General features: G+C 47.6%; 1 protein-coding gene across 3 annotated transcripts; it reads right to left on the bottom strand.

The window, feature by feature from the left end:
- Positions 1 to 32,300: 32,300 nt before the first annotated feature.
- Positions 32,301 to 68,273, bottom strand: ALKBH7 (alkB homolog 7). 3 transcript variants are annotated; one of them, XR_010180473.1, is made up of 5 exons: positions 67,870 to 68,273; positions 66,490 to 66,663; positions 64,238 to 64,362; positions 35,047 to 35,104; positions 32,301 to 34,073 (listed from the first exon to the last, which is right to left on the bottom strand). XR_010180473.1 is itself a non-coding variant. In XM_063931137.1 (5 exons), the coding sequence occupies exons 1-4, from the start codon at positions 68,143 to 68,145 to the stop codon at positions 35,098 to 35,100; spliced, it is 582 nt and encodes a 193-aa protein (XP_063787207.1). In that variant the 5' UTR covers positions 68,146 to 68,273; the 3' UTR covers positions 32,301 to 34,073; positions 35,073 to 35,097. The 3 variants fall into 3 exon arrangements, 2 of the variants coding, with proteins under 2 accessions (XP_063787207.1, XP_063787206.1); XM_063931137.1 differs by having other exon boundaries at positions 35,073 to 35,104; XM_063931136.1 differs by lacking the exons at positions 32,301 to 34,073; positions 35,047 to 35,104 and adding an exon at positions 38,476 to 39,559 and having other exon boundaries at positions 67,870 to 68,266.
- Between the last annotated feature and the right edge of the window lie 3,816 nt (positions 68,274 to 72,089).

The following is a 72,089-nucleotide window of genomic DNA, read 5'->3' as shown; positions in this document are numbered from 1 at the left end:
GGTCTATAACCGGAGTGCCAAGATACGGGAATTTGCTCCTGGAGATAGAGTTCTTGTTTTGGTACCCACTGTGGAAAGCAAATTCCTAGCTAAATGGCAGGGTCCATTTGAGATTAGGGAAAAAGTGAATGAGGTTAATTACAAAGTATACCAGCCAGGAAAGAGAAAACCCGAACAGATCTACCATGTTAACTTAATCAAACCCTGGAAAGATAGGTTGTCTCTGTCAGCGGAGCCTTGCCCTTCGGTGTCTTCACCCCGGTTGCTTCCCGCAGTGAAGGTGTCAGAGACATTATCAGCTGATCAGAACAATCAGGTTAAAGAATTTCTCATCCAAAATAGGGAGGTATTTTCAGAGCTGCCTGGCCGGACGACCATAATAAAACATGACATTGTCACAGAACCAGGGGTCAGGGTTCATTTAAAGCCATATAGGATTCCTGAAGCTCAGCGAGAAGCTATTTCTAAGGAAGTTAAAACCATGTTAGAACTTGGAGTCATAGAGGAGTCTAACAGTGAGTGGTCCAGTCCCATAGTGCTCATCCCGAAGCCCGACGGTAGCATACGCTTCTGTAATGACTTTCGTAAGTTAAATGAGGTGTCCAAGTTTGACGCATACCCCATGCCCCGTGTGGATGAGCTTGTAGAAAGGCTGGGAACAGCCAGGTTTCTCACCACATTGGACCTGACCAAAGGTTACTGGCAAATACCTTTATCTGATAGCGCCAAAGAAAAAACAGCCTTTTCGGTTCCGGAGGGGCTGTACCAGTATAAGATGTTACCCTTTGGGTTGCATGGGGCTCCAGCAACCTTTCAACGGGCGATGGATAAAATTTTGAGGCCCCATAGAAAATATGCAGCTGCCTATTTGGATGATGTGGTAATTCACAGTACAGACTGGGGGTCACATTTGGTTAAAGTACAAGCAGTACTGGACTCAATCAGAGAGGCAGGGTTAACTGCTAACCCAAAGAAGTGCTGCCTCGCAATGGAGGAGGTCAAATACTTGGGCTTCACCATAGGCAGAGGTCTGATTAGGCCCCAATTGAATAAAGTTGATGCTATTCAAAACTGGCCTCGTCCAGTGAATAAAAAACAGGTAAGGGCTTTTTTGGGAATTACTGGGTACTATAGACGGTTTATTCCTAATTTTGCGACAACAGCGGTGCCGTTGTCAGACCTTACCAAAGGGAAGCAGTCAAATGTGGTGAAATGGAACCCTGATGCAGAAAAGGCGTTCCAAGCGTTAAAAGTGGCTTTGTGTTCACAACCGGTGTTGATAACACCAGATTTTTCAAAAGAATTTGTGGTACAGACAGATGCCTCAGAGGTTGGGATAGGTGCTGTGCTGTCCCAAACCAGAGATGGGGACGAACACCCTATCATTTATTTGAGTAGGAAACTCAATGAGCATGAAAAAAGGTATGCCATTGTGGAAAAGGAGGCTTTGGCCATTAAGTGGGCACTAGATACCTTGAGATATTACCTCTTGGGTAGACAATTCAGACTAGTGACAGACCATGCCCCTTTAAAATGGATGTATGTAAATAGAGGCAAGAATGCTCGTGTAACTAGATGGTTTCTAGCGTTGCAGGACTTTAAGTTTACTGTCGAACATAGAACGGGAACACAATTGGCCAACGCAGATGCATTGTCTCGCATCTTCTGTTTGGGGGCTACAAGTGTTCCGGCCCCTAGGTCGAAACAGGGGAGGGGGATATGTGACAAGAACACTGGGATAGTGTTTGAGGGCAGGTATATTTGTCCCAGGTTCTTGTCTTACATGTTTTAGAAAATGTTAACTTGTAGGAAAAATGCTTTTTGTTTTGTCTGAACCTTTTCAGTTTGCTGTAAAAGCTGGGTAAAGGCTCTGAGAGAGAGATAAGGCGAGTTCTAGACATTGGGCCCAGTTCGGGTCTTTGGCCTCACAGAGGGCTAATCAGGGTTTCAGCTGTGTAAGAGTGATATAGTGCTTCTAACCTGATTAGTGTGGGCAGACTGCCTGGGAAGGCTGCAGTATCTGTGTGTGAGAGACACGCTTTCTGATGCAAGTAAGCTATACAGTATGTACTGAAGAGCTCTGTGTTTTGTTTAGTGACAGTTAGGAACATCTTATGTTTAGTTAGTGCCGGACAGGCAAGGTATTTTTATTTTGGGGTTTGTTTTATTTTCTGTTTCAATAAAACTGGCCGGGGTCAGTTGTACCAGAAACTGGACTTGTGTTGTTCCTCAGCTGCTGCGTGCTGCCATATTCCCCAGGAAAAGGCACCTTGCACCCCTACAGTGTTACAATATATATATATATATATATATATATATATATATATATATACACTGTGGCAAACGCAGGATTTCTAGACAGGGGTTTACAACTGCTTGATGTTAGAGGGCATGTGGCCAGTCCATGAAGAGGGCATAATTAGCATGAAGCAGCTATAACATGCATCATATGAAGTTCAGTGTACTGTATGTCATAATTCTGACATATACAGGGCCAGCAATCACAGTAAGTCATTACATGGGGTAGTAGGGACATCCTGCCTGAGCTGAGATGTGGGCACCAAACCAGAGCATGGAAGCAAGTCTGGGGGAATGGCAGAAGAACCTAGAAACTGTCTTGGCCATATATGTACACATTACATTATTAATAATTAACCCTATCGATGTTCTATATCAGAGCACCCCTAACAGTGCATGTTTTACAGATCCTAGTTGGTGCACACATGTGTATTAATTACTGGCTGACACATTTTAAAAGATCCACCAGTGTTGCTAATTATTTTATTTGTAATACTGAGGAGATATTTAAAACATGTAGTAAAATTGTATTATATACAATTGCTATAGTGGTCGCGGTGCGGGCTATCGAGGGGGGTTTCCAGGCAACCGGAAACCCCCCTGCGTTTGCCTATGGTATGTATAAATATATATATGCAAATGGTGTTATAGTTATACGTATTTAGAGTTGTTTTATTGTCCTTAATTAATACATGTTATGATATCCATTTTCTCATTGTCACCTCATGATAAAAGCATTTAGCCACCTGAAGCGTTGTGTCTCTCCTGACCTGATACTCTGTGCTTCCCTCAGACACAGACGCTAGGGATGCTGCATCCTGATTTACGGGAATTCCTCCTGCATTCCAAGCGTGACTGGCAAGTTTTCAGCAGGTTTCACTGGTTAGACTGGAATGCGTCGGGAGAGATGGATGCTCTATCACCTTTCCAGATGCTGCTAAAAATAAAATGGACCGGAGATGGAGTATGGTCACCCCAGGGGGATGCTAATGGACGTGCAGACATAACAATAGCTGCATCGTAAGCCATAGATCCAGATCTGAAGACCTGTGTTTCCCAGTATGTATCTGCCATACTCAGGTCTTGCCTGTGATTGTTATATATGGGCCTCTCTATGTGCTAATCTCCAAATAACACTCCAAGAGATCCAGGTCACCTCTGAACCACCATTATGCCATTAAGGAACGTCTCCTGAGGATCCATGTTAGCTCCAAGAATATTTTACATTTAGATGTTTCTAGCTGCAAACTATTTCAAATACTGGGGGGTCTATAAAAATGGTCTCCATAACTTGATTTTCGGATAGTGATCCAAACATTTAAGGATGATTAACCTTGGTAGATAGTAATAAAGATAAGCGGCCCGATTCAGACCTGGACACAAGTAAAACATCTGGGTTTTACTAATATGCAAGTGTCCACTGATGGTGGGCGCATATCAGAAATGCATAGAGATCCATGCAGTTTGCATAGGTGGTGACAGAGGAGGGTGGCTTGAGGCAATGGATATGTCAGGCAGGCACAGTTCCTCTAACCCTAGTGGCCAATTTCTAATGGACTTTCTGAGCATCCACAAGGTTGCTCAGAAGTCCAATGCTGTGGCTGATGTCCGCTTGATGGTACGCCCTTGTGCGCAACACTGCGAATTAGAGCTGCAAATTTGTGCTATATTGTCCATGTCCATACACTAATAGTAATATAATTTAGTAGTTTATAGCCATTATCTTAATCACAATCTCATCTCTAAACCTAATCTCTTCCATACACATTCAGTATGTGACCAACATCTTCTCAAGAGTTACCTATGACTGACCAACATCTTCTAAAGAGTTATCCTTAGACTGACCGACGTCTTCTGAAGGACTATCCTGTGACTGACCGACATCTTCTGAAGGGCTATCCTGTGACTGACCGACATCTTCTGAAGAGTTGTCCTGTGTCTGACCGTCATCTTCTGAGGAGTTAGCCTATGATTGACTGACATCTTCTAAAGGGCTATCCTGTGTCTTACCGACATCTCCTGAGGAGTTGTCATGTGTCTGACCGACATCTTGTGAAGAGTTGTCCTCTGATGAGCGGATTCGGTTTTACTCGGTTTTACTCGGTTCTCAAAACCGAATCTTATTGGCTATCCAAAACACGTGACATCAGTGAGCCAATAAGATTCGGTTTTGAGAACCGAGTAAAACCGAGTAAAACCGAATCCGCTCATCACTATAATGTCCTGTTACTGACCAACATCTTCTGAAGGGGTATCTTGTGACTGACTGAAATCTTCTGAAGGGCTATCCTGTGATGGACCGACATCTTCTGAAGGGCTATCCTGTGACTGACCTACATCTTCTGAAGAGTTAGCCTGCAAGTGACCAACATCTTCTTAAGGGCCATCCTGTGATTGACCAACATTTTCTGAAGAGTTAACCTGTGACTGGCCGGCATCTTCTGAAGGGCTATCCTGTGTCTTACCGACATCTCCTGAAGAGTTGTCCTGTATCTGACCGACATCTCCTGAAGAGTTGTCCTGTGACTGATCGCATCTTCTGAAGAGTTATCTGTGTCTGACCGACATCTTTTGTGAACCAAACAGTACAGAAATTAATATTTAATGATGTGGCCAACACCCACCTCTAAAATAGTAAAGCAATGTCCTGTAAACTGGTCATCATTTGAAAATTGGTCAATAAATGATTGAGATCTGTAGGTTATGGTTAAAAAAAGAGATTTTTCTCTTACAGTTAAATCCTTCCCTTGAAGGCCTTTAATGTTACTACAGATAGCAGCTTTTCTTTTTGAGGTGATTGGGCCACGGACCAACAGCAAGGGAATAAGGCTACAGTATATGGGATAAGGTTATGAACTCATCAATGTCTGGTCATCTAGTCTTGAAGTTCTTGAGAGGCAATACAAAGTTTTTTGTACAAGTGTCCAGATACAATACATAAAATACGTAGCTTCTGTTTCCCCTCTCTGCTGGAGATGATATAAGGAGAGACGCTCCATGTGCCGGATTAGTCAGATTGTCCCCTCATTATCCCCCCCATTTTGGAATACAATTATCAATGTCGCTAAGGAATTAATAGGTACTTCTGTCCCGACCAGTCATGTGTTTTGGCTCCTCTCCTATTCCAATATTCCAGAGTCATCTTACAAGAAATCTCATTAATGCAGAGCAAGCGGAGGGGCGTGGTTTGGCCAGCAAGCTGAAAGGAAGGGTTATATGGCAGCTCCTGCTAGCCCTTCACAAATTTAGCATCTAGAGTAACCAAAACGGGTCTTTCATCGACCCCATAGCACCTAGTGGCTCTACCCTAGTCCACCTGATCGAGGGGTAACGACTGCGGAGCCGGGGGACCCTTTTAAGGGTCTCTGCGGGTTGCGGCCTACCCCTCCCTGTGAACCCGGGGACTAAAGTGGAGATCCCCCCCCGGACCCGTTCTGACACTCGGCCGAGTGAAATACCCCTACTCAGAAGCCCGGAGACAGAACCTGCACGTACCCATATCAAGAGGCAGCGACAGGAGGAGGGGGAGACCGCGGGCCGTGAAGTCGTGAGCCCCTCGGACTTTCACTTGTGAGACGCGGCGGCACTGACGGAGGCCCTGAAAACCCGCGGACCGGACGGAGGCGACGGCTGGTAGGTTTTGATTAGCCTGCTAGTCCCTCGCCGTCCGGCGGCCCTGCGGCACCCACAGCGCCTCTCCCACTCGCTCTCGCTCAGCCAGGAAGGCGCGCATCATAGGCCCAACATCCGAGGCCTCCGCTCCCCACATCCGTGAGCCGGGGACTGCAGTTTGGAAGAGGCCCGGCCGTGAGTTCCGGGACCGGAACGAAGACACGGCGGGCCCCAAGCACGCACCCTCAAACACCTCCCCCATCCATAGGGCCCTCTCCACCTGTGGCAGGCCTATTAACAGGCCATATTAGCACTCACTATCTGGGGGCATTCATTTATTATTTATTACTATATTCCCCAAACAACACACAGCCCACTGAGGGGAATACACTCCTTGGAGACCCTGCACCATTTACCTCATCATATTCCACTGTGTCTGCTGAGTTCCTTGGAGGACCCTTATCGATCTACAGTTTTGATATTATACTTATTTTGATCAAGGAGCTTAATTCCTATTTTTAAGTGGCAGTGCCCTTTGAGATCTATATCTTGAGCTGGAGCTCCCCCTAGTGGCCTACTCATATACATAGTTATACATATGTCACTCAGGTCCCTTTATAACTCCCTGATAGAATCTGCAAAGGAAGCGGGTCGCTCTCTGGGAGCCGGCAATGTGGGCGCCTCATATCTATCTCCATATTACCGAAAAAACGGGATCTGATGCCCACTATGTGCCTGTTATTCTAACAACGATCACCGATTAATGGCGTGTTAGTGCCATTCCATTGGGAGTCACCATGCTATAGGCGCTTCACAGCGTACCAAGCAATGCCAAGTCCACACCTATGATATCTTCTACAATCAAGTATTCATCTACTCACTTCTAAGCATGGTTAGATCCGGGAAAAAGAAATGTAATACCGCACAACCTAAGGAGACCGCGTCCCAACCGGGAATGAGATCGTTCCTACAACCTACACCCGCAAGGCTATCCGGAAACCTCTCTCTCTCCAGCCCGTCTTCCTGTCATTCTGCTTCCTCTGCCTCCCCGTTAAGGATGGAGCAGCCTACCTCACACACTCACAGCGATACCGCTCTTCAAGATATCCTGCAATTTATGAAAACACTCCCGACTAAGCAAGATATCCAAGATACCATGCGAAGAGAACTGGCATCAATCAAACAAGATATCTCACAGCTCTCTGATAGAGTAAACACGCTGGAAGAGCACCGAGACTCCACCGATAAATTCTTGGGGTCCTTGACAGACGTTGTCAAATCCCAGTCAGACGAGATCAGATCGCTACGGTCTCGTGTATTGGATTTGGATAACAGAGGTAGGAGGAATAATATCCGGGTGAGAGGTATTCCAGAAGAGATCCCCCAGACAGGTATAGTGGACGCCCTGACGACAATCTTCAATACAATTCTGGGCAAAGATCCAGCTGCCGCTATAACATTTGATAGAGCCCACCGCGCTCTAAAACCGAGGGGGCTTTCTACCGATCAACCCCGAGACGTCATATGTCGTCTGCATTATTTTTCCCAGAAGGAAGAAATCATGAATAAAGCACGTCATATTGATGACTTGGAATACAAAGGCGACCCTATTTCCATCTTTCAAGATCTGTCCTGGCACACCCTGCAACAAAGGAAGATTCTTCGCCCCCTGACGGACGAACTCCGCAAGCGACAGCTGAAATACAGATGGGGTTTTCCTTTCAGCTTACAGGTATCTTCTTCAGGCAAGATACACTCTCTCCATACCATATCTGACCTCCCCACTTTCTGCTCCGGTCTCGGTCTCCCGCCTTTAAAGGTCCCGGACTGGGACTTCACTCTCCCGGATCTACACCCACCACAGCCTTCGAAAGGGGGAGAGCCATGGCAAGTGATCGGTAGCTCTCAAAAGAAATCTTCAAAATCACTTCCTGCACGCCAGGATTCCCCCCCTACTTGAGGAAATGGATTTCCATTACTCTGCTGATTGAATTCTGCTGTTTTCTTGGGGAGAACTGAATAACCTGACTGTGAGGTACCGGGTGAGACACGTTACACGCGGCCTAGTGCCAATTCAACCTCGTTTTACTGTGTCCCCCTTTTCTCCCCCCCGGTCTCATTTTCAGTCCTAGAATTCAGAGACGGGACTTTATCAGAAGTTAGTTACTTGTTCCCACCGATTAATATTATTGGTTATTATAACATTTACCAAGTTAGTATTGTACTATTACGATGTTTATGCTAAAAATAGTGCCTGTAGGGGTGACTCCCTTACCCCGATCCCGCATACGGCCCTCGTGCCCCATGGGGATGCTGGTTAATATACCTACCTGCTTCTCCATTGCGGATGTTACTATGTTTATAATGTTCCTATTCTTTGCATCCTGCTCTTTTTTTCACTCTTTTTCTCCTCATTGTTTTTTCTTTTTCGTTGGTGACCTGTCCGAGTGCTACACTTCTTTGTGTTATGATACAATGTGATGTCTCTCCCAGGTGTACTTAAATTCACCTCGATCAATGCAAAAGGACTTAACACCCCCGAGAAAAGATCCCATTTACTTCGGACACTACGATCTGACAGAGTGGATGTAGCTCTGATTCAGGAGACACATTTTAAGATCTCTGCTCGAGGCCCTTCCTTAGTAAATCAAAGATATCCCCTTGCTTTTTATTCTAATAACCCTGAAAGTAAATCTAAAGGAGTCGCTATAATTTTTTCCAAAGCCCTCCAAGTGTCTAACATCTCGGTCCACAAACTTGTCCCAGGGAGGTTATTAGTGGTCCAATGCAATATATTTTCCCAGACATACACCCTCGTATCCCTTTACGCTCCTAATCAAGGGCAAATACCCTTTTTTCGATCCTTTCTTCCCCGACTTGAGGCCCTTGTGGTGGGCATAGTGGTTTTGGGAGGCGACCTAAACTGGTCCATGGACCCCTCCATCGACACTTCTCCACCAGCCCCTAAATTCTCTGAACACAAACATAGACAGGTTAGGAAGATTTTCCACGAATTTCAATTGGCCGACTCCTGGCGGGTCACACATCCCACTGACAGAGATTTCTCTTTTTTCTCACATCCACATCAGGTTTACTCACGCCTTGACTATATGTTCTTAAGCCATAGACACCTCCCCCTAATCGTAGATGCCTCTATTGGCTCCATCACGTGGTCGGACCATGCCCCAGTATCCTTGTCCCTATCGGCTCCCTCTCGAACCCCCGGTCCTTGGACCTGGCGCCTTAATGAATCGCTCTTATATGATACATATTGCAAATCAGAATTGGATAAGGCAATGTCCGACTACTTTGATATAAACGATACAGGAGAGGTGTCCGACATTACGATCTGGGAGGCCCACAAATGTGTTATACGGGGTAAATTGATCCAATTAGGCTCATTTGTAAAGAAAAACAGTCAGGCCTTGATCACTACATTATTACATAAAATTCATGCCTTAGAATCCCGTCACAAATCTTCCCTGACCCCACCAGATTTAATGGAGCTGTCTGCGGCCCGAGCACAACTCCGAACAACCCTTAATAACAAAACCCAAGCCTCCTTGCGTAGATGTAATAGTAAATACTATAAGTGGGGGAATAAACCAGGCAGGCTCTTAGCCCAGGCACTTAGATCCCAGAGATTGGCCTCCTTCATCCCTTCAATGAAAAATAACACGGGATCCACATGCTTTAAATCACCGGAGATAGCAGCATGCTTTAAAAATTACTATAATACTCTATATAACCTAGGTGATCCTTCCCAGGCCCATGACCCCCTTTCCAATATGTTAAGAGCCAGGAAATATCTAGCTGATGTGGCATTTCCTCAACTATCAAGGTCTGCTCGGAAAGCTTTAGATGCACCTTTCACCTTAACCGAGGTGGAACATGTTATTTCTTCCGCTCCCCTACGTAAAAGTCCGGGCCCAGACGGCTTCACAGCCACCTATTATAAGATATTTAAAGAAGTTCTTGCTCCTAAAATACTGCGGGCTTTTAACTCCATATCCGCCGAAACCCACTTCTCCAGACAATCACTTGAGGCCCATATCACGGTGATCCCTAAGCAAGGAAAGGACCCCTCAGTATGCTCCAGCTACAGGCCAATTTCCCTGCTTAATCTAGATCTCAAATTCTTCGCGAAGTTAATGGCTCTTAGACTAAATGAATTTCTCCCGTCGCTCGTCCATAACGACCAAGTGGGCTTCGTCCCCGGTCGTGAAGCTAAAGATAACACGACTAAACTTCTTAATCTCATCCATCTGGCCTCTAGCAGTAAGACATCCACTATACTGTTGTCTACAGATGCTGAAAAGGCCTTCGACAGGATAAATTGGGACTTCATGAGAGCAGTGCTGGAGCATATTGGGTTGGGCCCACGAGCCCTCCATAGAATACTGTCTTTGTATACACAACCATCAGCTAAAGTACGGGTTAACGGAACCCTCTCTGATAACTTTCCTATCAGTAATGGAACGAGACAGGGCTGCCCCTTATCCCCCCTGATGTTCGTCCTCTGTATTGAAGCTCTAGCCAGGGCGATTAGAGCAAATGACAAGATCAAGGGACTACAAGTAGGGGATATAGATTATAAACTTGCTTTATTTGCAGATGATCTGCTGACGACGGTCACAGACCCCACACTCTCGCTCCCCAACCTGATGAGCGAGTTGGACACCTTCAGCTCACTATCAGGCTTTAAAATCAACTCAGCCAAATCCTATGCCCTTCATATCTCAACCCCCCAGTCGGTCTTAACCGACCTGAAAGCCACATTTCCCTTTCAGTGGAGGGACTCCCACATCACATACCTGGGAGTTCAGCTATCTAGTGACCCCTCACGTCTATTGTCCTTGAACTTCCATCCTATTCTCCGGGCCATTAGAAATGACTATTGCAGATGGCAGTACAATAATCTCTCTTGGCTAGGTAGAATCAACGTAGTAAAGATGAACACGTTACCCAAACTGCTCTGCTCTATCTCCTTCAGACCTTACCAATTCAGATCCCCGACTCCTGGTTCCAGACTGTGAGATCTTTGATCCAGCAATTTATTTGGCGTCGAAAGAGACCTAGAATCAAAGCATCAATCCTGACTCGACCACCCCAAAGGGGTGGATTCCTGTTACCAGATATTAAACGCTACTACCAAGCAATCCTCTTGAACAGGGTCTTGGATTGGACCAGGAGCCGGGAGATTAAACAATGGGTGGTCTTAGAAGGTTTATGCTTACAACTGTTCCCAGAAATCTTCCCTTGGCTCCCGACCTTGCCCAAACTACTACACCCTCACCCGACTATTTCTCCTACACTTTCTTTTTGGAAGGGGACACGACGCAGATCGTGCATCTCTTCTGTCTTTGGCCCCCTCACCTCCTTTTTGAGCAATCCGACCTTCCCACCTGGCCTCTCACTGGGGTACTATCAAAACTGGGCGTTAGAGGGACTCTTTAGAGTGGGGCAGTTAGTCCAACCATCTGGGGTTAAACAGTTCTCGGAGATACGAGAGAAATGGGAGATTCCACAGACAGACTTCTGGAAATTCCTGCAGGTCCGACACTTCCTACACACAGATAATGCATACCGTGAGGCTTCAAGAGAGCTGACCGCGTTTGAAAAAATGTGCGTGGCCACTATGAATCCCATACACACTGTCTCCACCCTGTACAAACTCTTACATGCGTCTGACTCCCTAACACCTCCCCATTTTACTAAAAAATGGGAGAGGGACCTAAACATCTCACTCTCAGACAAGGAATGGAACTCTATCTTTCTTAAAACCCATAAGAGCTCCATCTGTATCCAGGTTAGAGAAACGCAATATAAGATCCTGATGAGATGGTACAGACACCCCACTCTCTTACACGTCATTTCCCCATCTATCTCACCTACTTGTTGGAGATGTCATGGAGACCTAGGATCTCTATTACACATATGGTGGACCTGCCCACTTATTAAAAATTACTGGGACGACGTAATCTCAACCTCCGGTGCTATTTTACATAACTCCGTCCCATCTGACCCGGCCTTTTGGCTACTAAATAATTCCACTACCCCAATTTCTACCTACAAGTCATCCTTATTACGACACCTGGGCAATGCCGCACGAGCAGTAATCCCCACAATGTGGAAATCGATCAGCCCCCCCACAAGGTACACCTGGTTCTCCAGACTAGATTATTACATGAACATGGAAGATGTATTAATGAGCGCTGGGGACAGGCGTTCGGAATTTACTGCTATGTGGTGGCCTTGGATAGACTATAAGACATCCGAGTCGTATAAGACTTACATTTCCTCTGCAAAATAGAGTGGATGAGGGGAACCGCTTTCAGACACAATTACTAGGGGGTCCTGGACAAATATGCTCTACTCTTAACTCATTGCACATATCTTACTATCCTTTTCTCAACGTACTCGGTTCAGTCACCTCACTTCTTTGTTGTTTCTTTTTCTTTTTCCTGTTATTTACTTATGCTATATTAGGTTTCTTTAATTCAAAATGTTAATATGGACTATAACTGTATTGAGCATACGACTATCAATCTGTATACGCTCATGTTGTTACACCATTTTGCTATTGATTGTAACCCAGATATGTTTACAACATGTTATAAGTCTGTATTGTTTCAATAAAAACAGATTTAAAAAAAAAAAAAAATGCAGAGCAAGCGATCCTTCCTGCTCACTGGCGCTCCCACCTTTCTCCAGCCATCGGTGAGTGGTGCCATAGAACGGACTTCTACATGTGCATGGATGACCATGCATAAGCATGCGATATTCATTCTGGTTCTGTTGGCTGGATTCTCAGGGACAAGTTTGCCTCACTCTCCTCCCCTTAGTGTCTACCCAGACGCCTTTTATACATGTGCTGGGTACACACCATTGTCTTTTATGCTGGGAGGATGTTTCTAGGTCCTCCTGTCTCTCCTTCCCATCCCATATACAGTATGTCTCTTCCTTTTACCTCTTTTCCTTCTTTCTACTTTTTCATTTTTTCTTTCTTACAATTGTTCAAGTGTACAGTATTGTGTTATATTGTTCGGCTGTTGCATCGATAACCTGGCACTTTACAATATACTATGTGGCTTTATTTATTTCTTTATTTTAACTGTTCCTTTAAAATAAAGATTAAAAAAAAACCAACACATTAGACCTTACCAGTTATTGGGGGTAATTCCAAGTTGATCGCAGCAGGATTTTTGATAGCAATTGGGCAAAACCATGTGCACTGCAGGGGGGCCAGATATAACATGTGCAGAAAGAGTTAGATTTGGGTGGGTTATTTTGTTTCTGTGTAGGGTAAATACTGGCTGCTTTATTTTTACACTGCAAATTAGATTGCAGATTGAACACACCACACCCAAATCTAACTCTCTCTGCACATGTTATATCTGCCTCCCCTGCAGTGCACATGGTTTTGCCCAATTGCTAACAAAAATCCTGCTGCGACCAACTTGGAATTACCCCCATTGTCCGGTAATCACTGTGATCACCAGACAATAACCCAAAAAAACATTAAGAATGGAGGAATGGAGGAATTCCCATCCTGAATTTAACAAACTTAGGGTACCAGCATTTGAAAGAAGGAAATCCCTTGTCAAACAATGGGGAAGATGTATTAACCTGGAGAAGGCATAAGAAAGTGATAAACCAGTGATATGTGCAAGGTGATAAAGACACCAGCCAATCAGCTCCTAACTGTTAATTTACATATTGGAGCTGATTGGCCGCTGGTGCATTTATCACCTTGCATTTATCACTGGTTTATCACTTCCTTATGCCTTCTCCAGGTTAATACATCTGCCCCATTGTATCCCCTGTATCAGGGTCATCGAGATCGGCCACTGTCCGGGGTACTGAAGGAGGGCGTCACCAAATCCGGGGAGGCACGCCCCCGCCAAAAATTTTCTTCATATTTTATTGCACAGGGGGCACCAGCTATTGTACTCGGGGCACAAAACAAGCCCAGGGACGGGTAATTAGTCCCTCGTCCCCTCAGCACCCCTCATAGTTATTGTCTGTTACCCACTATAATTATTTCCAAGTCACTGATTTCCCCATTTTTCAGCTACGATTATGACCTGCGTTTTTCAGGATTTACGTCTACAGGGCTGCTTACAATGAACTGCATGGCTCAAAGACGGGACCCTAACAGCAACATTTCCCGGCACAGGTGGTTTAATCAAATAACCGAGGTTCTCTGTGCTCAAGTATGGCTATCCTTAAAACCTGTACTGTTAGAACGCCGTGTGAACCGTGGTTGGGTATTCCTGAATTAAGGGGTAGTTGAGTGGTGGGGTTATATTGATTGATGCTGTTTTCCAGAAAGTTTAGCAGATGACTACGGTGCGGAGATAATGAAAGACATTAGAAATGGCCCTTGTTACGTACAGTGCTGCAGAATGTGCTGGCGCTACAACTAATCACATGGCCACAGTGTAAGACGCATCGTGCAGTGTGGACGATTTACTGTCAGAGGTGCAGCAGGGAGATGTGTATGGAGAGGAGACCCATCTCTCAGATATATGATAGGTGTAGTGTAGGGGAGGGAGGGAGACTGTGTCTGATCTTTCTACCAGACGCATGGGGTGTGAGGAGGGGGTGGGATATCTCTTTTCCTGACTGTCATGAGCACCTAATACTATATATTTCTTTATGAAAAGGGTATTCGGCCTAAAAATCTGTCTGTAGTCAGCGCAGGAATTCAGTTCCGATCCCCCCAACGCCTTCAGATATTTAACTCTTCCCAGCACAGAAAAACACCAACATCAGTAATCTGTCAGCAAGTCCAGCCGTCATCTCCCAGATACAGCTGCGGAAGACACTGACAACTCTGTATCTCACTATAGCTGCTTACTCATTTCACCTAATCCGACATCCATGTACAAGAATGTTTATTCACCTAGGTGATTTATTACTATTATCCATCATTTCTATAGTGCCATCCTATTGCACTGCACATTATACACTTGTCAGCTGCAGTGGGGCATACACTCTGACTTATTACACAAACACTAAGGGGTAAATTTACTAAGACGGGAGTTCTATTTAAGATGAGATGTTGCCCATAGCAACCAATTAGATACCAGGGTGGTCCTTTCCTGGGAGAAGAATGGACTTGAACTAAAAAAAACGACGCGTGTGTACGTACATATATATATATATTTGCACGCCCATGAAGTACATCATGCGACATGCGCTGGCTTGGTGGGTATATAAGGTGTGCAATAAGCCATCTGCACACATCACTCGCTGTCATGGGTAAAAACGAGATTTATGGTAAGAACTTACCGTTGTTAAATCTCTTTCTGCGAGGTACACTGGGCTCCACAAGGAAATAACATCGGGGTGTAGAGTAGGATCTTGATCCAAGGCACCAACAGGCTCATAGCTTTGACTGTTCCCAAGATGCACAGTGCCGCCTCCTCTATAACCCCGCCTCCGTGCACAGGAGCTCAGTTTAGTTAAGCAGCCCAATGCAGTAGAAGGTACCAGAGACGACAACCGCTCGTAGCCAATAACACCACACACTCACCACAAGAGAGGGTGTCAGCGGCTATGCCAATACCAACCCAAAGAAGCTAAGTGCGTCAGGGTGGGCGCCTTGTGGAGCCCAGTGTACCTCGCAGAAAGAGATTTAACAACGGTAAGTTCTTACCATAAATCTCGTTTTCTGCTGCGGGGTACACTGGGCTTCACAAGGAAATAACATCAGGGATGTCCTAAAGCAGTTCATTATGGGAGGGGACGCACTGTAGCGGGCACAAGAACCCGGCGTCCAAAGGAAGCATCCTGGGAAGCGGCAGTATCAAAGGCATAGAACCTAATAAACGTGTTCCTCGAGAACCACGTAGCCGCCTTGCACAATTGCTCAAGGGTCGAACCACGGGCCGCCCAAGAAGGTCCAACCGACCGAGTAGAATAGGCTTTTATGGTAGCAGGAACTGGACGACCAGCCTGTACATAAGCATGTGCAATCACCATTCTAATCCATCTGGCCAATGTTTGCTTAGAAGCAGGCCAGCCACGTTTGTGAAAACCAAACAACACAAAAAGAGAATCAGACTTCCGAATGGAGGAAGTTCTCTTCCACATCCAAAGACCGCTCTTTGGAAGACAACTCAGGAGAATTAAAGGCCGGAACCACAATCTCCTTGTTAAGGTGGAAAGAAGTACCACCTTGGGTAAATAACCAGGGCGTGTCCGAAGAACCGCCCGGTCACGGTGAAAAATCAAATAGGGGGACTTATAGGATAAGGCACCCAAGTCCGAGACCCTTCTAGCTGAAGCAATAGCCAGCAAAAACAACACCTAAAGGGAAAGCCACTTAAGGTCAGCAAAGGTAAGAGGTTCAAACGGAGACTCCTGTAAAGCCTCCAAAAGCACTGACAGATCCCAAGGGGCCACAGGTGGCACATAAGGACGCTGAATCCTCAGCACACCCTGAGTGAATGTATGGACATCAGGCAGGGAAGCGATCTTTCTCTGAAACCAAACCGACAAGGCAGAGATGTGAACCTTGAGGGAGGCCAGACGCAGGCCTAAATCCAGGCCTTGTTGTAGAAAAGCCAATAGCTTGGCCGTACTAAACTTGAAAACGTCATGATTGTGAGACGCACACCAGTTAAAGTAAGCATTCCAGACCCTATGGTATATCCGAGCAGAAGCCGGCTTACGGGCCTTCAACATAGTTTGAACGACCGCCTCAGAAAACCCCTTGGCCCTCAGGACAGAAGCTTCAAGAGCCATGCCGTCAAAGCCAGACGAGCCAAATCCTGGTAAACACAAGGGCCCTGAACGAGGAGGTCTGGTCGTTGTGGAAGTAGAAGGGAACAATCCAGCGAGATGCCCTGTAGAGCGGAGAACCAGTGCCGCCTGGGCCACGCTGGAGCGACTAGAAGTTTTCCTCCTTCTTGTTTGAACTTCCGAATTACTCTGGGCAGTAGTGACACCGGAGGGAGCACATACGGCAACCAAAAGTTCCACAGGATTGACAGAGCATCCACGAGCGCTGCTTGAGGATCCCTCGTCCTTGCTCCGTAGACCGGAACCTTGTGATTGTGTTGAGATGCCATCATGTCCACATCTGGGAGGCCCCACTTGTCCACGTGAAGTTGAAACACCTCTGGATGAATCTACAGGCGGAGGGGTTTCCCAATTTTTACACACCTCCGCAGAGAGAGGATAGCGAGCCAACAGTCTCTTATTCGGTGTAAACTTTGATTTTCCCAGGATTCCTGACGTATGTCAATCAGGTGTTTAGAGTAGGGTAGAACCTGCTTAATGACCTTCTTACGCTTAAACCTATCAGGTTTCTTGGAGACAGTTTCAGGCTCAGAATCATCAGCCACCTGAAGAATGAGCCGTATCGCCTCAATAAAATCCGAGACATCCACGGACGATTTCCCCTCCCCATCTGAAACATCAGCATCAGTGTCCGAGGGGTCAGTATAAGCACCGTCCTCAGAGGACGTGTCAGTTAAGGCCTCGGATCGGGAGGCGGTAATGGCCCTTTTAGAAGACGACTTAGTCTTATGCGGGCGAGAGTGACCCTTAGATTTGGACATGGATCGGTTCAAATGCTGTAACTGAGTGGAAAGCTGATCCGCCCATGGCGGGTTCACAGCGGGGACCATAATCTGTGATAGCGGCACAGGTGGTCCCACAGGGGGCATTAATTTAGTTACAAGCGTGTTTAACAATGTGGAAAATGTAGCCCAAGGTGGATCTTGAGTTGCCCCGAGTGCTACCGACCCACTGGGGGGCAGGGAAGCCCCTGAACCTGAACTCTCAGCTGCTAAATTATCCTCCATGCCGTCAGTGGCCTCACTACCACGCAGTGTGGGAGAGGCCCCAACGTCATTGCCACGTGAAGCAGACATAACAATGTGCACAGTAATGGGCAACCCGGTACAAAAAGATATTTATAATTTTGTAGCAGCACTATACCTAGTAAGAACTCTCAGAGAAACAGCCGAAGCTGGCGTTCAATAGGAATAGAACATATGGTGACTATAGTTCACAAGAAAAAATACTCCAGTAGCATATCTTGTGAAACAAACCTATATTATCATCAGAGAAAACCTGAAACACTTGGCCCCCACAGGTATAGTAATATAGGAATAGCACGCTGAGTGAAATACCCTGCAGTAAGGCAACCACGCAGCAGCTACATGCACACACACTTATATAGTCACAAGCGTACCATGCAGAAATTATGTACCATAAACTGCACTGTACTAGCAATACAAAGTAATACTCAGTATGGCTATATGTGATAACAATAGATATAACAATGCACAGTAACTACTGTATGTATATCACAGGGTGTTTGTACCACACAACCCTGACAGTATGCACTCTTTCTTAACTAACACAGTTGCAGTGACAGGTAGAATACTCAAGTGTCCTGTAGGAAGCACAGCACTGGCAGTCAGGCGGTTCCACAGAGGAGGATTTGCCCCAGCAGTCCTAGAAACAGCTCAGCTCAATCAGTGATGGCCGCTGGTCAGGAGTGAGGGAGAAGGAAGCAGCTCCAGGGCGGGAACATTGTAAAAATGGTGCCCTGGGGCTGGGAGGAGGGGCCTCAGGTCCGGCCTGCTCCCCCTGCTGGCATCCCCACCGTGCAGGCAGTATTAACAAAGGCGGGGGGGGGGGGGGGGGTAATGGTACAATGTCCCCCCTGACCTGTGCCCGTATATAATCACCCTGGTGGCTAGTGGAGCAAGCAGCCCAGTAATCTGTGTCCACGCCAACGCGCGCCCGGCCCGCCTCCTGCAGCCACGCGGGATCGCGGTGCAAAGTGCGTCACAGAAGCCCCTTACCTCCCCCTTGGCAGCGGCCCCGCAATCCGGGAGACGGCGGCGTGTGTGTTACTCACTGGAGGACAGAGGAAGAAGCCGGCGCCTCCGCTGTAGTGACCCGGCAACCGCGGCACGGGAGTATACAGCGCCACTGGGAGTGATGGAGCTGCAGCAGAAACGTCGATCAGACACAGCCTGCTGCAGCCCTTTGAATAGTCCTCTTCTGTCTGTAAGTTTAAAGTTAAGAATAGGCTGCCTGAAGCAGCCCCCTGTTAAGTGACCTGCTACTGCAGGCACCAACTACAAACTGAGTTCACTGGCATGGAGGCGGGGCTATAGAGGAGGCGGCGCTGTGCATTCTGGGAACAGTCAAAGCTTTGAGCCTGTTGGTGCCTCGGATCAAGATCCTACTCTACACCCCGATGTTATTTCCTTGTGGAGCCCAGTGTACCCCGCAGCAGAAAAGGGCGATTTATCCAAGTTGCAAAAAGGGATGAATATCAGCTTTTGGGCCAAGGGTGGCAGTATTTCTGACACAGCGCAGTGTGTGAACTGTTTGCGTGCTGCTGTGGTGAAGGTGTATCGTGACTGGACAATCGTGTGGAAACTGCGGAGCATCACGCACCACTGATGTGAGGGGTGAACATTGGTTACGAAAGTGCGTAAGGGCCAATCGACACGCTACAGTGGAGCAGCTCATCATCAAATGAACCTGGGGGCTACCAGACAGTTCAGCAAACCCTGATGCGTATGGGGCTCTGAAGCGGTTATTCTGGTTATTAGCTAGTAGTCATAATAATGTTACTCGACGTGTATATATTATATATACACAGGGTGGCCCAAAAGTAGGTAGAAGTACAAATTTATACTCTATTTACATTATATATTTAGATTACTATATGTATAGTATGTTACACTACACAGTGTATTTCTTTGGTCCTTACTCAAATTTTTGGCAACAAAAAAAGAATAAAATACAGAGCTCAACACTCACGATAATAAATTCACTTTCCATAATAAACGGGATCTGTTCAGGATACTGGCGTTCGGCATCTTGACAGTCGGAATGCTAACAACGGAATCGTGATACTGCTTAGAATGGCGGCACCAGCATCCCGACATATGGGTCTATTCTCCGACAGAGAGGATCCGTCAATGCAGTATTAAATTTGCGGGCAAATCCAACTGGTTTTGCCTGTTTTCGACAATGTCAATCCGACTTTTTTTAAAGTCGGATTGACAGTGTTGAAAATGGGACTAAAACCTGTCGGATTTGTCCGCAAATCCGACAAAACACGTGGATCCGCGGCTAATCTGCCGATCCACGTGTTTTCTGGGGGGGGGGGGGGGGTGTTGGTAAAGAGAGGGTTAGGCTGCAGGGAGGGGGGTTAGATTTAGCACCCACCGTGGAGGGTTAGGCTGTGGGAGGGGGGTTTTTAGGTTTAGGCACCATCAGGGAGAGTTAGGGTTAGGCTGCGAGGTGGGAGATTAGGGTTAGGCTGCGGGAAAGGCGGTAGGGTATACATACTTACCCGACCCCTGTCAGGATTCGTGGCCCATACGCCGGGATAACGTATGTATCCCATATTACCAATGGGGTTTTATTTTATATTGATCAAAACATTTAAGTCAGAAAAATGGGGTACCTTGACGAGGGCTGTAAGTTTAAATCATGGAGAGTGCGTTTATTATGGTGAGTGCTGAGATCTTTTTTTTTATAAAAAAATAAATAAAAAAGAGAGAGAGAGAGAATTTATTCAAAAGGGAAGGGACTGCCAATTAAACTGAAAGAAAACAAAAACAATATAGGCTTATTTGAATCCACCTTTACATCTGGAAGGATCTCCAAAATCGCTCTCCAACATCGCCATAAGATCACTACATTATAGAATGAATCTGAAGTCCCAGAAAAAGTCCATGAAATCCGGGTAAAAGTCTCCAAACATTAGAAACATGGTGGGAGAACATTCAACGTGTTTTATTTACCCAAACTTCATCAGGGGTGTCAGTTTTTTCTTTCTTTTTTTAAATAAACATTTATATTATTTTATTGTATTACACCATAGTGCGTTTATATATTTATTGTTGATTATCTTCTGTGACCAGCGTTTTTGGATGCCTGGAATTGGAAAATTGTGAAGTGTTATCGGATAAGCCTATTTAATTTTATTAAAAGTTAAGAGGCTGTACACACTACACTGTGAGCACTATCCCCTCTTAGTTTTAGGATTTGTATGACAGATCTGTAGCTGGGACAGGTTGGAGGAGTGGCTGCTATTATAGGATATTTTGGACAATTTGGATGTGTCTAGGTTTCTGCACTAACCAATGATAACAATATACATATTCACATATAAGGGGCAAAAGCAAGGTTTATAAGGGGCAGATGTGCATCAAGATAGGAGGCTGCATGCAGAGGCCCCTCCTCTCTAGCTAGCAGTGCAATAGACTCTGGGCACTAGGAAACCATATCCCTGTCCTAAAGTCTAGTGCGCATGCGCAGGTCTCCGGGAAAATGGCGCAGTGGGCATTTACCAGTGATTTTCCTACTGCGCATGCACTAAACACCAGAAAAATGGCTGCTGCGCCATTTACAGTGGTTTCTGCAGCGCTGCTGCTGCCGACGCAGGACTCCGAAGGGAAACTATTGAAAAAAAACGGGTGCACGGTGTGCCCCCCCAGAGGCCCGCGTGCCCTGCACACACTGCAACCATTATAGCTACGTCAGTGGTAAGAGGGTCCCTGTGTATATATATATATATATATATATATATATATATATATATGTGTATATATATATATATATATATAAATGCACGGTGTGCACCCCCCCCCCCCTCCGGAGACCCGCGTGCACTGCACACACTGCAACCATTATAGCTACGTCAGTGGTGTGTGTTTGTGTGTGTGTGTGTGTATATATATATATATATATATATATACACACTGCTCAAAAAAATAAAGGGAACACTAAAATAACACATCCTAGATCTGAATGAATGAAATATTCTAATTAAATACTTTGTTCTTTACATAGTTGAATGTGCTGACAACAAAATCACACAAAAATTATCAATGGAAATCAAATTTATTAACCCATGGAGGTCTGGATTTGGAGTCACCCTCAAAATTAAAGTGGAAAAACACACTACAGGCTGATCCAACTTTGATGTAATGTCCTTAAAACAAGTCAAAATGAGGCTCAGTAGTGTGTGTGGCCTCCACGTGCCTGTATGACCTCCCTACAACCCACACAAGTGGCTCAGGTAGTGCAGCTCATCCAGGATGGCACATCAATGCGAGCTGTGGCAAGAAGGTTTGCTGTGTCTGTCAGCGTAGTGTCCAGAGCATGGAGGTGCTACCAGGAGACAGGCCAGTACATCAGGAGACGTGGAGGAGGTCGTAGGAGGGCAACAACCCAGCAGCAGGACCGCTACCTCCGCCTTTGTGCAAGGCGGAACAGGAGGAGCACTGCCAGAGCCCTGCAAAATGACCTCCAGCAAGCTACAAATGTGCATGTGTCTACTCAAACGATCAGAAACAGACTCCATGAGGGTGGTATGAGGGCCCGACGCCCACAGGTGGGGGTTGAGCTTACAGCCCAACACCGTGCAGGACGTTTGGCATTTGCCAGAGAACACCAAGATTGGCAAATTCGCCACTGGCGCCCTGTGCTCTTCACAGATGAAAGCAGGTTCTCACTGAGCACATGTGACAGACGTGACAGAGTCTGGAGACGCAAGGAGAACGTTCTGCTGCCTGCAACATCCTCCAGCATGACCGGTTTGGCAGTGGGTCAGTAATGGTGTGGGGTGGCATTTCTTTGGGGGGCTGCACAGCCCTCCATGTGCTCGCCAGAGGTAGCCTGACTGCCATTAGGTACTGAGATGAGATCCTCAGACCCCTTGTGAGACCATATGCTGGTGCGGTTGGCCCTGGGTTCCTCCTAATGCAAGACAATGCTAGACCTCATGTGGCTGGAGTGTGTCAGCAGTTCCTGCAAGACGAAAGCATTGATGCTAAGGACTGGCCCGCCCGTTCCCCAGACCTGAATCCAATTGAGCACATCTGGGACATCATGTCTCACTCCATCCACCAATGCCACGTTGCACCACAGACTGTCCAGGAGTTGGTGGATGCTTTAGTCCAGGTCTGGGAGGAGATCCCTCAGGAGACCATCCGCCACCTCATCAGGAGCATGCCCAGGCGTTGTAGGGAGGTCATACAGGCACGAGTAGACCACAGACACTACTGAGCCTCATTTTGACTTATTTTAAGGACATTACATCAAAGTTGGATCAGCCTGTAGTGTGTTTTTCCACTTTAATTTTGAGGGTGACTCCAAATCCAGACCTCCATGGGTTAATAAATTTGATTTCCATTGATAATTTTTGTGCGATTTTTTTGTCAGCACATTCAACTATGGAATGAACAAAGTATTTAATTAGAATATTTCATTCATTCAGATCTAGGATGTGTTATTTTAGTGTTCCCTTTATTTTTTTGAGCAGTGTATATAATATCCAATCACAGTACCACTCACGGGTCCTCCAAAAAATTACTCAAAGACAACTTTGTCTGCAGCAAGGTCAAGTGAATGACATTATCTCATTACACATTGGGGGTCATTCCGAGTTGTTCGCTCGCTGCCGATTTTCGCTATGCTGCGATTTGTTGCAAATTGCGCATGCGCAAGGCACGCAGGACGCACGCGCTAAGTTATTTAACACAAAACTTAGCAGTTTTGCTGTGGCTTCTGCTGCACTTTTCAGTCGCACTGCTGTTCGGTAAATGATTGACAGGAAAGGGGTGTTTCTGGGTGGTAACTCAGCGTTTTCCCGGCGTTTGCTAAAAAACGCAGGCGTGCCAGGTAAAAATGCAGGAGTGGCTGGAGAAACGGGGGAGTGGCTGGCCAAACGCAGGGCATGTTTGTGACGTCAAACCAGGAACTAAACGTACTGAGGTGATCGCGATCTGTGAGTAGGTCCGGAGCTACTCAGAAACTGCTAAGAATTATTTAGTAGCAGTTCTGCTAACCTTTCGTTCGCTAATCTGCTAAGCTAAGATACACATCCCAGAAGGCGGCGGCCTAGCGTGTGCAATGCTGCTAAAAGCAGCTAGCGAGCGATCAACTCGGAATGAGGGCCATTGGCACCTGCCAAGGGGAGGGATAAATTAGGCAGAAAGTAAACAGTCAACTCTTGAAGGTGATGTGGTGGAAGCTGGTAAAAATAAGAATTTACTTACCGATAATTCTATTTCTCGGAGTCCGTAGTGGATGCTGGGGTTCCTGAAAGGACCATGGGGAATAGCGGCTCCGCAGGAGACAGGGCACAAAAGTAAAGCTTTCCGATCAGGTGGTGTGCACTGGCTCCTCCCCCTATGACCCTCCTCCAAGCCAGTTAGGTACTGTGCCCGGACGAGCGTACACAATAAGGGAGGAATTTTGAATCCCGGGTAAGACTCATACCAGCCACACCAATCACACCGTACAACTTGTGATCTAAACCCAGTTAACAGTATGATAACAGCGGAGCCTCTGAAAAGATGGCTCACAACAATAATAACCCGATTTTTGTAACTATGTACAAGTATTGCAGATAATCCGCACTTGGGATGGGCGCCCAGCATCCACTACGGACTCCGAGAAATAGAATTATCGGTAAGTAAATTCTTATTTTCTCTATCGTCCTAGTGGATGCTGGGGTTCCTGAAAGGACCATGGGGATTATACCAAAGCTCCCAAACGGGCGGGAGAGTGCGGATGACTCTGCAGCAGCGAATGAGAGAACTCCAGGTCCTCCTTAGCCAGGGTATCAAATTTGTAGAATTTAGCAAACGTGTTTGCCCCTGACCAAGTAGCTGCTCGGCAAGGTTGTAAAGCCGAGACCCCTCGGGCAGCCGCCCAAGATGAGCCCACCTTCCTTGTGGAATGGGCATTTACATATTTTGGCTGTGGCAGGCCTGCCACAGAATGTGCAAGCTGAATTGTATTACACATCCAACTAGCAATAGTCTGCTTAGAAGCAAGAGCACCCAGTTTGTTGGGTGCAACCAGGATAACAGCAAGTCAGTTTTCCTGACTCCAGCCGTCCTGGAACATATTTTCAGGGCCCTGACAACATCCAGCAACTTGGAGTCCTCCAAGTCCCTAGTAGGTGCAAGGCACCACAATAAGCTGGTTCAGGTGAAACACTGACACCACCTTAGGGAGAGAACTGGGGACGAGTCCGCAGCTCTGCCCTGTCCGAATGGACAAACAGATATGGGCTTTTTTGAGAAAAAACCACCAATTTGACACTCGCCTGGTCCAGGCCAGGGCCAAGAGCATGGTCACTTTTCATGTGAGATGCTTCAAATCCACAGATTTGACTGGTTTTAAACCAATGTGATTTGAGGAATCCCAGAACTACGTTGAGATCCCACAGTGCCACTGGAGGCACAAAAGGGGGTTGTATATGCAATACTCCCTTGACAAACTTCTGGACTTCAGGAACTGAAGCCAATTCTTTCTGGAAGAAAATCGACAGGGCCGAAATTTGAACCTTAATGGACCCCAATTTGAGGCCCATAGACACTCCTGTTTGCAGGAAATGCAGGAAACGACCGAGTTGAAATTTCTTTGTGGGGCCTTCCTGGCCTCACACCACGCAACATATTTTCGCCACATGTGGTGATAATGTTGTGCGGTCACCTCCTTTCTGGCTTTGACCAGGGTAGGAATGACCTCTTCCGGAATGCCTTTTTCCCTTAGGATCCGGCTTTCCACCGCCATGCCGACAAACGCAGCTGCGGTAAGTCTTGGAACAGACATGGTACTTGCTGAAGCAAGTCCCTTCTTAGCGGCAGAGGCCATAAGACCTCTGGTAAGCATCTCTTGAAGTTCCGGGTACCAAGTCCTTCTTGGCCAATCCGGAGCCATGAGTATAGTTCTTACTCCTCTACGTCTTATAATTCTCAGCACCTTAGGTATGAGAAGCAGAGGAGGGAACACATACACCGACTGGTACACCCACGGTGTTACCAGAACGTCCACAGCTATTGCCTGAGGGTCTCTTGACCTGGCGCAATACCTGTCCCATTTTTTGTTCAGACGGGACGCCATCATGTCCACCTTTGGTATTTCCCAACGGTTTACAATCATGTGGAAAAAACTTCCCGATGAAGTTTCCACTCTCCCGGGTGGAGGTCGTGCCTGCTGAGGAAGTCTGCTTCCCAGTTTCCATTCCCGGGATGAAACACTGCTGACAGTGCTATCACATGATTTTCCGCCCAGCGAAAAGTCCTTGCAGTTTTTGCCATTGCCCTCCTGCTTCTTGTGTCGCCCTGTCTGTTTACGTGGGCGACTGCCGTGATGGTTTTCCCACTGGATCAATACCGGCTGACCTTGAAGCAGAGGTCTTGCTAAGCTTAGAGCATTATAAATTTACCCTTAGCTCCAGTATATTTATGTGGAGAAAAGTCTCCAGACTTGATCACACTCCCTGGAAATTTTTTCCTTGTGTGACTGCTCCCCAGCCTCTCGGGCTGGGCTCCGTGGTCACCAGCATCCAATCCTGAATGCCGAATCTGCGGCCCTCTAGAAGATGAGCATTCTATAACCACCACAGGAGAGACACCCTTGTCCTTGGATATAGGGTTATCCGCTGATGCATCTGAAGATGCGATCCGGACCATTTGTCCAGCAGATCCCACTGAAAAGTTCTTGCGTGAAATCTGCCGAATGGAATTGCTTCGTAGGAAGCCACCATTTTTACCAGGACCCTTGTGCAATGATGCACTGTTTTTAGGAGGTTCCTGACTAGCTCGGATAACTCCCTGGCTTTCTCTTCCGGGAGAAACACCTTTTTCTGGACTGTGTCCAGAATCATCCCTAGGCACAGCAGACGTGTCGTCGGGATCAGCTGCGATTTTGGAATATTTAGAATCCACCCGTGCTGTTGTAGCAGTATCCGAGATAGTGCTACTCCGACCTCCAACTGTTCCCTGGACTTTGCCCTTATCAGGAGATCGTCCAAGTAAGGGATAATTAAGACGCCTTTTCTTCGAAGAAGAATCATCATTTCGGCCATTACCTTGGTAAAGACCCGGGGTGCCGTGGACAATCCAAACGGCAGCGTCTGAAACTGATAGTGACAGTTCTGCACCACGAACCTGAGGTACCCTTAGTGAGAAGGGCAAATTTGGGACATAGAGGTAAGCATCCCTGATGTCCCGGGACACTATATAGTCCCCTTCTTCCTGGTTCGTTATCACTGCTCTGAGTGACTCCATCTTGATTTGAACCTTTGTAAGTGTTCAAAAAATTTTTTTTAGAATAAGTCTCACCTAGCCTTCTGGCTTCAGTACCACAATATAGTGTGGAATAATACCCCTTTTCTTGTAGTAGGAGGGGTAATTTAATAATCACCTGCTGGGAATACAGCTTGTGAATTTTTTCCCATACTGCCTCCTTGTCGGAGGGAGACCTTGGTAAAACAGACTTCAGGAGCCTGCGAAGGGGAAACGTCTCGACATTCCAATCTGTACCCCTGGGATACTACTTGTAGGATCCAGGGGTCCTGTACGGTCTCAGCGCCATGCTGAGAACTTGTCAGAAGCGGTGGAACGCTTCTGTTCCTGGGAATGGGCTGCCTGCTGCAGTCTTCTTCCCTTTCCTCTATCCCTGGGCAGATATGATCTTATAGGGACGAAAGGACTGAGGCTGAAAAGACGGTGTCTTTTTCTGCAGAGATGTGACTTAGGGTAAAAACGGCGGATTTTCCAGCAGTTGCCGTGGCCACCAGGTCCGATGGACCGACCCCAAATAACTCCTCTTCCTTTATACGGCAATACACCTTTGTGCCGTTTGGAATCTGCATCACCTGACCACTGTCGTGTCCATAACATCTTCTGGCAGATATGGACATCGCATTTACTCTTGATGCCAGAGTGCAAATATCCCTCTGTGCATCTCGCATATATAGAAATGCATCCTTTAAATGCTCTATAGTCAATAAAATACTGTCCCTGTCAAGGGTATCAATATTTTTAGTCAGGGAATCCGACCAAGCCACCCCAGCTCTGCACATCCAGGCTGAGGCGATCGCTGGTCGCAGTATAACACCAGTATGTGTGTATATACTTTTTATGATATTTTCCAGCCTCCTGTCAGCTGGTCCTTGAGGACGGCCCTATCTATAGACGGTACCGCCACTTGTTTTGATAAGCGTGTGAGCGCCTTATCCACCCTAAGGGGTGTTTCCCAACGCGCCCTAACTTCTGGCGGGAAAGGGTATACCGCCCATAATTTTCTATCGGGGGGAACCCACGCATCATCACACACTTTATTTAATTTATCTGATTCAGGAAAAACTACGGTAGTTTTTTCACATCCCACATAATACCCTCTTTTGTGGTACTTGTAGTATCAGAAATATGTAACACCTCCTTCATTGCCTTTAACGTGTGGCCCTAATAAGGAATACGTTTGTTTATTCACCGTCGACACTGGATTCAGTGTCCCTGTCTGTGTCGACCGACTAAAGTAAACGGGCGTTTTAAAACCCCTGACGGTGTTTTTGAGACGTCTGGACCGGTACTAATTGTTTGTCGGCCGTCTCATGTCGTCAACCGACCTTGCAGCGTGTTGACATTATCACGTAATTCCCTAAATAAGCCATCCATTCCGGTGTCGACTCCCTAGAGAGTGACATCACCATTACAGGCAATTGCTCCGCCTCCTCACCAACATCGTCCTCATACATGTCGACACACACGTACCGACACACAGCACACACACAGGGAATGCTCTGATAGAGGACAGGACCCACTAGCCCTTTGGAGAGACAGAGGGAGAGTTTACCAGCACACACCGAAAACGCTATAATTATATAGGGACAACCTTATATAAGTGTTTTCCCTTATAGCATCTTTTTTATATATTTCTAACGCCAAATTAGTGCCCCCCCTCTCTGTTTTAACCCTGTTTCTGTAGTGCAGTGCAGGGGAGAGCCTGGGAGCCTTCCCTCCAGCCTTTCTGTGAGGGAAAATGGCGCTGTGTGCTGAGGAGATAGGCCCCGCCCCTTTTTCGGCGGCCTCGTCTCCCGCTCTTAACGGATTCTGGCAGGGGTTAAATATCTCCATATAGCCTCCGGAGGCTATATGTGAGGTATTTTTAGCCAAAATAGGTATTCATTTGCCTCCCAGGGCGCCCCCCTCCCAGCGCCCTGCACCCTCAGTGACTGCCGTGTGAAGTGTGCTGAGAGGAAAATGGCGCACAGCTGCAGTGCTGTGCGCTACCTTTAGAAGACTGAGGAGTCTTCTGCCGCCGATTCTGGACCTCTTCTTACTTCAGCATCTGCAAGGGGGCCGGCGGCAAGGCTCCGGTGACCATCCAGGCTGTACCTGTGATCGTCCCTCTGGAGCTGATGTCCAGTAGCCAAGAAGCCAATCCATCCTGCACGCAGGTGAGTTCACTTCTTCTCCCCTAAGTCCCTCGTTGCAGTGATCCTGTTGCCAGCAGGACTCACTGTAAAATAAAAAACCTAAGCTAAACTTTTCTAAGCAGCTCTTTAGGAGAGCCACCTAGATTGCACCCTTCTCGGCCGGGCACAAAAATCTAACTGGCTTGGAGGAGGGTCATAGGGGGAGGAGCCAGTGCACACCACCTGATCGGAAAGCTTTACTTTTGTGCCCTGTCTCCTGCGGAGCCGCTATTCCCCATGGTCCTTTCAGGAACCCCAGCATCCACTAGGACGATAGAGAAATGGGCAAGCGTAAGGATCTGAGTAACTGACAAGGACCAAATTGTGATGGCTAGACAACTGGGTCTCCAAACAACAGGTCTTGTGGGGTGTTCGCGGTATGTAGTGGTTAGTACCTACCAAAAGTGGTCCAAGGTGAACCGACGACCAAGTCATGGGTGCTCAAGGCTCACTGATGCGCGTGGAGAACAAAGGCCAGCCAGTCTTGTCCTATCCCACAGAATATATACTGTAACACAAATTGCTGAAAAAGTAATTTGTGTTACAGTGGCTATGATAGACAGATGTCAGAACACACAGTGCATTGCAGCTTGTTGTGTAACCGCATACTGGTTAGAGTGCCTGTGCTGACCTCAATATACCACCAAGAATACCTAAAATGGGTACATGAGCTTCAGAACTGGACCATGGAGCAATGAAGAAGGTGGCCTGGTCTGATGAATCACGTTTTCTTTTACACCAGTGTCATGGTGTAAAACGGGTGCGCTGTTTACCTGTAGAAGAGATGGCACCAGGATGCACTATGGGAAGAAGGCAAGCCAACAGAGGCAGTGTGATGCTCTGGGTAATGTTCTGCTGGGAAATCTTGGGTCCTGGCATTCACAGTGTGATGCTCTGGGTAATGTTCTGCTGGGAAATCTTGGGTCCTGGCATTCAGTGTGATGCTCTGGGTAATGTTCTGCTGGGAAATCTTGGGTCCTGGCATACACAGTGTGATGCTCTGGGTAATGTTCTGCTGGGAAATCTTGGGTCCTGGCATACATGTGGCTGTTACAATGAAACGTACCACCTACCTAAACATTGTTGCTCACCAAGTACACCCATTCATGGCAATGGTAATCCCTGATGGCAGTGGCCTCTTTAAGCAGGATAGCGCACCCTGCCACGCTGCAAACATTGTTCAGAAATTGTTTGAGGAACATAACAAAGAGTTCAAGGTGTAGACTTGGCCTACAAATTCTCTAGATCTCAATCTGCTGGAACATCTGTCGGATGTGCTGTAAAAAAAAAAGTCCAAGCCATAGAGGACCCACCTTGCAATTTACAGGACTTAAGGGATCTGCTACCAACATGGTGGTTTTGTGGAGTCCATGCCTCGACGGGTCAGAGCTGTTTTGGCAGCACAAGGGGAACATACACAATGTTAGGCAGATGGTTTTAATGTTATAGCTGATCGATGTATATATGCACATACACATACACTTTGGGTGCCTGAGGTAATATTCCAGGAGGTCATTGATGAGGTCGGGGTTGGTACTTTCCATCATTAGGCCCCGCCCCTGTGGCACAATGTCACAATTCAGATGTCTATGGGGAGGGGGAGGAACCAAAATTAATAGAATCGCATCAAACAGGCTCTCCTCCCCACAGACCCACAAATTGCCGCATAGCACCATGAGGAAGCAGGCCTCCAATCACAGGTCTGTTGGGGGGTCAGTGTACTCAGAAACCCCACCCTGTGTGTGCCACTGCATATATACTGGCCACTGAGCACGCTATATTAGCTACATCTGTACACTTGCACGTTAATGCAAATATCTAATTAGTCAATCATGTGGCAGCTACTACATGAAAAAAAACATGCACACATGGTTAGACCAAACACCATAACGGGGAAGAAATGTGATCTACCTTGGTCCTCAAGTACCCCCAACAGTTCATGTTTTCCAGGTCTCCTCACAGGATTGCAAGTGAAATAATTTGCTCCACCTGTGGGTCTTTTATAATGTGTCAGTGAGTAATGAATACACCTGTTCAACTGCTAGGTGACCTGGAAAATATGAACTGTTGTGGGTACTTGAGGACCGAGGTTGAGAACCACTGATCTAGAGGACATCTACCATAGTATCTCAGAAACCACTGATCTCACGGACAATAGTCACTAGAGTTTACAGAGAAAGGTGCACAAAACTCAGTGGTCAGACTGGTTCAAGCCGATAGGATGGTGACAGTAATAGAAATAACCCTGCGTTACAGCAGTGGAATGAAGAAGAGCATCTCTGAACACAGTGGGAAGATGTATTAAGCCTGGAGAAGTGATAAAGCAGTGATAAGTGGAAGATGATAACTCACCAGCCAATCATTACAGGTTTGAAAAATGACAGTTAGGAGCTGATTAGCTGGTGCGTTATCACCTTCCACTTATCTCTGCTTTATCACTTCTCCAGGCTCAACACATTTGCCCCACTGAACCTTGGATTAGTGGATGGGCTACAGCAGCAACAGAAGACCACTGCAGGTTCCACTCCAGTCAGCTAAGAACAGGACACTAGGACTACAGTGGGCACAGGCTCACCAGCACCGGGTAGATGGGAGAAAGATGTTACCTGCTCTGAAAAATCTTGATTACTGCTGCCATATGCTGGTGGTGGGAGACAGGATCTTACATACACAACACAAATCCATGGATCCATCCTGTCTTGCATCAACGGCTCAGGCCGGTGGGGTTGGTGTAATGGGGTGGAGAATATTTTCCTGGCGCACATTAGGCCTCTTAATACATTGAATGCACCAGTCTAGCCGAGTATAGTTTCTGACCATGTGCCATCGTTTCTGACCATGTGCCCATTTTCTAAGGGCTACTTTCAGCGGGATAATGTACCATGTCACAGAGCACGCACAATGTCATGCTGGTTCCACCAACGTGACAATGAGGTCAGTGTAGCCCAGCTGATCTGCCACCAAAGGGGCACCTAATAAGGTATGAGTAATAAGGTGGCCACCGAGTGTACATATATAGGGCATACACATACATGCATAGTCAGATGTAAAAGAGAGTACACAATCATGTAAGCCTCAACAAGTCCCTCTGTTAAATGTAATCTTATGTGACAAATGAAACAGAAGATACTTTTATTCAACCAGACATAAGGGATTACGAACCACCTTTGGCAGCAAATCAACGTAGGAGTTTAAAGGTCTCTTCCATCGTGTCTCTTAAGGTCCCATCATGACATCTCAATGAGGTTGATGTTTGGCCCTCGACTTGCACATTCCAAAACCATGGTTCTTTTCTTATTTCATCCATTCAGCTGCAGATATTCTGCCGTATTGTGCAGTAACACTAAGCTGCTCCACTTTGTTCTCTTCTGTCCAAAGAACACGGTTCTATGAGTCTTGTTTTCACTTGCGGCTTTGCAAACCTGTGCCATGCTGAGGTACCCCTCCCTGGCTTCCCTTCCCCAGTCACTCTTCTTTTTCTGATGGCGAGTGATGAACTTTGAAAATGTTTGTGCTGAGAGAGGGCTGTAGGCCCCTATATATAGCTTTTGTGTTATATAATCCCATAACTAGCTGAGTACACACTAGATGATCCTGGATCGTGGCAGGCGGGATGACCAACGGAACGATATGTCTGTCTGCCATACACAATGAACGATATATTGTGTGACCGTGTGATATATAGCGTTCAGGGGCCACATCCAGGAGCATGCTGTCGTGAAATATACAGTATCTTCAGATCTGCCTGCACTGACGATTCAACCTAGACGGCTCAAAACAACAAATCATCCAATATATTGTCTAATGTGTACCGAGCTTTACCCTAACCCAATCCACTAAACTAACCCTAATACCCTAAACTAACCATAACCTGAATCCCTAAACTAACCCTAATACTCTAACCGGAAAGGGCAGACTGGATGGGCATTGTGGGTCTTATCTGTCTTTTAATTCTATGTTTCTTAATACATTTTTTTTTTTTTGGGGGGGGACGACGACAATATAGCCTGATTGAACTTAGTGTTTAGTGTCCAATGTCTACTAAATAATCTTTCTCACTGTAGAGTGATGGATATGGCAGCAACTATTACTTTCACATAATAGGAAGTAAAGCCTGTTGGGCAGAGAGGAAGACAATGAGAGCAACCGGCTTCCGCATCACATGACTTCCTCTGCCCCACCTGCACTCTTCGGCCATTCTCTGTCTGCAGTTAATTACATGAAATTGAATGAATAATTGAATTAGTGGAATTAGTTAGTGGGTTACCTCCAGTGTGGAGAGCAAATGAGGAGCTCTGATTGCCACGAGGGCATACGTTGGTGTAATGGTTAGTATTACTGCCTAACAGCACTGGGGTCATGGGTTCGATTCCCACCATGGCCCTGTGTGGAGTTTGTATATTCTCCCCGTGTTTGCGTGGGTTTCCGCCCACAATCCAAAAACATACTGGTAGAGTAATTGACTCCTTACAATTATTAACACTAGTGAAGGGTAATTGGCGCCCTACAAATACTAACCCTAGTGTGTCAGTGTGTACATGTGTTTAAGGCAGACAAGATGGGCCAAGTAGTTCTTATCTGCTGGCAAACTGTTCTGAGGCAGTTTTGGAGTTTCTGTAGGATCCAAGGGCACATGGAGGTCTGTGGACACATAGGGGCATTTCAGAACAAATGGGAGGTCAAGGTGGCATCATGGCGGGCAGCTTTAGGACAAGTGGGGGATTTGAGGGCAAGTGGTGGCGGTGCGGAGGTCATTTCAGAGTTGCTGTCTTTTATTACCGTGCGCCCCTTGAAGTGTACCAGGCTGCTCATCACTGGATTTCTCCTATTACGACATTGCTTCGTTTTGATAGCACCCAGGGTGCTTTGACTTTATTAGGTAATTCCTCTGAATAATGAAACAGAGAGATATAAAAATTGGAGTATAAGAGAGGGGGTGTCCATGTTATAAACTTAGCTCATTGATTGATAAACTGCAGTCACCAACTACATTGATAATGATAGCAATATTGCATGCTCTGTGAAAACACACACACACACACACACACACATATATATATATATATATATAAATAATACACATACATACGTACATATTTATATATTTATTACAGCTCAAGTACAAAGAGCACATTCTTGGGGGTGGGTGATGCAGGGTTGAGGAATTAAAGAGATCCTGGTTTGATTTTTCGAACACTCCCCCCGTCTATACACCATGTGCTTAATATGGGAAAGTCCGGTATGCGACAAGTTAATGCATCCCAGCCGATGGGTATAAATTTGGGGACTGAAGATTCCTCGGGCAGATTTGGTGAGACACAGCGCACGAGATGAGGTGCAGGGAGCCACTCTGGGTCACCCTATTATTTGGACTGCTGAGAACGGTGACCCCTGCAGCTCTGGACACCACGGGGGCGAGTAGGGACTCACTGAGAGGACTTCACCACAGGCAAGGTAGAGGATTGCATGTAATAAGATCACATTTTATTTTTGACAATTTTGGGGAGATATGGGTTAATTGCCATTTTCGGATAGAAAATAGAGGACAAGATAGCACTTGACCCTGCAGTATGTGTATATATATATATATATATATATATATATAATTTTTTTTTTTTTATTGTCTTATTGTTTTAATATTGATTGTGAATAGAGCAGCAATAAGAATGCTTGGGGTGTAACATTGTGTTATTAGATAAATACAATAATACATTAATCGTATTCTTGAGCATTAAGAAATGTTAGGTGCCCTGTGATGAAGAATTAGAGAAATGGTATAAATAGTAACTTGAAAGATATAACATCTAATAAGACATTTGAGAAATACATAGCTGTTTGGTCATTATAAATGTGCTGCCTACCTAACATATAACTTCAGACCACTCACAGTAATGACGTGATTTCTTGTCCATTCATAAACTGGATGGGAAAAGAGAAAGTTGGTGGACTGATTAATGGTACAAGAGAGAGGGGTGTAGTATAGTTGCCTAAAACTTCAGTCTCTGCATTGTATCTAAAGCAAACAGTAATCATTGTTTTACCGTGACACTTGTTCAGCATGTTATAAAGTGTTCTTTATATGAGCTTATATATCTGTTCTTGAATATGGACATAGAGCGAGTGAATCTGGATTTTTCCTTGATATTTGTTGCATCCAAAATCATCTCATTGGGCATTATTCAGGTTTGTTAGTAAACCAAAAACGCACAGTAATGGACAAAACCACGTGCAGTGCCGGTGGGGCAGATGTAACGTGTGCAGAGAGAGTTAGATTTGGGTGGGTTATTTTGTTTCTGTGCAGGGTAAATACTGGCTGCTTTATTTTTACACTGCAATTTAGATTTCAGTTTGAACACACCCCACCCAAATCTAACTCTCTCTGCACGTGTTACATCTGTCCCACCTGCAGTGCAGCATGGTTTTGGCCATTGGTGTGCTTTTTTAATTTGCGAACAAACCTGAATAAGACCCATTGGGGGTAATTCAGAGTTGATCGCAGCAGCAAATTTGTTAGCAGTTGGGCAAAATGTGCATGTGCACTGCAGGGGGGTGGTCTTCTGGTTGCCGAATGTCGGGATCCCTGCGCACAGTATACCGGCGCCGGAATCCCGACACATTCTCCCTCGTTGGAGTCCACGACCCCCCTGGAGGGAGAATAAATAGCGTGGTGGCGAGCGCAGCAAGCCCGCAAGGGGCTCATTTGCACTCGCCACGCTGTCGGTATGCCGGCGGTTGGGCTCCCAGCGCCGGTATGCTGGTCGCCGGGAGCCCGGCCGCCGGCATGCCATACTACACCCCTGCAGAGTGGGGGGGAAGGGGGGAGGCAGATATAACATGTGCCGAGAGAGTTAGATTTGGGTGTGGTGTGTTCAAACTGAAATCTAAATTGCAGTGTAAAAATAAAGCAGCCAGTATTTACCCTGCACAGAAATAATATAACCCACCCAAATCTCTCTCTGCACATGTTATAGCTGCCTCCCCTGCAGTGCACATGGTTTTGCCCAACTGCTAACAAATTTGCTGCTGCGATCAACTCTGAATTACCCCATTGTCTGGCTATTAATGCCCCTTCCCTTCCCAAATGTCACCTGGTATGATTTCAGCCAATAAATTACTTTATCTAGGACAGATAATTAGAGAGGTCTGCTCAGTAAAAATATACATGGCAACCTTCTAATTTGCTTATGTAAAAGGATATACAGGTTGAGTATCCCTTATCCAAAATGCTTGGGACCAGAGTAATTTTGGATATGGGATTTTTCCGTATTTCGGAATAATTGCATACCATAATGAGATATCATGGCGATGGGACCCAAGTCTAAGCACAGAATGCATTTATGTTTCATATACACCTTATACACACAGCCTGAAGGTAATTTTAGCCAATATTTTTAATTACTTTATGCATTAAACAAAGTGTGTGTACATTCACACAATTCATTTATGTTTCATATACACCTTATACACACAGCCTGAAGGTCATTTAATAGAATATTTTGAATGACTTTGTGTATTAAACAAAGTTTGTGTACATTGAGCCATCAAAAAACAAAGGTTTCACTATCTCACTCTCACTCAAAAAAGTCCGTATTTCGGAATATTTGGATATGGGATACTCAACCTGTAGTACATTTTGACGGAATGCAATTGTGATTATAAAAAACAAAATTATATAAATATTTTATATATAATAATAGGTTTCCAGTAAATCAGGACAGGGTGATAATTTCACAACTAGATCTTATCGGAATTCTTAAAATAACTGGTCAGATGGAGTTGCAGGTTTGGTATTAATAATGTGTTTGTGTTTCAGTCCTTTAAAAAAAATCTCCTTGCCTAATTGAATTTTAATTAGACATACTGAAATAACTCATGCCAATCCAAATATGACTGGTGCCTGAAATTCCCTGTTGATGTCTCGACAAAATTGCGCTGCCATTTGATAGATGTTGCGATTAAATGCCCTTCATTAGTACCACTGCTAACCATGGAAACACTCATCTACACTATTCTCTTCCACGTTTCGAATTACTGTTAAGAAAGGTTGTGGTTAAATCACCTGCCAAATAGCAGTAACAATACGTGCTGAGATTTCAGCAGGTTATTTCAGGCAGATGTCCATTTTCGGAAGTTATAAAAGTAAATTGCAGTATCCAGCATAATGATTTTTATCTGCACAGTCATTGACACATAAAGATACTGTACCCTTTTAAAGTAATATTTCCTGTAAGTAGAATGTGATATATAGACCTTTGCAGAAAGTACAACCAGTAATGTTGTCATTTCTGCATCAATTATGTCTCTATACAGATGCAGGCAGTTTTTCATCACTGTTAGGAGATGGACCGCACCCACGTTTCAGGAGGAGGTTGGCGCAGTCCGGGCGCGCTCGCTTGGAGGATCGAGAATGCCGCCTAAAGACGCTACTGCTCCGAGTCGGTGACTTGGGCTTGGGGTATGACTCTGAAGAGACTGTGCTTTTCAAGTACTGCGGTGGGGGCTGCCCCAGATCACGTACCAACCACGATCTGACCCTGTCGCAGCTGCTGCAGAAGAGTGAACACCTTTCTCTGCTGGAGGAGAAAATATCTGGGGGACCCTGCTGTCGCCCCACACACTACGAAGATGCTGCCTTTCTGGATGACAGCCATCGGTGGCACACAGTGGAAAAGTTGTCTGCTGCCGCATGCAGTTGCGTCGGCTGATACTCTATGAAAACACTTGTAGCAGCCACCTCGATAGTACACTTATTTATGAATGCAATCTATTTAACCCCTGCCTCCCTGCATTCATACAGCAGCTGGCCTGGGACCGGCGGGGGGAGAAAAACAGGAGTAGCATAAAGCAGACAAACCAGATCCTGCAGGAAAGAGATACTTTAGGAAGGCATTTAGGCAATGGTCGGCAGGGCTACAGCAAGGAAGGGGTTAAATGCGGCACAGCTGTGTAGCGGGATGAGTGCAGATGAGGCTCTGAAGCACACGTATGACTGAACTGCTCTAGGGTGGATAGGACAGCCGCTGAAAGCCTGACATACATGAATTATACATGTCGCACTGCTGCTGCGGGCAGAACTTCTACAACTACAACATGCAGGAAGTTATAGCTATAGAACCTTACGCAGCAGTCCGGCATCCAGGGGTTAATCCCCAGCACCCCCACCCCACTTGGTTACTGGTGTAGAGATAACAGGGATTCTCTACAGGAAGAATCTGGACATACCTTCTCCGCTGAGTCATGTTTCCTATGTAACCCGTACTTGCTTTTTAACAGCCAGGAGGAAAAGAAAGTTTATTTATATATGAATAATTTATTTATTTATTCAATTACAGATCGTTGAAAGAATAAAATAAAAATCTCCAAAAAATAAACATCAAGGTTTTTGGTTTTCTCTTTCTTCCTTTCATCATTTTCTACAATCTGAGGATGAAACGACGGTCCGTGTGATGTGCGCAATACTGAGATCGGCGGTCACATTTACTCGGAGTGTTCAAATGTAATATTCAGCTTACGCTAAGTATTACTGTGCTTATTAATAAGGGGCAGTTACATTCAGATAACCCCTAGCAGTCAGGGAGCATCCAGCTAAAATTACCATAAAGAAAAAGTATTTGTGCCCATGAAACGCTCTTTAGCGCCATCAGCAGTTAGAGCTTGCAGACTGGGCAGATGTTTTGCGCTGAGAAATGAGGAGGTAAAACGCAGCTGGTCATTGGGCCCCTGTGGAACTATAGCTGCAGCGCTCCAATGACAATCTGAACAAATGCACAGTGCGCCACTTCAACAGAACCAGGGGTGTTAACACGCGGGCATCAAATCCTGTAACTTAAAAGATGGGAGTGCCACAGCAATAGACCCTACCTGAATGCTGCACGAGGCACAGGGTTGTCTGACGGTGGGAATCCTTTAATAACATAATAGGCCTAATAAAATCGTATTGTTTAGGACAGACCCAAAAAATCGTATTGTTTAGGACAGACCCCAAAACAGTAGATTAGGTGACTAGCTTGCCCGTGTGACTAGCATGTCTTGCCTGTGTAATCACGTATGAAAGCTTTACTAGAACTCGCCATCTAAACAGATATATCTAGAGGTTCCAAATAGGTTTCCATCCTGTCAAAATACAATTCCTACTTGTGTCTCTCCATCCAGCAAAGCAGCTGTAAGTAAGCCCCTAGAGGGCGACAATGAGTCATAACACGAGGCACGAGGTGAACCAGACTGTGAGATGGTCGGTCTCCCAGCACCCGTCAGCTCACGGGGAGGTTTCTGCAGATGACGGAGATGCGGCGCTCACGCTGCACAGGTAGGCCGTTGAAGAAGGATTCCTCGTCACGGAGAATTTCGTGCGTGAAATCGTAGCGAGCGGCACCGCTGAGATCACAGGAGACAAGGCATGAACACACCTTTAGGTTTTCATCATACACAAACAAAACTAAATGTATACAAGCAGGTAATAGCATGAATACAGAGGAATACTGGCATTGCAGCACCCTTGAAGACCGACCTCCCGCAGGGCTCTCCACACTCATTACTGGGGGGATGTATCAATGCCTGGTAAGAGATAAATTAGACAGAGACAAAGTACCAACCAATCAGCTACTGTCATTTTTCAAACACAGCCTATAACATGGCAGTTACGAGCTGATTGGTTAGTACTTCATCTATCTCCAGACTTTGATACATCTCCCCCTATGTGTACATAGAAAACCTACCAACTCAGCACCTAAGTAACACTACCCATACACGTAGCGATACTGGGCTGGGGCTTTAGATTGAGAGGGGCGTGTCCAAACTACAATTTAAAAATAATTGTGGGCTACATGCAGAAGCAGCTAGTATTTACCCTACATGCAAAAACAACAAATGTATTTGCACCCCTTGCAGTGCAGCATGGTTTGTCCAGGTGCAAAGCTCCCAACTCAAAATGCAGCCCTCTCACATTCAGATATGTTTCCTTATCTCACTTTATAAATGCAATAAAAATACACAATATAAAAAAAAGAGAAGCATGCCACACCAAAATGAAAGTAAAAAAATAAAAAAAATAAGATTTTAAACCTACCGGTAAATCTTTTTCTCCTAGTCCGTAGAGGATGCTGGGGACTCCGTAAGGACCATGGGGTATAGACAGGCTCCGCAGGAGACATGGGCACTAGAAATAACTTTTAGTATGGGTGTGCACTGGCTCCTCCCTCTATGCCCCTCCTCCAGACCTCAGTTAGAGAACCGTGCCCAGAGGAGATGGACAATACGAGGAAAGGATTTTGTTAATCCAAGGGCAAGATTCATACCAGCCCACACCAATCATACCATATAACCTGGAACATATTAAACCAGTTAACAGTATGAACAACAAACAGTAACCGTCAAAGACCGATTCAGACTGTAACATAACCCTTATGTAAGCAACAACTATATACAAGTCTTGCAGATTCAGACCGCACTGGGACGGGCGCCCAGCATCCTCTACGGACTAGGAGAAAAAGATTTACCGGTAGGTTTAAAATCTTATTTTCTCTTACGTCCTAGAGGATGCTGGGGACTCCGTAAGGACCACGGGGTTTATACCAAAGCTCCCAATCGGGCTGGAGAGTGCGAATGACTCTGCAGCACCGACTGAGCAAATGCAAGGTCTTCGTCAGCCAGGGTATCAAACTTGTAGAATTTTGCAAAAGTGTTTGATCCCGACCATGTAGCTGCTCGGCAAAGCTGTAATGCCGAGACGCCTCGGGCAGCCGCCCAAGAAGAGCCCACCTTCCTAGTGGAATGGGCCTTTACTGAATTAGGTAACGGCAATCCTGCCGTAGAATGAGCCTGCTGAATCGATCCAGATCCAGCGAGCAATAGTCTGCTTAGAAGCAGGCGCGCTAACCTTGTTGTCTGCATACAGGACAAATAGAGCCTCTGTTTTCCTAACTCTAGCCGTCCGGGCTACATAAATTTTTAAGGCCCTGACTACATCCAGGGACTTGGGAGTCCTCCAAGTCACTCGTAGCCACAGGTACCACGATAGGTTGGGTTGGTTCATATGAAATGAAGAAACCACCTTAGGCAAAAATTGAGGGCGAGTCCTCAATTCTGCTCTATCTACATGAAAAATCAAGTAGAGGCTCTTGTGAGACAAGGCCGCCAACTCTGACACCCGCCTTGCAGATGCCAAGGCTAATAACATGACCACCTTCCAGGTGAGAAATTTTAATTCAACCGTTTGAAGGGGTTCAAACCAGTGTGATTTAAGGAACTGTAACACCACGTTAAGGTCCCATGGTGCCACTGGGGGCACAAAAGGAGGCTGGATGTGCAGCACTCCCTTTACAAAAGTCTGGACTTCTGGGAGAGAAGCCCATTCCTTCTGAAAGAATATAGATAGGGCCGAAATCTGTACTATAATGGAGCCTAACTTCAGGCCCATATCCACTCCTGTCTGTAGGAAGTGGAGAAAACGGCCCAGATGGAAATCTTCCGTAGGAGCCTTCTTGGTTTCACACCAAGAGACATACTTCCTCCAGATACGGTGATAATGTTTCGCCGTCACCTCCTTCCTAGCCTTTATCAGAGTAGGTATGACTTCCTCCGGAATACCTTTCCCAGCTAGGATCTGGCGTTCAACCGCCATGCCGTCAAACGTAACCGCTGTAAGTCTTGGAACACGCAGGGCCCCTGCTGCAACAGGTCCTCCCTGAGAGGAAGAGGCCACGGATCTTCTGTGAGCATTTCCTGAAGATCTGAGTACCAGGCCCTTCGAGGCCAATCTGGAACAATGAGTATTGTCTGTACTCTTTTTTGTCTTATGATCCTCAAAATTTTTGCGATGAGAGGAAGAGGAGGAAACACATAGACAGACTGAAACACCCATGGTGTCACCAGGGCGTCTACTGCTACTGCCTGAGGGTGCCGGGACCGGCACAATACCTCCGAAGCTTCTTGTTGAGGCGTGACGCCATCATGTCTATCTGAGGAATTCCCCAGAGACTTGTTATTTCTGCAAAGACTTCCTGATGAAGTCCCCACTCTCCTGGATGGAGATCGTGTCTGCTGAGGAAGTCTGCTTCCCAGTTGTCCACTCCCGGAATGAAGACAGCTGACAGAGCGCTTACGCGATTTTCCGTCCAGCGAAGAATCCTCGTGGCTTCCGCCATCGCGACTCTGCTCCTCGTCCCGCCTTGACGGTTTACATGAGCCACGGCTGTTACATTGTCTGATTGTATCAGAACCGGTAGGTCGCGAAGAAGATTCTCCGCTTGTCGTAGGCCGTTGTATATGGCCCTTAATTCCAGCACGTTGATGTGTAGACAAGCCTCCTGGCTTGACCATATTCCCTGAAAATTCCTTCCTAGTGTGACTGCTCCCCATCCTCGGAGGCTCGCGTCCGTGGTCACCAGAACCCAGTCCTGAATGCCGAACCTGCGACCCTCTAGAAGGTGAGCACTCTGCAGCCACCATAGGAGCGACACCCTGGCCCTGGGGGACAGTGTTATTTTCCGATGTATTTGTAGATGGAACCCGGACCACTTGTCCAGAAGGTCCCACTGAAAAATCCTCGCATGAAACCTGCCGAAGGGGATGGCCTCGTAGGTTGCCACCATTTTTCCCAGAACTCGAGTGCATTGATGAACTGACACTCTTTTTGGCTTTAGCAGGTCTCTGACCATGTTCTGGAGGTCCTGGGCTTTTTCCGATGGAAGAAAAATCTTCTTTTGTTCCGTGTCCAGAATCATGCCTAGGAATGATAGTCGAGTCGTTGGAACCAATTGTGACTTTGGCAGATTGAGAATCTAACCGTGCTGTTGGAGCACGCTCAGGGAGAGCGACACGCTCTTCAGCAATTGATCTCTCGATCTCGCCTTTATCAGGAGATCGTCCAAGTATGGGATAATTGTGACTCCTTGTTTGCGCAGGAGCACCATCATTTCCGCCATCACCTTGGTGAAAATCCTTGGGGCCGTGGAAAGCCCAAACGGCAACGTCTGAAACTGGTAATGACAGTCCTGTACAGCGAATCTCAGGTACTCCTGATGAGAGGGATATATGGGGACATGAAGGTAAGCATCCTTTATGTCTAGTGACACCATAAACCCCCCCCCCCCCCCCCCCCTTCCAGGCTGGATATTACAGCTCGGAGCGATTCCATCTTGAATTTTTTTAAGTACAGGTTTAGGGATTTTAGATTTAAAATGGGTCTGACCGAACCATCCGGCTTCGGGACCACAAACAGGGTCGAATAATACCCTTTTTCCTGTCACTTGCTGGTGACACAGCTTTTGAATTGCCGCTAACACTACTTCCCTTCATTGGGGTGAAGCTGGTAAGGCCGACTTGAAAAATTCGGCGAGGGGGCACCTCCTTGAATTCCAGCTTGTAGCCTTGGGAAACAATTTCCATCGCCCAAGGATCCACGTCTGAAAGACCCCAGACCTGGCTGAAAAGTCGAAGGTGTGCCCCCACTGGTGCGGACTCTCTTAGGGGAGCCCCAGCGTCATGTGGTGGATTTTGCAGAAGCCGGGGAGGACTTCTGCTCCTGGGAACTAGCCGGAGCAGGTGCTCTCTTTCCACTACCCTTAGCTCTGGCAAGGAAGGAGGAACCCCGACCTCTTCTGGACTTTTGCGACCGAAAGGACTGCATCTGATACCGTGGAGTTTTCTTTTGCTGTTGGGGAACAAAAGGTAAAAAGGTAGATTTACCCGCGGTAGCTGTGAAAACCAGGTCCGCGAGCCCCTCCCCAAACAACACTTCACCCTTGTAAGGAAAAACCTCCATATGCTTTTTTGAGTCCGCATCACCCGTCCATTGGCGGGTCCATAGGGCTCGTCTCGCAGAAATAGCCATGGCATTGGCTCTGGAACCCAGCAGTCCAACGTCTCTTTGAGCGTCTCTCATATAGAAGACTGCGTCCTTAATATGGGCTAAAGTTAATAAAATGGTATCCCTGTCTAGGGTATCAAGGTCAGCTGACAAGGTATCTGTCCATGCTGCCACTGCGCTACATACCCATGCCGACGCTATTGCCGGTCTGAGCAAAGCACCCGTATGCGCATAAAATAAGATTTTACTTACCGGTAAATCTATTTCTCGTAGTCCGTAGTGGATGCTGGGGACTTCGTAAGGACCATGGGCAATAGACGGGCTCCGCAGGAGACAGGGCACTTTAAGAAAGAATTAGGATACTGGTGTGCTCTGGCTCCTCCCTCTATGTCCCTCCTCCAGACCTCAGTTAGAGAAACTGTGCCCGGAAGAGCTGACAGTACAAGGAAAGGATTTTGGAATCCAGGGCAAGACTCATACCAGTCACACCAATCACACCGTATAACTTGTGATAAACATACCCAGTTAACAGTATGAACAACAACGGAGCATCAGATCAACCCTGATGCAACCACAACATAACCCTTATTTAAGCAATAACTATATACAAGTATTGCAGAAGAAGTCCGCACTTGGGACGGGCGCCCAGCATCCACTACGGACTACGAGAAATAGATTTACCGGTAAGTAAAATCTTATTTTCTCTAACGTCCTAGTGGATGCTGGGGACTCCGTAAGGACCATGGGGATTATACCAAAGCTCCCAAACGGGCGGGAGAGTGCGGATGACTCTGCAGCACCGAATGAGCAAACACAAGGTCCTCCTCAGCCAGGGTATCAAACTTGTAAAACTTTGCAAGTGTGTTTGAACCTGACCAAGTAGCTGCTCGGCAAAGCTGTAATGCCGAGACCCCTCGGGCAGCCGCCCAAGAAGAGCCCACCTTCCTTGTGGAGTGGGCTTTTACTGATTATGGAAGCGGCAAACCAGCCGCAGAATGAGCCTGCTGAATCGTGTTACAGATCCAGCGAGCAATAGTTTGCTTTGAAGCAGGAGCACCCAGCTTGTTGGATGCATACAGGATAGACAGCGACTCAGTGTTCCTGACTCTAGCCGTTCTGGCTACATAAACCTTCAAAGCCCTGACCACATCCAGCAACTCGGAATCCTCCAAGTCACGAGTAGCCACAGGCACCACAATAGGTTGGTTCATATGAAAAGATGACACCACTTTTGGCAGAAATTGTGGACGGGTCCGCAATTCTGCCCTGTCCATATGGAAAACTAGATATGGGCTTTTATGTGACAAAGGCGCTAATTCTGACACACGCCTAGCTGAAGCCAAGGCTAATAGCATGACCACCTTCTACGTGAGAAATTTTAACTCCACGGTTTTGAGTGGCTCAAACCAGTGTGACTTCAGGAAACTCAACACCACGTTAAGATCCCAAGATGCCACTGGAGGCACAAAAGGGGGCTGAATATGCAGCACTCCCTTTACAACGTCTGAACTTCAGGAAGAGAAGCCAGTTCTTTTTGAAAGAAAATGGATAGGACCGAAATCTGGACCTTAATGGAACCCAATTTCAGGCCCAAAGTCACTCCCGACTGTAGGAAGTGAAGGAAAACGGCCCAGCTGGAATTCCTCCGTAGGGGCATTCCTGGCCTCACACCAAGCAACATATTTTCGCCATATACAGTGATAATGTTGAGCCGTCACATCCTTCCTAGCCTCTATCAGCGTAGGAATGATCTCATCCGGAATGCCTTTTTCCGCTAGGATCCGGCGTTCAAACGCCATGCCGTCAAACGCAGCCGCGGTAAGTCTAGGAACAGACAGGGCCCCTGTTGCACAAGTCCTGTCTTAGAGGCAGAGGCCACGGGTCCTCTGTGAGCATTTCTTGCAGATCTGGATACCAAGTCCTTCTTGGCAATCCGGAACAAATAGTATTGTTCTCACTCCTCTTTTCCTTATGATTCTCAGCACCTTGGGTATGAGAGGAAGAGGAGGAAATACATAGACCGACGGGAACACCCACGGTGTCACCAGTGCGTCCACAGCTATCGCCTGAGGGTCTTTTGACCTGGCGCAATATCTCTGCAGCTTTTTGTTGAGGCGGGATGCCATCATGTCCACCTGTGGCAGTTCCCACCGACTTGCAATCTGCATGAGGACTTCTTGGTAAAGTCCCCACTCTCCCGGGTGGAGGTCGTGCCTGCTGAAGAGGTCTGCTTCCCAGTTGTCCACTCCCGGAATGAACACTGCTGACAGTGCGCTTACGTGATTCTCCGCCCAGCGAAGAATTCTGGTGGCTTCTACTATCGCCACCCTGCTCCTTGTGCCGCCTTGGCGGTTTACATGAGCCACTGCGGTGATATTGTCTGACTGAATCAGAACCGGTTGGTCGCGAAGCAGGGTCTCCGCTTGACCTAGGGCGTTGTATATGGCCCTTAGTTCCAGGATATTGATGTGAAGGCAAGTCTCCTGCCTTGACCACAGCCCTTGGAAATTTCTTCCCTGTGTGACTGCCCCCCACCCTCGAAGGCTTGCATCCGTGGTCACCAGGACCCAGTCCTGAATGCCGAATCTGCGACCTTCGAGAAGAGCACTCTGCAGCCACCACAGGAGAGACACCCCGGCCCTGGGGGATAGGGTGATTAATCTGAAGATGTGATCCGGACCACTTGTCCAGTAAGTCCCATTGGAAGGTCCTCGCATGGAACCTGCCGAAGGGAATGGCCTCGTATGATGCCACCCTCCTTCCCAGGACTCGAGTGCAGTGATGCACTGACACCTGTTTTGGTTTTAATAGATTCCTGACCAGTGTCACGAGCTCCTGAGCTCTCTCTATCGGGAGATAAACCCTTTTCTGGTCTGTGTCTAGGATCATGCCTAGGAGAGGCAGATGAGCTGTAGGAACCAACTGCGACTTTGGAATATATAGAATCCAGCCGTGTTGCCGTTACACTTCCAGAGAAAGTGATACGCTGTTCAGCGACTGCTCTCTTGATCTCGCTTTTATGAGGAGATCGTCCAAGTACGTGATAAAAGTGACACCTTGCTTCCGCAGGAGCACCATCATTTCCGCCATTACCTTGGTGAATATTCTCAAGGCCGTGGAGAGACCAAACGGCAACGTCTGAAATTGGTAATGACAATCCCGTACCGCAATTCTGAGGTACGCCTGATGAGGTGGATAAATGGGGACATGAAGGTATGCATCCTTTATGTCCCGAGTCACCATAAAATCTCCCCCTTTCAGGCTTGCAATGACCGCTCTTAGCGATTCCATCTTGAACTTGAACCTTTTCAGGTATATGTTCAGGGATTTTAAATTCAATATGGGTCTGACCGAACCGTCTGGTTTCGGGACTACAACATGGTCGAATAATAACACCCTCCTTGTTGAAGGAGGGGAACCTTGACCACCACCTGTTGAAGATACAATTGTGAATTGCAGTTAACACTGTTTCCCTCTCATGGGAGGAAGCCGGCAGGGCCGTCGGTGAGAGGGCATCTTCTCAAAGTCCAGCTTGTATCCCTGAGACACAATATCTATTGCCCAGGGATCTAACAGGGAGTGAACCCACTTGTGGCTGAACTTACGAAGGCGTGCCCCCACCGGGCCTAGCTCCGCCTGTGGAGCCCCAGCGTCATGCGGTGGATTTTTGTAGAGGCCGGGGAGGACTTCTGTTCCTGGGACCTAGCTGTATTGTGCAGCTTCTTTCCTCTGCCCCCGCCTCTGGCAAGAAAGGACGCACCTCGGACTTTCTTGTTTCTTTATTCGAAAGGCTGCATTTGATAATGTCGTGCTTTCCTAGGCTGTGCAGGAATATAAGGCAAAATATCAGAATTACCAGATATAGCTGTGGAGACCAGGTCCGAGAACCCTTCTCCACACAATCCTCAGCCTTCCATATGCCTCTTAAGTCGGCATCATCTGTCCATTGCATATTCTACAGGACACGTCAAGCAGAAATCGACATAGCTTTGACTCTAGGACCCAGTATACTCATGTCTCTTTGGGCATGTTTTATATATACATATCTCTTAAGACATCTTTAATATATAATAAGAATTTACTTACCGATAATTCTATTTCTCATAGTCCGTAGTGGATGCTGGGAACTCCGAAAGGACAATGGGGAATAGCGGCTCCGCAGGAGACTGGGCACAAAAGTAAAAGCTTTAAGACTAGCTGGTGTGCACTGGCTCCTCCCCCTATGACCCTCCTCCAAGCCTCAGTTAGGATACTGTGCCCGGACGAGCGTACACAATAAGGAAGGATTTTGAATCCCGGGTAAGACTCATACCAGCCACACCAATCACACCATACAACCTGTGATCTGAACCCAGTTAACAGCATGATAACAGAGGAGCCTCTGAAAAGATGGCTCACAACAATAATAACCCGATTTTTGTAACTATGTACAAGTATTGCAGACAATCCGCACTTGGGATGGGCGCCCAACATCCACTACGGACTATGAGAAATAGAATTATCGGTAAGTAAATTCTTATTTTCTCTGACGTCCTAGTGGATGCTGGGAACTCCGAAAGGACCATGGGGATTATACCAAAGCTCCCAAACGGGCGGGAGAGTGCGGATGACTCTGCAGCACCAAATGAGAGAACTCCAGGTCCTCCTCAGCCAGGGTATCAATTTTGTAGAATTTTACAAACGTATTTGCTCCTGACCAAGTAGCTGCTCGGCAAAGTTGTAAAGCCGAGACCCCTCGGGCAGCCGCCCAAGATGAGCCCATCTTCCTTGTGGAGTGGGCATTTACAGATTTTTGGCTGTGGCAGGCCTGCCACAGAATGTGCAAGCTGAATTGTACTACAATTCCAACGAGCAATAGTCTGCTTAGAAGCAGGAGCACCCAGCTTGTTGGGTGCATACAGGATAAACAGCGAGTCAGAGTTTCTGACTCCAGCCGTCCTGGAAACATATATTTTCAGGGCCCTGACAACGTCTAGCAACTTGGAGTCCTCCAAGTCCCTAGTAGCCGCAGGCACCACAATAGGTTGGTTTAGGTGAAACGCTGAAACCACCTTAGGGAGAAACTGAGGACGAGTCCTCAATTCCGCCCTGTCCGAATGGAAAATCAGATAAGGGCTTTTACAGGATAAAGCCGCCAATTCTGACACGCGCCTGGCCCAGGCCAGGGCCAACAGCATGACCACTTTCCATGTGAGATATTTTAACTCCACAGATTTAAGTGGTTCAAACCAATGTGACTTTTGGAACCCAAAAACTACATTGAGATCCCAAGGTGCCACTGGAGGCACAAAAGGAGGCTGTATATGCAGTACCCCTTTTACAACGTCTGAACTTCAGGGACTGAAGCTAGTTCTTTTTGGAAGAAAATTGACAGGGCCGAAATTTGAACCTTAATGGACCCCAATTTCAGGCCCATAGACACTCCTGTTTGCAGGAAATGTAGGAATCGACCCAGTTGAATTTCCTCCGTCGGGCCTTACTGGCCTCGCACCACGCAACATATTTTTGCCAAATGCGGTGATAATGTTTTGCGGTTACATCCTTCCTGGCTTTGATCAGGATAGGGATGACCTCATCCGGAATGCCTTTTTTCCTTCAGGATCCGGCGTTCAACCGCCATGCCGTCAAATGCAGTCGCGGTAAGTCTTGGAACAGACAGGGTCCTTGCTGAAGCAGGTCCCTTCTTAGAGGTAGAGGCCACGGATCCTCCGTGAGCATCTTTTGAAGTTCCGGTTACCAAGTCCTTCTTGGCCAATCCGGAGCCACGAATATAGTGCTTACTCCTCTGTTTACGTGGGTGACTGCCGTGATGTTGTCCGACTGGATCAACACCGGCTGACCTTGAAGCAGAGGTCTTGCTAAGCTTAGAGCATTGTAAATGGCCCTTAGCTTCAGGATATTTATGTGAAGTGATGTCTCCAGGCTTGACCATAAGCCCTGGAAATTCCTTCCCTGTGTGACTGCTCCCCAGCCTCGCAGGCTGGCATCCGTGGTCACCAGGACCCAGTCCTGAATGCCGAATCTGCGGCCCTCTAGAAGATGAGCACTCTGCAACCACCACAGGAGGGACACCCTTGTTCTTGGTGACAGGGTTATCCGCTGATGCATCTGAAGATGCGACCCGGACCATTTGTCCAGCAGGTCCCACTGGAAAGTTCTTGCGTGGAATCTGCCGAATGGGATTGCTTCGTAGGAAGCCACCATTTTACCCAGAACCCTTGTGCATTGATGCACTGAGACTTGGCTCGGTTTTAGGAGGTTCCTGACCAGCTCGGATAACTCCCTGGCTTTCTCCTCCGGGAGAAACACCTTTTTCTGGACTGTGTCCAGGATCATCCCTAGGAACAGAAGACGAGTCGTCGGAACCAGCTGCGATTTTGGAATATTGAGAATCCAATCGTGCTGCCGCAACACTACCTGAGATAGTGCTACACCGACCTCCAACTGTTCCCTGGATCTTACCCTTATCAGGGAATCGTCCAAGTAAGGGATAACTAAAATTCCCTTCCTTCGAAGGAATATCATCATTTCGGCCATTACCTTGGTAAAGACCCGGGGTGCCGTGGACCATCCATACGGCAGCGTCTGAACTGATAGTGACAGTTCTGTACCATAAACCTGAGGTACCCTTGGTGAGAAGGGTAAATTTGGACATGAAGGTAAGCATCCTTGATGTCCCGAGACATCATGTAGTCCCCTTCTTCCAGGTTCGCAATCACTGCTCTGAGTGACTCAATCTTGAATTTGAACCTCTGTATGTAAGTGTTCAAAGATTTTAGATTTAGAATCGGTCTCACCGAGCCGTCCGGCTTCGGTACCACAACAGTGTGGAATAATACCCCGTTCCCTGTTGCAGGAGGGGTACCTTGATTATCACCTGCTGGGAATACAGCTTGTGAATGGCTTCCAAAACTGTCTCCCTGTCAGAAGGAGACATCGGTAAAGCCGACTTTAGGAAACGGCGAGGGGGAGACGTCTCGAATTCCAATTTGTACCCCTGAGATATCACCTGAAGGATCCAGGGGTCTACTTGCGAGTGAGCCCACTGCGCGCTGAAATTCATTGAGACTGCCCCCCACCGTGCCTGATTCTGCTTGTAAAGCCCCAGCGTCATACTGAGGGCTTGGCAGAGGCGGGAGAGGGTTTCTGTTCCTGGGAACTGGCTGATTTCTGCAGCCTTTTTCCTCTCCCTCCGTCACGGGGCAGAAATGAGGAACCTTTTGCCCGCTTGTCCACGAAAAGACTGCGCCTGATAATACGGCGTCTTCTCATGTTGAGAGGCGACCTGGGGTACAAACGTGGATTTCCCAGCTGTTGCCGTGACCACCAGGTCTGAAAGACCGACCCCAAATAACTCCTCTCCTTAATAAGGCAATACTTCCAAATGCCGTTTGAAATCCGCATCACCTGACCACTGTCGTGTCCATAACCCTCTACTGGTAGAAATGGACAACGCACTTAGACTTGATGCCAGTCGGCAAATATTCCGCTGTGCATCACGCATATATAGAAATGCATCTTTTAAATGCTCTATAGGCAATAATATACTGTCCCTATCTAGGGTATCAATATTTTCAGTCAGGGAATCCGACCACGCCAACCCAGCACTGCACATCCAGGCTGAGGCGATTGCTGGTCGCAGTATAACACCAGTATGTGTGTAAATACATTTTAGGATACCCTCCTGCTTTCTATCAGCAGGATCCTTAAGGGCGGCCATCTCAGGAGAGGGTAGAGCCCTTACAAGCGTGTGAGCGCTTTATCCACCCTAGGGGGTGTTTCCCAACGCACCCTAACCTCTGGCGGGAAAGGATATAATGCCAATAACATTTTAGAAATTATCAGTTGTTATCGGGGGAAACCCACGCATCATCACACACCTCATTTAATTTCTCAGATTCAGGAAAACTACAGGTAGTTTTTCCTCACCGAACATAATACCCCTTTTTGGTGGTACTTGTATTATCAGAAATGTGTAAAACATTTTTCATTGCCTCAATCATGTAACGTGTGGCCCTACTGGAAGTCACATTTGTCTCTTCACCGTCGACACTGGAGTCAGTATCCGTGTCGGCGTCTATATCTGCCATCTGAGGTAACGGGCGCTTTAGAGCCCCTGACGGCCTATGAGACGTCTGGACAGGCACAAGCTGAGTAGCCGGCTGTCTCATGTCAACCACTGTCTTTTATACAGAGCTGACACTGTCACGTAATTCCTTCCAACAGTTCATCCACTCAGGTGTCGACCCCCTAGGGGGTGACATCACTATTACAGGCAATCTGCTCCGTCTCCACATCATTTTTCTCCTCATACATGTCGACACAAACGTACCGACATACAGCATACACACAGGGAATGCTCTGATAGAGGACAGGACCCCACTAGCCCTTTGGGGAGACAGAGGGAGAGTTTGCCAGCACACACCAGAGCGCTATATATATATACAGGGATAACCTTATATAAGTGTTTTTCCCCTTATAGCTGCTGTATTGTTTATACTGCGCCTAATTAGTGCCCCCCTCTCTTTTTTAACCCTTTCTGTAGTGTAGTGACTGCAGGGGAGAGCTAGGGAGCTTCCCTCCAACGGAGCTGTGAGGGAAAATGGCGCCAGTGTGCTGAGGAGATAGGCTCCGCCCCCTTATCGGCGGCCTTATCTCCCGTTTTTCTATGTATCCTGGCAGGGGTTAAATGCATCCATATAGCCCAGGAGCTATATGTGATGTATTTTTTTTTTTTGCCATATAAGGTATTTTTATTGCGTCTCAGGGCGCCCCCCCCCAGCGCCCTGCACCCTCAGTGACCGGAGTGTGAAGTGTGCTGAGAGCAATGGCGCACAGCTGCGGTGCTGTGCGCTACCTTATTGAAGACAGGACGTCTTCTGCCGCCGATTTTCCGGACCTCTTCTGCTCTTCTGGCTCTGTAAGGGGGACGGCGGCACGGCTCTGGGACCCATCCATGGCTGGGCCTGTGATCGTCCCTCTGGAGCTAATGTCCAGTAGCCTAAGAAGCCCAATCCACTCTGCACGCAGGTGAGTTCGATTCTTCTCCCCTTAGTCCCTCGATGCAGTGAGCCTGTTGCCAGCAGGACTCACTGAAAATAAAAAACCTAATTTAAACTTTTACTCTAAGCAGCTCAGGAGAGCCACCTAGATTGCACCCTTCTCGTTCGGGCACAAAAATCTAACTGAGGCTTGGAGGAGGGTCATAGGGGGAGGAGCCAGTGCACACCAGCTAGTCTTAAAGCTTTTACTTTTGTGCCCAGTCTCCTGCGGAGCCGCTATTCCCCATGGTCCTTTCGGAGTTCCCAGCATCCACTAGGACGTCCGAGAAATATATAAATATATATATATATATATATATATATATATATATATATCTCTATATATATATATATCTATATACATACTAGGGTCTCAATCTCTGCTGATAAGGTACCTGTCCACGCTGCCACAGCGCTATAAACCCATGCCGACACAATCGCCGGTCTGAGTAGTGTACCAGAATGTGCACGCTATCTGCAGGATCCCTGAGAATAGCTGTTACGTCAGGGCTACCTTTTGGGCAAACATGACACCCTAGGGGAAGATTCCCATCATATCCTGGCCCTAGTGGGGAAAGGATACTGCCTGAGAATTCTTTGTGGGAAACTGCAGTCTCTTGTCTGGAGATTCCCACTCTTTTTCTTCATGAGAGGAGGGAAATTTACCTCAGCTTTCTTCCCCTTAAACATGTGTACCCTTGTGTCAGGGACAGATGAGTCATCAGTGATATGCAAATCATCTTTTATTACAATAATCATATATTGAATACTTTTCTGCCATTTTGGCTGTAACTGTGCATTATCGTAGTCGACACTGGAGTCAAACTCCGTGTCGATATCAGTGTCTGTTATTTTGGATAGTGAGCATTGAGAGACTCTAAAGGTCTCTGCGACATAGGGACAGACATGGGTAGATTTCCTGTCTGTTCTCTAATCTTTTGTGCAATAAATTCACCTTAGCACTTAATTACACATATCCAAACAGGTGTCGGCGTTGTCGACGGAGACACCCTCTCACACACATATTTGCTCCATCTCCTCCTTAGGGGAGCCTTTTACCTCAGACATGTCGACACACACGTACCGACACACCACACACTCAGGGAATGCTCATCTGAAGACAATTCCCCCATAAGGCCCTTTGGAGAGACAGAGAGAGAGTATGCCAGCACACACCCCAGCGCTATTAACCCAGGAATAACAGTAACTTAATGTTAACCCAGTAGCTGCTGTTTATATTGATTTTTGCGCCTAATTATGTGCCCCCCCTCTCTTTTTACCCTCTTCTACCGTGTAACTGCAGGGGAGAGACTGGGGAGCTTCCTCTCAGCGGTGCTGTGGAGAAAAAAACATGGCGCTGGTGAGTGCTGAGGAAGAAGTCCCGCCCCCTCGACGGCGGGCTTCTGTCCCGCTTTCATGTACAATTTTGGCGGGGGCTCATACATATATACAGTGCCCAACTGTATATTATGCAAACTTTTGCCAAAGAAGTCTCTAATTGCTGCCCAGGGCGGCCCCCCGCTGTGCCATGCACCCTACAGTGACCGGAGTATGTGGGTTTAGTGTGGGAGCAATGGCGCACAGCTGCAGTGCTGTGCAGCTACCTCAGATGAAGACTTCTTGCTTCTTTCTGCCGGCTTCTGTCTTCTGGCTCTGCGAGGGGGACGGCGGCGCGGCTCCGGGATCGGACGACCAAGGGTGCGATCCTGTGTAAGATCCCTCTGGAGCTAATGGTGTCCAGTAGCCTAAGAAGCAGGACCTATCTTCAGTGAGTAGGGCTGCTTCTCTCCCATCAGTCCCACGTAGCAGAGAGTCTGTTGCCAGCAGATCTCTCTGAAAATAAAAAACCTAACAAAATACTTTCTTATAGCAAGCTCAGGAGAGCTCACTAAGTAGCACCCAGCTCGTCCGGGCACAGATTCAAACTGGAGGAGGGACATAGAGGGAGGAGCCAGAGCACACCAGTATCCAAATTCTTTCTTAAAGTGCCCTGTCTCCTGCGGAGCCCGTCTATTCCCCATGGTCCTTACGGAGTCCCCAGCATCTACTAGGACGTTAGAGAAATAGATTTTAAAGTAGTCTCCTGCCTGCGGTCTGCAGGATCCTTGAGGGCCGCCGTGTCCGGAGACGGTAGCGCCACCTTCTTGGACAGGCGTGTTAAAGCCTTGTCCACCCTGGGAGAGGATTCCCAACGTACCCTGTCATGTGTAGGGAAAGGATACGCCATAAGAACCCTTTTGGCAATCTGCAGTTTCTTATCTGGAGTTTCACAAGCTTTTTCAAATAACTCGTTAAGTTCATGAGAAGGGGGAAAATAAGATTTTACTCACCGGTAAATCTATTTCTCGTAGTCCGTAGTGGATGCTGGGAACTCCGAAAGGACCATGGGGAATAGCGGCTCCGCAGGAGACTGGGCACAACTAAAAGAAAGCTTTTAGACTACCTGGTGTGCACTGGCTCCTCCCACTATGACCCTCCTCCAAGCCTCAGTTAGGATACTGTGCCCGGAAGAGCTGACACAATAAGGAAGGATTTTGAATCCCGGGTAAGACTCATACCAGCCACACCAATCACACCGTATAACTCGTGATACCATATCCAGTTAACAGTATGAAACATAACTGAGCCTCTCAACAGATGGCTCATAACAATAACCCTTTAGTTAACAATAACTATGTACAAGTATTGCAGACAATCCGCACTTGGGATGGGCGCCCAGCATCCACTACGAGAAATAGATTTACCGGTGAGTAAAATCTTATTTTCTCTAACGTCCTAGTGGATGCTGGGAACTCCGAAAGGACCATGGGGATTATACCAAAGCTCCCAAACGGGCGGGAGAGTGCGGATGACTCTGCAGCACCGAATGAGAGAACTCAAGGTCCTCCTCAGCCAGGGTATCAAATTTGTAGAATTTAGCAAACGTGTTTGCCCCTGACCAAGTTGCAGCTCGGCAAAGTTGTAAAGCCGAGACCCCTCGGGCAGCCGCCCAAGATGAGCCCACTTTCCTTGTGGAATGGGCTTTTACTGATTTAGGATGCGGCAATCCAGCTGCAGAATGCTCCAGCTGAATTGTGCTACAAATTCAGCGAGCAATAGTCTGCTTAGAAGCAGGAGCACCTATTTTGTTGGGTGCCTACAGGATAAAAAGCAAGTCAGTTTTCCTGACTCCAGCCGTCCTGGAAATATAAATTTTTAAGGCCCTGACTACGTCCAGTAACTTGGAATCTTCCAAGTCCCTAGTAGCCGCAGGCACTACAATAGGTTGGTTCAAGTGAAAAGCTGATACCACCTTAGGGAGAAACTGGGGACGAGTCCTCAATTCTGCCCTATCCATATGGAAAATCAGATAAGGGCTTTTACATGACAAAGCCGCCCATTCTGACACACGCCTGGCCAAAGCCAAGGCCAATAACATGACCACTTTCCACGTGAGATATTTCAAATCCACAGTTTTAAGTGGCTCAAACCAATGTGATTTTAGGAAACTCAACATCACATTGAGATCCCAAGGTGCCACAGGAGGCACAAAAGGGGGCTGAATATGTAGCACTCCCTTTACAAATGTCTGAACTCCAGGCAGTGAAGCCAGTTCTTTCTGGAAGAAAATCGACAGAGCCGAAATCTGGACCTTAATGGAACCCAAGTTTAGGCCCATAGTCACTCCTGACTGTAGGAAGTGCAGAAAACGACCCAGCTGAAATTCCTCTGTTGGGGCCTTCCTGGCCTCACACCACGCAACATATTTTCGCCAAATACGGTGATAATGGTTTGCGGTTACTTCTTTCCTGGCTTTTATCAGCGTAGGAATGACTTCCTCCGGAATGCCCTTTTCCTTTAGGATCCGGAATTCAACCGCCATGCCGTCAAATGCAGCCGCGGTAAGTCTTGGAACAGACAGGGCCCCTGCTGTAGCAGATCCTGTCTGAGCGGTAGAGGCCATGGGTCCTCTGAAATCATTTCTTGAAGTTCTGGGTACCAAGCTCTTCTTGGCCCATCCGGAACCACGAGTATCGTTCTTACTCCTCGTTTTCTTATTATTCTCAGTACCTTTGGTATGAGAGGCAGAGGAGGGAATACATAAACCGACTGGTACACCCACGGTGTCACTAGAGCGTCCACAGCTATTGCCTGAGGGTCCCTTGACCTGGCGCAATATCTAGTTTTTTGTTTAGGCGGGACGCCATCATGTCCACCTGTGGCCTTTCCCAACGGTTTACCAACAGTTGGAAGACTTCTGGATGAAGTCCCCACTCTCCCGGGTGTAGGTCGTGTCTGCTGAGGAAGTCTGCTTCCCAGTTGTCCACTCCCGGAATGAACACTGCTGACAGTGCTAAGACGTGATTTTCCGCCCATCGGAGAATCCTTGTGGCTTCTGCCATCGCCATCCTGCTTCTTGTGCCGCCCTGTCGGTTTACATGGGAGACTGCCGTGATGTTGTCTGATTGGATCAGTACCGGCTGGTTTTGAAGCAGAGGCCTTGCCAGACTTAGGGCATTGTAAATGGCCCTCAGTTCCAGAATATTTATGTGTAGGGACGACTCCTGACTTGACCAAAGTCCTTGGAAATTTCTTCCCTGTGTGACTGCCCCCCAGCCTCGAAGGCTGGCATCCGTGGTTACCAGGACCCAGTCCTGTATGCCGAATCTGCGGCCCTCTTGAAGATGAGCACTCTGCAGCCACCACAGTAGAGATACCCTGGTCCTTGGAGACAGGGTTATCAGCCGATGCATCTGAAGATGCGATCCCGACCACTTGTCCAAGAGGTCCCACTGAAAGGTTCTTGCATGAAACCTGCCGAATGGAATTTTGCTTCGTAAGAAGCTACCATTTTTCCCAGGACTCGTGTGCAGTGATGCACCGATACCTGTTTTGGTTTCAGGAGGTCTCCGACTAGAGATGACAGCTCCTTGGCTTTCTCCTGCGGGAGAAACACTTTTTTCTGTTCTGTGTCCAGAACCATCCCCAGGTACAGCAGGCGTGTGGTAGGAACCAGCTGTGACTTTAGAATGTATAGAATCCATCCGTGCTGTTGTAGCACTTCCCGAGATAGTGCTACTCCGACCAACAACTGCTCCTTGGACCTCGCCTTTATAAGGAGATCGTCCAAGTACGGGATAATTAAAACTCCCTTTTTTCGAAGGAGTATCATCATTTCTGCCATTACCTTGGTAAAGACCCTCGGTGCCGTGGACAGTCCAAACGGCAGTGTTTGGAATTGGTAATGGCAATCCTGTACCACAAATCTGAGGTACTCCTGGTGAGGATGGTAAATGGGGACATGTAGGTAAGCATCCTTGATGTCCAGGGATACCATGTAATCCCCCTCCTCCAGGCTTGCAATAACCGCCCTGAGCGATTCCATCTTGAACTTGAATTTTTTTTTTTTATGTATGTGTTCAAGGATTTCAAATTTAAAATGGGTCTCACCGAACCGTCCGGTTTCGGTACCACAAACAGTGTGGAATAGTAACCCCGTCCTTGTTGAAGTAGGGGCACCTTGACTATCACCTGCTGGGAATACAACTTGTGAATTGCCTCCAGCACAGCCTCCCTGCCTGAGGGAGTTGTCGGCAAGGCAGATTTGAGGAAACGGCGGGGGGGAGACGCCTCGAATTCCAGCTTGTACCCCTGAGATACTACTTGAAGGATCCAGGGATCCACCTGTGAGCGAGCCCACTGATCGCTGAAATTTTTGAGGCGGCCCCCCACCGTACCTGGCTACGCCTGTGGAGCCCCCGCGTCATGCGGTGGACTCAGAGGAAGCGGGGGAAGAATTTTGATTCTGGGAACTGGCTGACTGGTGCAGCTTTTTCCCTCTTCCCTCGTCTCTGTGCAGAAAGGAAGCGCCTTTGACCCGCTTGCTTTTCTGAAGCCGAAAGGACTGTACCTGATAATACAGTGCTTTCTTAGGCTGTGAGGAAACCTGAGGTAAAAAAAATTCTTCCCAGCTGTTGCTGTGGATACGAGGTCCCAGAGACCATCCCCAAACAATTCCTCACCCTTATAAGGCTCTATGTGCCTTTTAAAGTCAGCATCACCTGTCCAGTGTCGGGTCTCTAATACCCTCCTGACAGAATGGACATTGCATTAATTCTGGATGCCAGCCGGCAAAATATCCCTCTGTGCATTCCTCATATATAAGACAACGTCTTTAATATGCTCTTATGTTCGCAAAATAGTATCCCTGTTTGACAGGGTCACAGACCACGCTGCAGCAGCACTATCTGCAGGTCTCAGTCTAGTACCTGAGTGTGTAAATACAGACTTCAGGATATCCTCCTGCTTTTTATCAGCAGGTACCTTCAAAGTGGCCGTCTCCTAAGACGGCAGTGCCACCTTTTTTGACAAACGTGTGAGCGCCTTATCCACCCTAGGGGATATCTCCCAGCGTAACTTATCCTCTGGCGGGAAAGGGTACGCCATCAGTAACTTTTTAGAAATTACCAGTTTCTTATCGGGGGAACCCACGCTTTTTCACACTTCATTCACTCATTTGATGGGGGAACCAAACACTGCCTGCTTTTTCTCCCCAAACATAAAACCCTTTTTTAGTGGTACTTGGGTTAATGTCAGAAATGTGTAACACATTTTTTATTGCCGGGATCATGTAACGGATGTTCCTAGTGGATTGTGTATATGTCTCAACCTCGTCGACACTGGAGTCAGACTCCGTGTCGACATCTGTGTCTGCCATCTGAGGGAGCGGGCGTTTTTGAGCCCCTGATGGCCTTTGAGACGCCTGGGCAGGCGCGGGCTGAGAAGCCGGCTGTCCCACAGCTGTTACGTCATCCAGCCTTTTATGTAAGGAGTTGACACTGTCGGTTTATACCTTCCACCTATCCATCCACTCTGGTGTCGGCCCCACAGGGGGCGACATCACATTTATCGGCATCTGCTCTGCCACCACATAAGCCTCCTCATCAAACGTGTCGACACACCGCACACACACAGGGAATGCTCTGACTGAGGACAGGACCCCACACAGCCCTTTTGGGAGACAGAGAGAGAGTATGCCAGCACACACCAGAGCGCTATATAATTTAGGGATTAACACTATATTGAGTGAATTTTTCCCAATAGCTGCTTGTATATACAATATTGCGCCTAAATTTAGTGCCCCCCCTCTCTTTTTAACCCTTTGAGCCTGCAAACTACAGGGGAGAGCCTGGGGAGCTGTCTTCCAGCTGCACTGTGAAGAGAAAATGGCGCCAGTGTGCTGAGGGAGATAGCTCCGCCCCTTTTTCGGACTTTTCTCCCGCTTTTTTATGGATTCTGGCAGGGGTATTTATCACATATATAGCCTCTGGGGCTATATATTGTGATATATTTGCCAGCCAAGGTGTTTTTATTGCTGCTCAGGGCGCCCCCCCCCAGCGCCCTGCACCCTCAGTGACCGGAGTGTGAAGTGTGTATGAGGAGCAATGGCGCACAGCTGCAGTGCTGTGCGCTACCTTGGTGAAGACTGATGTCTTCTGCCGCCGATTTTCCGGACCTCTTCTTGCTTCTGGCTCTGTAAGGGGGACGGCGGCGCGGCTCCGGGAACGAACACCAAGGCCAGTTCCATGCGGTCGATCCCTCTGGAGCTAATGGTGTCCAGTAGCCTAAGAAGCCCAAGCTAGCTGCAAGCAGGTAGGTTCGCTTCTTCTCCCCTTAGTCCCTCGATGCAGTGAGCCTGTTGCCAGCAGGTCTCACTGTAAAATAAAAAACCTAAAATAAACTTTCTTTCTAGGAGCTCAGGAGAGCCCCTAGTGTGCATCCAGCTCGGCCGGGCACAGAAATCTAACTGAGGCTTGGAGGAGGGTCATAGTGGGAGGAGCCAGTGCACACCAGGTAGTCTAAAAGCTTTCTTTTAGTTGTGCCCAGTCTCCTGCGGAGCCGCTATTCCCCATGGTCCTTTCGGAGTTCCCAGCATCCACTAGGACTTTAGAGAAATGTTACCTCAGGCTTCTTTCCCTTAAACATGTGTACCCTCGTGTCGGGGACAGAGGGTTCATCAGTGATATGCAAAACATCTTTTATGGCAATAATCATACACTGAATACTTTTCGCCACCCTAGGGTGTAATCTTGCTTCATCGTAGTCGACACTGGAGTCAGACTCCGTGTCGGTATCCGTATCCACTATTTGGGATAAGGGACGTTTCTGAGACCCTGCAGGGCCCTGTGACTCGGTCCAATCCGTGGATTGACCCCCTGTTGTGTCCCTGGACTCTGCTTTGTCCAGTCTCTTATGTAATAATGCCACACTTGCATTCAACATATGCCACATGTCCATCCACTCATGAGTCGGCACCGCCGACGGGGACTCACCACTCATCTGCTCCACCTCCTCCTTGGACGAGCCTTCCGCTTCAAACATGCCGAAATGTACGTACCGACACCCCACACACACCGGGATATGACTATAAGGGGACAATTCCCCAACAAAGGCCCTTTGGAGAGACAGAGAGAGAGAGTATGCCAGCACACACCCAGCGTCAACTGACACTGGAATAAAACCAGATAGAGTTTTTATGATATATCCCAATGTTATACACTCACTGCGCCAATAATTGTGCCCCCCCCTCTGTTTCAGCCCTCTGTTACTGTGTTCAGCAGGGGAGAGTCCGGGGAGCCAGCGTCTCTGCAGCTTCTGTGGAGAAAATGGCGCTGTTAGTGCTGAGGGATCAAGCTCCGCCCCCACCAGCGGCGGGCTTCGGTCCCGCTTCAATATTAAAAAAATGTCGGGGTATATGTATTTACTGCCTCCGCAGCCTAATATTCCCAGAAATGCCAGTCCAGAGGTTTATTGCTGCCCAGGGTGCCCCCCCTGCGCCCTGCACCCATCTGTGCCTGTTCTGTGTGTGTGTTGTGCGGGAGCAATGGCGCGCAGCGGTAGCGTTACTGCTGCGCGCTTACCTCAGTGAAGAGCTGAAGTCTTCTGCCGCCTTGAAGTCTTCTTTTCTTCTTATACTCACACGGCTTCTATCTTCCGGCTCTGCGAGGAGGACGGCGGCGCGGCTCCGGGACGAACGGCAGAGTGAGACCTGCGTTCCGACACCCTCTGGAGCTAATGGTGTCCAGTAGCCTAAGAAGCAGAGCCTATCATTTAAGTAGGTCTGCTTCTCTCCCCTCAGTCCCACGATGCAGGGAGCCTGTTGCCAGCAGTGCTCCCTGAAAATAAAAAACCTAACAAAATTCTTTAATCAGAGAAACTCAGGAGAGCTCCCCTGTAATGCACCCAATCTCCTCTGGGCACAGGATCTATCTGAGGTCTGTAGGAGGGGCATAGAGGGAGGAGCCAGTGCACACCCATAGTAAAAGTTCTTTATAGTGCCCATGTCTCCTGCGGAGCCCGTCTATACCCCCATGGTCCTTACGGAGTCCCCAGCATCCTCTAGGACGTAAGAGAAACACATTTTGACATTTTCTTCTAATTATGTTTTTCAACCACTAGAACAGGTCTGGCCAACTTGTGGCTCTCCAGCTGTTGTGAAACTACAATCCCAGCATGCCCTGCAACAGTTTTGCTATTAGGGAATACTAAACCTTTGGCAAAGCATGCTGGGATGTGTAGTTTCACAACAGCTGGAGAGCCACAGGTTGGCCAGGCCTAAACTAGAATTTATGTAATGGTAACTTGCAGTCCCTACCGACAAACAGACAGACAAAAGAAGTCATCTCGGAGTTCTGTACCCTGTATAGGAGCCGCTGGTCTGTGCCTTTTACATAGACATTGATGCCGTGGTAACACATAATAATTATAGGGATTTAGATTTCACAGTAGCCTATAGATATCATTGCCATCACTGAAATACTGTATCAGGGAATCTCTGCTGTTAGGAACGTCATGTCTGTACAGATGGAGTGTAGCCGGCATGTGATGGTGATCAGCCGCATCAGAGGGTTATAGGGGGTAATTCAGACCTGATCGTAGCACACTGACATGCGGGGGGACACCCAGCACAGGGCTAGCCCGCCGTGCATGTCAGTCCCCGCCCCATCGCACAAGTACAAAAGCATCGCACAGCGGCGATGATTTTGTACTTCAGGAGTAGCTCCCGGCCAGCTCAGCTCCTGCGCTCTGTCAGGGAGCTACTGCGTTGCCTGGACTGCGCCCCCTAAACGGTGGACAAACGCCGCCGGCCCGCCCCCTCCTGCCTCTGCCTGTCAATCAGGCAGAGGCGATCGCAGGGCTACGACAGCCATCGGCACCGGCACATGCGCAGTTCAGACCTGATCGCTCAATCAGGTCTGAATCAGCCCCATAGTCTGTAGAGTCTGCTCTTATTTTGGAAGTTATAAGTACATGCGCCTTTCTTTACATTGGCGGTAGTTCTGTTCTACCAGCCCCAGTCTATAAATACAGTATTAATAGTGATTTCTATGGAATGGATACCAATGACCTGTCACGATCACAAGACTACGGTTTAATAATGGCCGACACCATGTATTATGTAAAGTGCTCAGATTTCAGATGTTCACAGGCTGCATTCATCCAGGTTGGATTACAGGAGCAGCGTGGGTTTGCCCGACACATCCACAGACTGATAAACTGACTGAATGAAATAAATGTATTAATCGATTGTACATTTAAATATTCATTTGTGCTCGCAGCCAAACCGCCTCTTGTATTGATTCAGCACAATGCGCTGCTCCTTATGACCTGATGCTGGGTACACACTGGCCGATATATCGGCCGTTCTATTTAACATCCGATATATCGCTGGCCAGTCGGCCAGTCTGTACCAACGATATGTCTGTGAACGCCGTCGTTCACAGACATATCACGTCGGGCCTGCAGCACACACGATGACCAATATATCTACAGATATATTGGTGCATCGTTGGGTGTGCACGGGCGGTCAGCCGACTGCCCGTACACACGCTGCTGCAGTGCTGCAGCAGCCGGAGGTGATTGACGGCTGAACTGGGCGGGCGCATGTAAATGCCCGCCCACTTCCTGACGTCAGTCACAACGGATCGGGCAGTGTGTATGCAAAACACACTGCTCAATCCGCCCATAGATATATCTGCAGATCAATTGCTCTGCAGATACATCTACCAGTGTGTACCCAGCATACTGGAAATACTTCCTGCTTATAATGGTATATACCAGGAGGGACTGTCACAGTCCTGTAGCTTGTGCTGGACAGATAGATGCTGTAAGATTATCTGGCCGGGCACAGTCTATACAAAGGCCTATCTGCTAGTCATTGCTTACCTGATTATATAAAGGCAACGCCTGGGCAGTAAGAGATCCGCTCGCTCATCTGCATTATCCACGGACACTAATCGCATGACGCTGCAGGACAACAGGCAGAGCCCTGCAATGGTGCTACCACAGAACTGGCAGCGGACAGAGAGAGAGGGGTCAGCACTGGCACAGGACTGGCAAATCAGAATCACATTTCTTAATAATATCTCAGGGTTAGACAAAACTATACCTTAACGGAGGATAACAGGCACCAGTGATGTATTATTAAGGGTTTTGCCCAACATCTGGTATGTACCCAGCGCTAGCACTATTTATTAGTAGTGAGGGGGACGGTGGAACATGTAATGTCAGAGTTATTACAAGCTAGTGTCTATAACCTTAGTGTATTTATCCCGTGTTAGTTTACAGTATGCCAGTCTCCCCAATGCAAAATCATGGTCAGCGACAGAACCCTGCCAGCTAGAGAGCACATTGCTTCCAGCATTCCTGGAGAGAAAACAGATTAAAGAAAGGGCCAAAGTGGGGGTGAGCGATGTGGCCAGAGGCAGCAATTGGGGGAATCGGGGCGGGCAGCTAATTGGCAGAGGATAGATGCTAGGGGTGGAAGAGGGCAGGTGTGGAGCACAGACTGAGAAGAGGCAGCAGGGGCACAGGACGTGTGTAGGGCTAACGCGTTTCTCATGGCTGTAATGTATAGGTAGGTGTGGCTCAGAAGTGTACATGGAGCCTAATTCAGACCTGAACGCTGCTATGCGTTTTCGCACATCAGGCGATCAGGTCTGTACTGCGCATGCGTATGCACCGCAATGCGCAAGCGCGACAGTCCGCAGCGCCGGTTAGCGACAGGATGGTGCGAAAAATGCGATCGCACGGGTGATCGCAAGGTGACTGACAGGAAGAGGCCATTTGTGGGTGGCAACTGACTGTTTTAGAGGAGTGTCCAGGCGTCTGGAGGGAGGATTCCTGACGTCAGCTCCGGCCCCGATCAACGCACTGGAAGAGTAAGTCCTGGGCTGTGCAGGGACTGCACGGCGCTCCTGCACAAGCGATCGCACCCCTGCACAGCGTATCCCCCCTCCCCCTGTAGGCAGTGACTATCTGATCACAGCAGTGCAAAAATCGCCTGCCAGCGATCAGGTCTGAATTAGGCCCATGGTGCTTTGCTTGTGGGGAGGAGTGTGACCATGTGGGGAGGAGTATGAACCAAATAGTATTCATACAATTGTAGTTCTAGGGCTCATTGCAGTAAGGAACGATGTACGGTGATGTGATGTGCTGTGCTGCTGTTATGGTATTTGTATGCCGGCAATGGCACCCTACATTGTGCATTTCAGTTCATAGACCCATACAGAGCAAGAAAAGGATACAGTCTTTACGTGATTTGTGCGCACTGCAATTCCGCACTGCTCCTAATTGAATTAACCCCTTAGTATCACTGTTATTTGATTTAGTGCAGACAGTTCTGTGAGGACAGGACTTCTCTGATACAGGGCCTAATTCAGATCTTATCGCAGCAGCAAATTTGTTAGCTAATGGGCAAAACCATGTGCACTGCAGGAAGGGGAAGAGGTAACATGTGCAGAGAGAGTTAGATTTGGGTGTGGTGTGTTCAAACCGAAATCTAAATTGCAGTGCAAAAATAAAGCAGCCAGTATTTACTCTGCACAGAAACAAAATAACCCACCCAAATCTAACTCTCTCTGCACATGTTACATCTGACCCCCCCCCCCCCCCAGTAGTGCACATGGTTTTGCACATTAGCTAACAAATTTGCTGCTGCAATCACATCTGAATTAGGTCCACAGTCCCTAGCGCTTTTCTCTATGCGGTCACTGCCAACCACCCTCATGTAATACTAAGTTACACCCCAAACATTGGTGACCCCCACAAAATGCAATCCGCAGTAAATCTGTGTGTGAAGTCATCCCCAGATACACACATAATGGATCCCATGTGATCCTGCTGTTTGTGCAGGCAACATATTCACAGCAAAAGATCTGTGTCAATTACCAGTAACACAAACAATGGCTGGAACCTCAGACACCGAAATCAGGGCTTAACGGGGGTCAAGCCCCCGCACACAGCTCAAGCAGCACCAATAGCCATGAGACTGCAGTGCATCAGCTGACTAGAAACTAGTGCCCCCCACAGTGATATCACTGGCTCCTGGTGAGACTGTATATTCCATCTGACTGCACTGAGTGTAGGTCAGGGCACCCTACAAGTCATGAAGGATCAGACGTCCACCATACTGTTACCTTTACACTGTCCACATGCGGCTTGATGTACCCTTCTTTCTGGAGGTCCAGAACATGGACAAGGGCTAGCTGGGACTCTTCTGGAGTGAAAGCTTTGTCCCTCACCCTCTGCAGGAGCGCAGAGCAGCCCGGGGACCAGTGGAGGCGCTCTATCTCACGGAAGCCGTGGATGGCCTGCAGAAGAGAGAACAGAGTGATCAGTAATGTAGGGTTGTACACATTACATCTGGCAGATCATCCTCTAATGGTGGACTGAGCTGTAAACACACTGCCAGTCATTTATAATATGCAGCCATCGTGTCCCCAGCACTGTGTACAGGAGTACTGACTCGAGATCGGCCCCTAGTACGTGCGGCACAGGACCTACAGAAACATCAAGCAGTCTCTTAACAAAAAGGTTACCCCACTCTATATAATTGGGGGAATAAGAATCAGAAAGTGGGGGTATCCCACTTTAAATACTACGGTGTCTGAATCCCTCTTCCCCCTAACACATTATACATGCCAGCTGTCACCACCCCGAAGTACCCCATATTACACATGCCAGTTATCACTGCACCCGATGTACCCCATATTACACATGCCAGCTGTCACTGCCCCCGATGTGCCCCATATTACACATGCCAGCTGTCACTGCCCCCGGTGTACCCAATATTACACATGCCAGCTGTCACTGCCCCCGGTGTACCCCATATTATACACAGCAGCTCCGTCACTGCTCCCGGTGTACCCCATATTACACATGCCAGCTCCATCACTGCCCCCGGTTGCCAGCTCCATCAGTGCCCTCAGTTTACCTCATATTACACATGCCAGCTGTCACTGCCCCCGGTGTACCCCATATTATACACAGCAGCTCCGTCACTGCTCCCGGTGTACCCCATATTACACATGCCAGCTCCATCACTGCCCCCAGTTGCCAGCTCCATCAGTGCCCTCAGTTTACCTCATATTACACATGCCAGTTGTCACTGCCCCCGGTGTACCCCATATTGCACATGCCAGCTGTCACTGCCCCCGATGTACCCCATATTACACATGCCAGCTGTCACTGCCCCCGATATACCCCATATTACACATGCCAGCTGTCACTGCCCCCCGTGCCCAATATTACACATGCCAGCTCTGTCACTGCCCCCCCCCCCGCCGTGTACCCCATATTATACATGCAAACTGTCAGTGCCCCCAATGTACCCCATATTACACATGCCAACTCTGTCAGTGCTGCCAGGTGCAGCCCATATTACACATAGTAGCTCCATCAGTGCCCCCGATGTACCCCATATTATACATGCCAGCCAGCCCTGTCAGTGCCCCCGATGTACTCCACAAGCCAGCAGCCTTGCCAGTGCCCTGGGGTAACCATGGCCAGACACTCACCTCGTCCCAGTGACCGCTCTCGTAGCGCTTCTTGCGCAGGACGGGCTCCAGCTCCCCGCACAGAGCCGTCTCCTCCTCGGGAGAGATGAAGTCCTGCTGGATGGTGAGGCCGGGGGACAGCCGGGAGAGCACGGCGGAGGAGGACGGAAGGATCTGGGCATCCCCATGGCAGTACCGAGGCAGGGGGGTGAGGACCGGTCCCCGCGGCCTAAACACACAGCGGAGCAGGGGCCGCAAGTTACCAAGGCAACGGCGAGCTCCAATGGGCGCCGCCATCTTGTGACCTCGCAGTGCATGCTGGGAGGGAGAGAGTGGCGGAGGTGTCACTCAGGGCACAGTCACTAGTTATACATTAATATAAAGTGCATAATATGTAATGGTGATGCTTCTCTGTCTGTCTGCCAGTAGCAGCCATAGGGAAACCTAGGCTCTGCTCACCTTGTGGTATTATCAGTCCCAGGGGCTGGCAGGACATGCTGGAACTTGTAGTTCTACAGAAGCTAATGAGCTGTATGTACATCATACTTGCCTACCTGACCCTCTCCATGAGGGAGAAAATGCTCTGTTCCTGGACTTTCCTGGTAATGTATGATTGCCATCACCTGTGGTGACCTAGTTTATTGATAAGAAAGGTATTTCACCACAGGTGATGGCAATCATACATTACCAGGAAAGTCCAGGAACAGAGCATTTTCTCCCTCATGGAGAGGGTCAGGTAGGCAAGTATGATGTACATGCATCCACAAATTCAGCTATAAACCTTCACTCTCAGCAATTAAGACTGTCCAAGTCTCCACCTGCATAGATTCATTATTAAAATGGTTATGAATGAGTCTTATTTTTCAATCCATTTATTTCATGAATATGCAGACACCGGAGGCTCCACATGATGTAAGTATCAGGGTATTTACTAATAGACTAACCTGGGAAATATCAGAGATATCTTCGGCATCAGGCCAACTGAGGGTGCGGTCTGGCCCAATATGCTGAACTCCGAAACCATTAGCAATAGCGTCCGCCACTTTGTTGCTGTGGAGGCATTATTGATGGAGAGGAATCTTCTGACAATAAAAAATTATCATAAAAATATCTGCCTCAATAAATTATATATAAGTATACGCAGGCTTACCATACTATCCCTTTAAACCGGGATGCCAATTGATTACACCGTTTCGGGATCCGGTTGGTATTCTGGCAGTCAGAATCCCGACGCTGTAACCCTGACACTATTCAGAGTGCCAGCACCGGAATCCCAAATAGGGTCTCCAGCCCGGAGCCTGAATCCCGACAGCAAGGACCCCAAACGAGCAGACAACGCCATGCCGGGGAGGTAAGCCGCCTGGGGGGGGTTAGGTTTAGGCTGCAGTGGGAGGGTTAGGGTTAGACTGCGCCCTGGGGGGTTAGGTTTAGGCACCCCTGGGGGGGGGGGGGGTTAGGCTATGAGAGTGGGGGTTGGGTTTAGGCTTCATCGGGAAGGGTTAGGCTACGGGGAGGGTTAGGGAGTATACTTACCTTCCCCTGTTGGGATTCTAATCATCAGGATGCCGCTGTTGGTATTCTGACCGCCGGCATGCTGAACACCGGAAAATCATACCCAATCCCACAGGTTCTGTGGCTGATTAGTACCAGGTGAAATGCAGGCTTGAAGTCAGTAGCCACATAACCTGTGTACATCATTGGTGTCCCGGTATAAAGGGATAGTATGATAAGCCTAAATTGACGACTACAGTGTGTTATGATTGGAGTGCACTCTGCATTCTTAGTATAATCAGATACACTTATTATTTGGGATAACACACTCTCCAGTATCACTGAGGAGTACTGTGACAGAATGACCATTGGCCAGTGTTGGTTAACTAGCTTTGGTCTTTGTTTAGTTAGCATCGATGGTTTGCCAACAGGGGTTGATGGTTTTAGTCCAATGTTTCTCCACCATGAATGGCAGAGGACTGATGGCGACGCGGTATTCCGTCATTGTCATGAAAGAAAGGGAAGTTTCGTTGTTTAGAGTATAAAGAAAGTGCAAAGTGGCCACCCCTGACAAGATTGAAGCGCCATGTTTTTAGTTTATCTTATTACTCTGGATTTGTATTGCTTGGGGGCGGGAAGCAGTTAACCCTGATAATAAAGCGGGCTGCAGGTTGTTCTAAGTGCCTAAAGAATACTTTTCCCAACAGCCGGGATGCCGAACGAAGAGACACCGCAGTGCTGGAGAGGAAAGCCGTGTGGGGGGGAGGTTAGGTTTAGGCTGCTTTCCGGGGGGTTAGGGTTAGGCTGCATCCTGGGAGGTTAGGCTGCGGGGAGGGGGGATTATGGTTAGCACCCCCCCCTCAGTGGGTTAGGCTATGGGGGGGGAGGGTTAGGTTTAGGCAGTGGGGACAGGAGGTTATGTTTAGGCACCTCCGGGGGGGGGGGGGGGGGGGGGTTAGGGTTAGGCACTAAGGGGGAGGTTAGGGTTAGGCTTGGTTTCTGGAGGAGGAAGGTACGATTCTTTAGGAAAAATCTCTCACATTCAGTTCTTTTTGTACCGGGCCAATCGTAGCTCAGTGTTGGAAGTCATGCTTTCCCCTCTCTCTGGCAGCCTCTCTCCTCGCAGCAAATGCTACATTTTTATAATTTGTTATAATCTGTATTAATGTGTTTTATCCAATAAACCCCCCTGTTTTAATTATGGGTGTTCCATTATGAATGCTGATTGGATAAAGATACCTTTATGCGCAGACGGAAGACACCTTTACCAGTGAGTACCGGTACGCAGTTCAGCTAAAAGATACCTTTATGAGTGTATACCTACCGGCCTTATTGTAAGTTAGGTACGCCTAAAGCTTCAACATTACTGCTATTGAAAGATACCTTTACATGTTTTGAGCCTCATCCACTTTATGTAAGTGAGGTATGCTCATTGTAGTGGAAGCAGTCCATCTTCCTATTGAATTCACTATCAGAAGTGTGCTATTTGAAACTTTTAAGAGGCCTTGACAGAAACCCATTATTTTTTATTTTTTTATATCATCCCGCAATTGCGATTTCATTCTTCTTGGAGAAAAAACCCCTTCATCTCGACGACCAGAAGATTCAGCAAACCAATCATTTAGGATAAGTATTCTTCATTTATTTTTTTCACTTTTTATCATACCAATTTATTTAGTCCAATAACATTTGGCTGAATCATCAGCCACCAAGGTCCTTTTTTCATTCCATCGCCAACTTGCTGCACCCATCCACTCCTTCTAGCTTTGTTCAATTTTGTTTTTTTTGGGATTAATCCAGGGGTGTCAGAAAGAGGCAGCAGGAGGTCCATATTACAAGGAGCGCCCTATATGTTCTACCCAACTTTCTTCTGCAGGTAGGGAGGGTTAGGGGAGAGGGGAGAACACCCCTTACTCATCCCTGTCAGCTTTTTAATCAGCCGAATCCCGGCGTAGGTATTTTGAACGCCGGGATCTCATACTTATCTCCTTCTTATGCCCTCCTCAGACCCACTCTCATTTTACCCGTATTAACTTGTCCCCAGCTAGTGATGCCCATCAATGGTTCAAAACATTGATAGTTTTCCGCTGATGGTACACTGCCATCAATGAGAAGTATCGGTGGAACTTTCGATGGTGAGCAATTCAGTGGCCACCCCTAGTATGAAAACCTAAGGCTGTAGGCCAAGTGCTTTTATATGGGTTACAGCAGTGCTTCACAAACTTTTTGGAATTATGGCGCCCTTGACTATCAGAATTTTTTTCACAGCACCCATAGGCCAAAAGTTTGTAATTGAGAAAATAAGATTTTAAACCTAAACGTAAATCTTTTTCTCCTAGTCCGTAGAGGATGCTGGGGACTCCGTAAGGACCATGGGGTATAGACGGGCTACGCAGGAGACATGGGCACTTTAAGACCTTTTAATGGGCGTGAGCTGGCTTCTCCCTCTATGCCCCTCCTCCAGACCTCAGTTATAGAACTGTGCCCAGAGGAGACGGACAGTACGAGGAAAGGAATTTTGTTAATCTAAGGGCGAGATACATACCAGCCCACACCACACACACCGTACAACATGGTATATACTAAACCAGTTAACAGTATGAACAAACAGTATCAGCCCGAGACTGATCTCAACTGTAACATAACCCTTATGTAAGCAACAACTATATACAAGCCTTGCAGATTTAGTCCACACTGGGACGGGCGCCCAGCATCCTCTACGGACTAGGAGAAAAAGATTTACCGGTAGG

The sequence above is a fragment of the Pseudophryne corroboree genome, chromosome 6, assembly GCF_028390025.1.
Source record: "Pseudophryne corroboree isolate aPseCor3 chromosome 6, aPseCor3.hap2, whole genome shotgun sequence".
Taxonomy (NCBI): Eukaryota; Metazoa; Chordata; class Amphibia; order Anura; family Myobatrachidae; genus Pseudophryne; species Pseudophryne corroboree.
This window is presented reverse-complemented; position numbering and strand designations above follow the sequence as displayed.

Bases quoted from the DNA above. Each gene is read 5' to 3' on its own strand.
- ALKBH7 (XM_063931136.1), bottom strand. From the start codon at position 68,145: ATGGCGGCGCCCATTGGAGCTCGCCGTTGCCTTGGTAACTTGCGGCCC. The intron at 66,664-67,869 runs GTGAGTGTCTGG...TCTCTTCTGCAG, and splicing joins AGAGCGGTCACTGGGACGAG to GCCATCCACGGCTTCCGTGA. The intron at 64,363-66,489 runs GTAACAGTATGG...GTCCGCTGCCAG, and splicing joins CGCATGTGGACAGTGTAAAG to TTCTGTGGTAGCACCATTGC.